This window comes from Drosophila willistoni, unplaced genomic scaffold (assembly GCF_018902025.1).
Source record: "Drosophila willistoni isolate 14030-0811.24 unplaced genomic scaffold, UCI_dwil_1.1 Seg531, whole genome shotgun sequence".
In the NCBI taxonomy this organism is placed as follows: Eukaryota; Metazoa; Arthropoda; class Insecta; order Diptera; family Drosophilidae; genus Drosophila; species Drosophila willistoni.
Window position 1 is genome coordinate 3,048,367 of NW_025814459.1, and position 72,089 is coordinate 3,120,455.

The 72,089-nt window shown below is 40.5% G+C and overlaps 4 protein-coding genes across 7 annotated transcripts; 1 reads left to right on the plus strand and 3 right to left on the minus strand.

Annotated features, from left to right (window-relative positions):
• Positions 1-3,692: 3,692 nt before the first annotated feature.
• On the minus strand, positions 3,693-9,913 carry LOC111519675. The gene is made up of 2 exons (XM_023181493.2): positions 7,490-9,913; positions 3,693-3,878 (listed from the first exon to the last, which is right to left on the minus strand). The coding sequence occupies exons 1-2, from the start codon at positions 7,967-7,969 to the stop codon at positions 3,693-3,695; spliced, it is 666 nt and encodes a 221-aa protein (XP_023037261.2). The 5' UTR covers positions 7,970-9,913.
• A 9,455-nt stretch (positions 9,914-19,368) lies between these two features.
• On the minus strand, positions 19,369-26,954 carry LOC124461548 (uncharacterized protein K02A2.6-like). Its single transcript, XM_047013056.1, has 3 exons — positions 26,871-26,954; positions 24,453-24,691; positions 19,369-20,261 (listed from the first exon to the last, which is right to left on the minus strand). The coding sequence occupies exons 2-3, from the start codon at positions 24,624-24,626 to the stop codon at positions 19,908-19,910; spliced, it is 528 nt and encodes a 175-aa protein (XP_046869012.1). The 5' UTR covers positions 24,627-24,691; positions 26,871-26,954; the 3' UTR covers positions 19,369-19,907.
• A 6,041-nt stretch (positions 26,955-32,995) lies between these two features.
• Positions 32,996-38,408, plus strand: LOC6653334 (ubiquitin thioesterase otubain-like). Its single transcript, XM_002075668.4, has 3 exons — positions 32,996-33,203; positions 37,442-37,741; positions 37,808-38,408. Exons 1-3 carry the CDS (start codon positions 33,129-33,131, stop codon positions 38,222-38,224), a joined length of 792 nt encoding a protein of 263 aa, XP_002075704.1. The 5' UTR covers positions 32,996-33,128; the 3' UTR covers positions 38,225-38,408.
• LOC6653335 (malate dehydrogenase, cytoplasmic) lies at positions 38,297-60,163 on the minus strand. 4 transcript variants are annotated; one of them, XM_047013061.1, is made up of 2 exons: positions 59,923-60,163; positions 38,297-39,427 (listed from the first exon to the last, which is right to left on the minus strand). In XM_047013061.1, the coding sequence occupies exons 1-2, from the start codon at positions 60,148-60,150 to the stop codon at positions 38,417-38,419; spliced, it is 1,239 nt and encodes a 412-aa protein (XP_046869017.1). In that variant the 5' UTR covers positions 60,151-60,163; the 3' UTR covers positions 38,297-38,416. The 4 variants fall into 4 exon arrangements, with proteins under 4 accessions (XP_046869017.1, XP_023037268.1, XP_002075705.2 ...); XM_023181500.1 differs by having other exon boundaries at positions 59,913-59,978; XM_002075669.3 differs by lacking the exon at positions 59,923-60,163 and adding an exon at positions 59,594-59,699.
• Positions 60,164-72,089: the final 11,926 nt, after the last annotated feature.

Sequence of the window (72,089 nt, forward strand, 5' to 3'; positions counted from 1 at the left end):
CGACAGTTTTTGCCGGATTTTGAACATCAGACCCTCCAGCCAAACTCTATCGAAAGCCTGGGCAACGTCAAGAAAAACAGCCGCACAGTATTCTTTTAGTTCGAACGCTGTTCGTATTTCGGATGTTATGCGATTGACTTGTTCCATTGTACCATGTTTTTCGCGGAAGCCGAACTGGTGTGAAGGGATTGTGTTCTCCGATGCCAGAAATGAGTTAAGTCGGATCTGCAGGACCTTTTCAAAAAGCTTCGAAAGACATGGCAGCAAACTAAGTGGCCTATAGGATGACGGCTGGGTTTTGTCCTTTCCCACTTTAGGAATCATGATGATAGTGGACTTTTTCCATGTTCTTGGGAAGTAGCTAATTTTTATTATAGCGTTGAACAGTTTGCAGATATATTGTATGGCGATGATAGGGAGTTCTAGGATCATTTTCGGTGTGATTAGGTCATGGCCAGGGGCTTTTTTCGGCTTTATGTGGTTTTTAATAACTGCAGTGATCTCGTCCGATTGGAGTTCCGAGTACTCACTATCCGTTAATGTGCTCGAAGGGGGAAGTACAGATGAGTTTGATGTTGGATTTGGCTGGAAAACCATTTTAAGATGTGTGGCAAATACGGATGCCCTCTTTTCGTCACTGCGGGCCCATCCACCGGTTGGACTCCTTATCGGTGAAATTGTCTCTGTAGGAGCGCTTAAAGTTGGGTGGGCTTTCCACAGAGGATGTTTAGTGCTGGTTGGACTGAGCTTTTCTATGTATTTCCTTTGAGCCCAGCTTTCCTCTTGTCTTAATGCCTTGGAGAAGTTGCGATTAGCATGCCTTAGGCGAAGTTTTGCTGCTGGTGAGAGAGTAATCTGCCATTCTCTTCTTAGACGTCGTTTTTCCGTTACTAATTGTTCTATCCGCCGGTTCGTAGGCCTGTTAACAGGTTTAGTGTAAGAAGAGGCATGTGGAGTAGATACTCTTGCTGCAGCTCCCATCATCGACTCAAGTGCAGAGACGCACATATCAATGTCCTCTGCAGCATCCAGTTTCGGCGAACAGTCAATGTGGGCACTCATGTACATTTTAAATTTAAGCCAATTTGCTTTGTTGTTTGTGAGCCTATAAGGGCGATCAAGTACTTGAGGTCTTGTTAATAGTGTGAATAGCACTGGAGAGTGATCGGAAGTTAAATCTAGCAGTGTATCCGCAGTGATCCGATTACGTGGAATCGTCTTGGTTACTGCGAAATCAATCAAGTCAGGCACTTTCTCTGGATCTGTGGGCCAATAAGTAGGCCTACCCGGTGAGACGCAATCCATCTTGTTGATAGGGTTGACTATTGTGTTGTACAACTGCTTGCCTTTAGGATTTACCAGGCGAGATCCCCAGTGCGTATGTTTGGCGTTATAGTCCCCTGCTGCAATAGAGCGATCTCTTGGATGGTTTGTTGCGTAGAAGGTATATTTTGGTATTTGAAAATTATTTTGTGATGTTAAATGTGTTTCCGAAATCAGCAAAACGTCGATTTCACTTGAGTCTAGGAATAGTTGCAGTTCATTTTTGTGCCTGGAGATGCCGTTAGCATTCCAAAGACATAGACGTAGGGAACCCCTTATTTATTCTCCATAAGCTTCTGGATAAGCAGGTTTTGATTCCACATCAGTTCGTGCATACAGTTTTGCATGAACGTCATAAAAGTGGACATGTTTTGATTGAGTGAGATTAATAGGGCCTCTAAACCACTTGGAGTTTGCTGGCCAAGCTCTGATGCGCTAGGTTGCGGATTCTGTAGATGGTGGAGAGACGGGGTCTCTTTCGCGGGCTCCGTCTGTCCAGTTCGGAGCGCACTAGCGAAGGATACACTAGGACTGGCTGTAGCAGTCATGTTGGATGATCTAACAGCCTTGGCGAAGAAAACCTCCGGTGTAGTTTTGGAGGCGTTGAAGGTGATTTTTGGTCCAGCTGGGGGTTTGCACCCGTTTAGGTGTGATTTAAGATCCTTGAAGACAGGACATCCACTGTAGTTGGCCGTGGGGTTCCTCCCCCACAGTTGCTGCATAGCCTTAGTGCGACGTTGTTTCTGTCCTTGGTGCAAATGCCATCTTCATGATGTTCGCCGCAGCCAACACACACTGACCTAAGATTGCAGTTTTTAGAGGTGTGGTTGTATTCCTGGCAGTTTTTACACTGCGGTGGTTGGCGTCTCTTATAGGGCCCCTCTACGGTGATTCTTCTGTGCAATAGAAGCTGTAGGTTGTAGATCGGGTGCACTTCATTTGGCTTCGACCGCTTTGCATCAGGTTGGAGCTCGATTTTAAAAAGCGGCTGTGCGATTTTGTTCCTGTTGATGATGTTGACAACGGACTTGACCGCAAACCCTTTTTCGACCAACGCGTCTGCTATTTCTTGAGTAGGGACCGATGGCTCAATCCCCTTTAACACAACCTGGAGACCTTTACTGCTATTTAGTTGGTAGGTATAGTAGTTGATGTTAGCATTACGGAGGTACTTTTCGATGATGCGGAAATTTTCTTCAGTTTGGGTTTGACATTTAATTTCTGTAATGTTACCCCTATTGAGTGGGGTTACAACAAAGTTATTTGCCCCTACTGTTTCTACTAGCTTCGAAATCAGGGCGCTGCAGTTGGCTTCACGGATGTATAAAGAGGGTGGTCTAGCCGATTTAACTTTATCTACAGCGCCGGCTTGGTCGTCTTGCTGATCGGCAAGAATTTTAATACGATTCCCGCTAAGGGGTGCTACTCGTTCATTTGGTTATTTTCGGCGTATTGCCACTTTTTTTCTTTTGCGGGCTTAGCTTCCGCTTAGTTATTTTAATATATCTATCCATTCCAGTTTGGACAGAAGTCGTTGGGTTTACTATTGTAGCTGACTCTGGGCGACTTGTCGTTGTCGGCTTGACGCAGGTCAATACTTCGGCAGACGTTGCAGTAGTTGCTGTCAACGAGCTGACGGTGCTGGTCGGTGCAATCGGTGACCCAGTTATCGATATTGATGGAGAAGCACACTGCTCTCTCCACGGTAAGTTGCTGTTAGTTGCTGTTAGTTGCTGAGTGGCTGGCACTTTCGGTGTTATTGCTTACGTTAGCATTCGGTGGGGTCGGCGACACCACCGAAAAGTACGCGTTGTTGCGTTGGACCGAGAGTCGACGCTCACGTTGTTGTTGTACAATTAGTTCTTGTAGCTGTTGCTGGTGGGGATCGAGAGAGCTTGGGACCGAATTGGTGGATTTTGTAAAAATTACCACTTTGTTGTTGCAACTTAGTATTTATGATTGTAAATAGGCGTCTCTGAGGCGACTGAGAGCCCTACACAAATTTTTGCAAACGCGGTCTTTTTTTTTTTTACACTCCATTTTTGCGGAGTGCATTAAAAAACACGTCTGTACACGGCGGCAGTTGAATTGCTTATGACCAGCAGCAGATGATGTAGATTTCACAACAGAGACTTCTAGCCATTTCGAAAATGAATCCACGACTAGTAAAAAGGTATTCCCATTAAAGGGGCCAGCGAAATCTATATGAAGGCGTGACCAAGGTTGTTTGGCAGATTCCCAATGGTGTGTAGTTGTATGAGGCTGTTCGTTTCGTTTTTGCTGACAGAGATTGCAACGTTTCACAAGTAGCTCCGTTTCAGCATCAATATTAGGCCACCAAATGTAGCTTCGAGCCATGGCATTCATTTTTACAATCCCTGGGTGTGAAGCATGCAACGCTTGAAGTAAAGCCGGTCGGGAATCACAGCCCGGTTGCCCCATACAAGAATTCCTTTGTTTGCTGAAAGCTCATGTCGGCGAGAAAAATACGAGTAGAGCTGATCTGAACGATCAACTTTTCCATTGGGCCATCCCCTTAACACCCAGTTCAGAACCTTTGATGAATGCGAATCCTTCTTAGTCTGTAATGCTAGAGATTGAGCGCTGACCAGTGGTGTTCCAGCCCATTCAATCATTAACACTTCTTCTGTAGTGTTGCCTTCGCTTTGTTGTGGTAATGGGCATGGGCTTAAGAAGTCGGCGTTGCCCATTTTTGGTCCAGGTCTGTGAATTAGTGTAAGGTCATAGGCATTCAAGAATATTGCTCTTCGAAGCATCTGTGTGGAAATTACATTTGGAGTTGCCTTGGCCGTTGTAAATATTCCGAGCAATGGGCGATGATCTGTGACGAGAGTAAACGAACGGCCATATAGATAATTGTGAAATTTTTTAACGCCTGATATAAGCCCAACGGCTTCTATGTCGATTTGCGAGTAGTTTCTTTCTGTCTTGGAGAGAGTTCTAGAATAAAAGGCATTAGGCTTTTCTGATCCATCCTGAAGTTTGTGGCTCAGCACCGCTCCAATTCCGTACGGAGATACATCTCAGGTTAACGATACTGGCAATTTGCCATCGAAGCGCATTAGCACATTTTGTGAAGTTATAAGATTTTTTAAATTCATGAAGGCATCTTGGTGTTTATGGGCCCACACCCATGGCGCATTTTTATCTAGCTTACGGTGAAGCGGTTCAGCAAGGGTTGCCTTATGTGGCAGGAATACGTGGTAAAAATTAATGATTCCCAAGAATGCTTGTAATTGTTTCTTATCTTTTGGAGCCGGAGCGCACTTGATAGCTTCGACCTTACTGGCACACGGTCTTATACCCAGTGCATCGATTTTAAAACCTAAAAATTCTACTGACGGAACTCCAAATTGACACTTGTCTCTGTATTCAATGGGTACTAGGATTCCTTGGGAGCACAGACGGTCTAATTCTTCTTCATATAATTCATAAATTGCAAATGGAATGCGTCTCGCTGGCAGTCGGACTGGTGTTGCATCAGTATTGATTTGTAAAACCATAAACCAGTTGCGTCCAAGTAAATTCGATCCGCCGCTTGATGTAACAACCAGTGGAAGATTCGGAATGTATTTATTATCGTACTGGACAGATGTATCCACGATGCCAATAACTGGAATTCGGGTTTTCTGGTAATACGTAAACTCTAGGGAACAATCTTGGATATTCGGTCTGTCCGTTGGCCAGATATAACGAAACGTAGCTTCGTCTATCGTAGTGATCGCAGACCCCGAATCCACTTCGAATCGACATTTTCGTTTATTTATAATTATTGTAACGATTTTCTTTGGGCAAATCAATGGTAGTATGCTGTGGACACTATATTCTTCATTCGGCTTTTGCTTGTGTGGTCCTCGGTAGGAGGCATGGCCACTCGATGTGTTGAATGCTTTACGACCCGGGTCTCTTACAGTCCGCCAGACTCGTTGAAGATGGCCTGCTCGGTGATAGGCATGGCACATAGTGTTCCGATGTGGGCACAGTTTCCGCAAGTGAGCACCCCCGCAACCATCGCATGGCTGGTGGTGCTGATTGGGTCGGCTTGGACGGATCGCGTTGGTCTGCACTTCGTGTATCGACTCAGTGCTCTCAGCTGTATTTCGCATGGCCCAAGCGCTGTAAGCAGCGGCCTCACTAGATGTGGCGCGTTTCATCGCGCGTTGAATCGTTAAATCTGCCTCTGCTAGCAGGCTCTTCTGAAGACCCTCATCCTTCATTCCGCAAACGAAGCGATCATGCAACATGCGTTCCAAAGCAGCTCGGAATTTGCAGTCGACAGCGAGAGTCCTAAGTGCAGCCATGTTGTTCGCAACCGATTCATCAATTAGTTGGTCTCGCTTGTGAAATTGGTAGTAGGCCGCAATTTCCGATTGACATGGAGACAAATGTTGGTTGAGTATTTCATATATTTCCGATAAACTTAAATTACTCACCTGATTAGGGGATGCCAATGACGTTAGAATCTCGAACAGTGAAGCGCCAGCCAACGTAAGCAATGCAGCCTTCTTCCGTGCTTCCTCCGTAACGTCATTGGCCAGAAGATACAGCTCAAAACGCTGCTAGTAAGTTGTCCATATGTTTGGGTGATTTAAGTCAAATGGTTCTAACCCACAAATGGTGACCCACTACTACCCACTACTACTAAAAATACCGTTTCTTTATTCCACTAAACTTGGCGCCAGCACGCTTTCGCTTGGACGATTGTAACTGTACACGACATATATATAAGTTTGACGAATTATCCCATCCTCGTCGCCAATTTTGTGTATGTGCAAACTTATATATATATTGCTTATTAATAGATAATGGTACAGTACAAATCTGGGATATGTAGTAGTTGTAGTCCCTCGTAGCTCTAGTAGTAGTTGCAGTAGTTGAAGTCCTCGTAGTTGTATAAGCAGAAGTTCCCTCGTAGTTGTAGCATGTTGTCCGATGTTGTTCCGAAGTAATTAGTAGATCGACTGAGAGTACAGCTGTTAACAGACCTTTTAACAGTGCGACGATAACAGCTTCTTAGAGATGGGTCACATACATAACACCCCTTAACACCCAGATGGGTTAAAGAATTCCGGGGTTTGTCTTTTCCGACTCGATCTGCGAGGAGTCACTGGAGCTGGGGACAATTCAGGACAGTCGGGTATATCATCAGATATCGAGACTGCATCTTGAGCAGGTAGTTCAATTGATTCCGTGTCTTGAGTACATTCGGCGGGCGGAACGCGATGGCGATCATGTAAACGAACATTGTATGAAATGGAGCCTGTCTGGTCCACAATTTCGCCTTCTATCCACTTCGGACCGGGGTCGTAGTTACGGACCCAAACCGGAGTACCAATAGAAAACTGCTTATCATTTGTTGGGTCGCAGACCTTTCCGTATGTTATTTCCTTGGGTTGAATTTTGTCGAAATATGACTTAAGCTCTCGGTTACATAGTAGTTCTGCAGGGGTACGATTTGTCGTGGAGTGAGGGGTAGTATGTTGGCTAAAAAGATACCGCACCAGTGCGAGATCTATGTTAAGATTTCTGTCAAACTTTTTCAGGTAATTCTTGGTACTTTGTACCATGCGCTCGGCTTGCCCATTTGTGGCAGGATGAAATGGAGCCGACCGAATGTGTCGAATGACGTTGTTGCTCATAAAGATCCTGAATTCTTCAGACGTGAATGCAGTGCCATTATCTGACACTATTTCGTCCGGTAATCCAGCAGCAGATGATGTAGATTTCACAACAAAGACTTCTCGCCATTTCGAAAATGAATCCACGACTAGTAAAAAGGTATTCCCATTAAAGGGGCCAGCGAAATCTATATGAAGGCGTGATCAAGGTTGTCTGGCAGATTCCCAATGGTGTGTAGTTGTATGAGGCTGTTCGTTTCGGTTTTGCTGACAGAGATTGCAACATGCTCTATTTCAGCATCAATATTAGGCCACCAAATGTAGCTTCGAGCCATGGCATTCATTTTTACAATCCCCGGGTGTGAAGCATGCAACGCTTGAAGTAAAGCCGGTCTAGATGGTTCGGGAATCACAGCCCGGTTGCCCCATACAAGAATTCCTTTGTTTGCTGAAAGCTCATGTCGGCGAGAAAAATACGAGTAGAGCTGATCTGAACGATCAACTTTTCCATTGGGCCAGTTCAGAACCTTTGATAAATGCGCATCCTTCTTAGTCTGTAATGCTAGAGATTGAGCGCTGACCAGTGGTGGTCCAGCCCATTCAATCATTAACACTTCTTCTGTAGTGTTGCCTTCGCTTTGTTGTGGTAATGATGGGCATGGGCTTAAGATGTCGGCGTTGCCCATTGCTATTCGAAGCATCTGTGTGGAAATTACATTTGGAGTTACCTTGGCCGTTGTAAATATTCCGAGCAATGGGCGATGATCTGTGACGAGAGTAAACGAACGACCATATAGATAATTGTGAAATTTTTTAACGCCTGATATAAGCCCAACGGCTTCTATGTCGATTTGCGAGTAGTTTCTTTCTGTCTTGGAGAGAGTTCTAGAATAAAAGGCATTAGGCTTTTCTGATCCATCCTGAAGTTTGTGGCTCAGCACCGCTCCAATTCCGTACGGAGATGCATCGCAGGTTAACGATACTGGCAATTTGCCATCGAAGTTCATTAGCACATTTTGTGAAGTTACAAGATGTTATAAATTCATGAAGGCATCTTGGTGTTTATAAGCCCACACCCATGGCTCATTTTTATCCAGCAGACGGTGAAGCGGTTCAGCAACGGTTGCCTTATGTGGCAGGAATGCGTGGTAAAAATTGATGAGTCCCAAGAATGCTTGTAATTGTTTCTTATCTTTTGGAGCCGGAGCGCACTTGATAGCTTCGACCTTACTGGCACACGGTCTTATACCCAGTGCATCGATTTTAAAACCTAAAAATTCTACTGACGGAACTGCAAATTGACACTTGTCTCTGCGTAGGCGTAGTCCGGCCTTATCAAAACTTGAAAGCACCTCATTAAGACGCACCGCTAGCTCTTGCTCTGATTTTCCCATAACAATTATGTCATCGAAGTAGGGTAAAACACCAGAAACGTTTTGCAATATACGTTCGATGCAGCTCTGAAATATGCCCGGGGCTGAAAAAATTCCAAATTGCAGTCTGGTTACTTTGAAATAACCTTTGTGTGTACATATGGTTTGCAACAACGCAGACTGCTCATCTACCACTAGTTGTTGGTACCCCTGAGCCAAGTCGATTTTCGCAAATATGGATCCTCCTTTAACTGATGCTAATAATGAATTCATTGGAGGAATTTGATGGCCGTGTTGCTTAATCACTCTATTAATTGTAGACTTGTAGTCGCCACATATGCGAATAGTACCATCCTTTTTAATTACTGGCACTGTAGGAGTCGCCCAGTCGGAGTATTCAATGGGTACTAGGATTCCTTGGGAGCACAGATGGTCCAATTCTTCTTCATATAATTCATGAATCGCAAATGGAATGCGTCTCGCTGGCAGTCGGACTGGTGTTGCATCAGAATTGATTTCTAATGACACAGGTGGCCCCCGAAAACGGCCTAATTCAGACGAAAAGAGATCCTTATACTTCGCCAGAGTTGCCTCGATGCTAATTTTAGCGTTAATGGCATGTATTCCTTCTATGCTGATGCCTAAGGGCATAAACCAGTTGCGTCCAAGTAAATTCGATCCGCCGCTTGATGTAACAACCAGTGGAAGATTCGGAATGTATTTATTATCGTACTAGACAGATGTATCCACGATGCCAATAACTGGAATTCGGGTTTTCTGGTAATACGTAATCTCTAGAGAACAATCTTGGATATTCGGTCTGTCAGTTGGCCAGATATAACGAAACGTAGCTTCGTCTATCATAGTGATCGCAGACCCCGAATCCACTTCGAATCGACATTTTCGTTTATTTATAATTATTGTAACGATTTTCTTTGGGCAAACGGTAGTATGCTGTGGACACTGTATTCTTCATTCGGCTTTTGCTTGTGTGGTCCTCGGTAGGAGGCATGGCCACTCGATGTGTTGAATGCTTTACGACCCGGGTCTCTTACAGTCCGCCAGACTCGTTGAAGATGGCCTGCTCGGTGATCGGCATGGCACACAGTGTTCCGATGTGGGCACAGTTTCCGCAAGTGAGCACCCCCGCAACCATCGCATGGCTGGTGCTGCTGATTGGATCGGACGGATCGCGTTGGTCTGCACTTCGTGTATCGACTCAGTGCTCTCAGCTGTATTTCGCATGGCCCAAGCGCTGTGAGCAGCGGCCTCACTAGATGTGGCGCGTTCCATCGTGCGTTGAATCGTTAAATCTGCCTCTGCTAGCAGGCTCTTCTGAAGACCCTCATCCTTCATTCCACATACGAAGCGATCGAGCAACATGCGTTCCAAAGCAGCTCCGAATTTGCAGTCGACAGCGAGAGTCCTAAGTGCAGCCATGTAGTTCGCAACCGATTCATCAATTAGTTGGTCTCGCTTGTGAAATTGGTAGTAGGCCGCAATTTCCGATTGACATGGAGACAAATGTTGGTTGAGTATTTCATATATTTCCGATAAACTCAAATTACTCACCTGAGTAGGGGATGCCAATGACGTTAGAAGCTCGAACAGTGGAGCGCCAGCCAGCGTAAGCAATGCAGCCTTCTTCCGTGCTTCCTCCGTAACGTCATTGGCCAGAAGATACAGCTCAAAACGCTGCTTGTAAGTTGTCCATTTGTTTGGGTGATTTAAGTCAAATGGTTCTAACTGACCCACTACTACTAAAAATACCGTTTCTTTATTCCACTTAACTTGGCGCCAGCACGGATGCGGTTTTTCGCGTCTCTTTGTTCGCTTTCGCTTGGTCGATTGTAACTGTACACGACATATATATAAGTTTGAAAATATCCCATCCTCGTCGCCAATTTTGTGTATGTGCAAACTTATATATATATTGTTTATTAATAGATAATGGTACAGTACAAATCTGGGATATGTAGTAGTTGTAGTCCCTCGTAGCTCTAGTAGTAGTTGCAGTAGTTGAAGTCCTCGTAGTTGTAGTAGTAGTCCCGCGTAGCTGTAGTAGTAGTTGCAGTAGTAGAAGTCCTCGTAGTTTTAGTAGTAGTCCCTCGTAGCTGTAGTAGTAGTTGCAGTAGTAGAAGTCCCTCGTAGTTGTAAAAGCAGAAGTTCCCTCGTAGTTGTAGCATGTTGTCCGATGTTATTCCGAAGTAATTAGTAGATCGACTGAGAGTACATCTGTTAACAGACCTTTCAACAGTGCGACGATAACAGCTTCTTAGAGATGGGTCACATACATAACACCCCTTAACACCCAGATGGGTTAAAGAATTCCGGGGGTTGTCTTTTCCGACTCGATCTGCGAGGAGTCACTGGAGCTGGGGACAATTCAGGATAGTCGGGTATATCATCAGATATCGAGACTGCATCTTCAGCAGGTAGTTCAATTGATTCCGTGTCTTGAGTACATTCGGCAGGCGGAACCCGATGGCGAAGTTGGTCGAAATGACGTTTAATAATACGGCGATCATGTAAACGACCATTGTATGAAATGGGGCCTGTCTGGTCCACAATTTCGCCTTCTATCCATTTCGGACCGGGGGCGTAGTTACGGACCCAAACCGGAGTACCAATAGAAAACTGCTTATCATTTGTTGGGTCGTAGACCTTTTCGTATGTTATTTCCTTGGGTTGAATTTTGTCGAAATATGACTTAAGGTCTCGGTTATATAGTAGTTCTGTAGGGGAACGATTTGTCGTGGAGTGAGGGGTAGTATGTTGGCTTAAAAGATACCGCGCCAGTGCGAGATCTATGTTAAGATTTCTGTCAAACTTTTTCAGGTAATTCTTGGTACTTTGTACCATGCGCTCGGCTTGCCCATTTGTGGCAGGATGAAATGGAGCTGACCGAATGTGTCGAATCACGTTGTTGCTCATAAAGATCCTGAATTCTTCAGACGTGAATGCAGTGCCATTATCTGAAACTATTTCGTCGGGTAATCCAGCAGCAGATGATGTAGATTTCACAACAGAGACTTCTAGCCATTTCGAAAATGAATCCACGACTAGTAAAAAGGTATTCCCATTAAAGGGGAAGTCTATATAAAGGCGTGACCAAGGTTGTCTGGCAGATTCCCAATGGTGTGTAGTTGTATGAGGCTGTTCGTTTCGGTTTTGCTGACAGAGATTGCAACATGCTCTATTTCAGCATCAATATTAGGCCACCAAATGTAGCTTCGAGCCATGGCATTCATTTTTACAATCCCCGGGTGTGAAGCATGCAACGCTTGAAGTAAAGCCGGTCTAGATGGTTCGGGAATTACAGCCCAGTTGCCCCATACAAGAATTCCTTTGTTTGCTGAAAGCTCATGTCGCCGACAAAAATACGAGTAGAACTGATCTGAACTATCAACTTTTCCATTGGGCCATCCCCTTAACACCCAGTTCAGAACCTTTGATAAATGCGCATCCTTCTTAGTCTGTAATGCTAGAGATTGAGCGCTGACCAGTGGTGGTCCAGCCCATTCAATCATTAACACTTCTTCTGTAGTGTTGCCTTCGCTTTGTTGTGGTAATGGGCATGGGCTTAAGAAGTCGGCGTTGCCCATTTTTGATCCAGGTCTGTGAATTAGAGTAAGGTCATAGGCATTCAAGAATATTGCTCTTCGAAGCATCTGTGTGGAAATTTTATTTGGAGTTGCCCTGGCCGTTGTAAATATTCCGAGCAATGGGCGATGATCTGTGACGAGAGTAAACGAACGGCCATATAGATAATTGTGAAATTTTTTAACGCCTGATATAAGCCCAACGGCTTCTCTGTCGATTTGCGAGTAGTTTCTTTCTGTCTTGGAGAGAGTTCTAGAATAAAAGGCATTAGGCTTTTCTGATCCATCCTGAAGTTTGTGGCTCAGCACCGCTCCAATTCCGTACGGAGATGCATCGCAGGTTAACGATACTGGCAATTTGCCATCGAAGTTCATTAGCACATTTTGTGAAGTTACAAGATGTTTTAAATTCATGAAGGCATCTTGGTGTTTATAAGCCCACACCCATGGCTCATTTTTATCCAGCAGACGGTGAAGCGGTTCAGCAACGGTTGCCTTATGTGGCAGGAATGCGTGGTAAAAATTGATGAGTCCCAAGAATGCTTGTAATTGTTTCTTATCGTTTGGAGCCGGAGCGCACTTGATAGCTTCGACCTTACTGGCACACGGTCTTATACCCAGTGCATCGATTTTAAAACCTAAAAATTCTACTGACGGAACTGCAAATTGACACTTGTCTCTGCGTAGGCGTAGTCCGGCCTTATCAAAACTTGAAAGCACCTCATTAAGACGCACCGCTAGCTCTTGCTCTGATTTTCCCATAACAATTATGTCATCGAAGTAGGGTAAAACACCAGAAACGTTTTGCAATATACGTTCGATGCAGCTCTGAAATATGCCCGGGGCTGAAAAAATTCCAAATTGTAGTCTGGTTACTTTGAAATAACCTTTGTGTGTACATATGGTTTGCAACAATGCAGACTGCTCATCTACCACTAGTTGTTGGTACCCCTGAGCCAAGTCGATTTTCGCAAATATGGATCCTCCTTTAACTGATGCTAATAATGAATTCATTGGAGGAATTTGATGGCCGTGTTGCTTAATCACTCTATTAATTGTAGATTTGTAGTCGCCACATATGCGAATAGTACCATCCTTTTTAATTACTGGCACTGTAGGAGTCGCCCAGTCGGAGTATTCAATGGGTACTAGGATTCCTTGGGAGCACAGACGGTCTAATTCTTCTTCATATAATTCATGAATTGCAAATGGAATGCGTCTCGCTGGCAGTCGGACTGGTGTTGCATCAGTATTGATTTGTAATGACACAGGTGGCCCCCGAAAACGGCCTAATTCAGACGAAAGGAGATCCTTATACTTCGCCAGAGTTGCCTCGATGCTAATTTTAGCGTTAATGGCATGTATTCCTTCTATGCTGATGCGTAAGGGCATAAACCAGTTGCGTCCAAGTAAATTCGATCCGCCGCTTGATGTAACAACCACTGGAAGATTCGGAATGTATTTATTATCGTACTAGACAGATGTATCCACGATGCCAATAACTGGAATTCGGATTTTCTGGTAATACGTAATCTCTAGAGAACAATCTTGGATATTCGGTCTGTCAGTTGGCCAGATATAACGAAACGTAGCTTCGTCTATCATAGTGATCGCAGACCCCGAATCCACTTCGAATCGACATTTTCGTTTATTTATAATTATTGTAACGATTTTCTTTGGGCAAACGGTAGTATGCTGTGGACACTGTATTCTTCATTCGGCTTTTGCTTGTGTGGTCCTCGGTAGGAGGCATGGCCACTCGATGTGTTGAATGCTTTACGACCCGGGTCTCTTACAGTCCGCCAGACTCGTTGAAGATGGCCTGCTCGGTGATCGGCATGGCACACAGTGTTCCGATGTGGGCACAGTTTCCGCAAGTGAGCACCCCCGCAACCATCGCATGGCTGGTGGTGCTGATTGGTCGGCTTGGACGGATCGCGTTGGTCTGCACTTCGTGTATCGACTCAGTGCTCTCAGCTGTATTTCGCATGGCCCAAGCGCTGTGAGCAGCGGCCTCACTAGATGTGGCGCGTTCCATCGCGCGTTGAATCGTTAAATCTGCCTCTGCTAGCAGGCTCTTCTGAAGACCCTCATCCTTCATTCCACATACGAAGCGATCGAGCAACATGCGTTCCAAAGCAGCTCCGAATTTGCAGTCGACAGCGAGAGTCCTAAGTGCAGCCATGTAGTTCGCAACCGATTCATCAATTAGTTGGTCTCGCTTGTGAAATTGGTAGTAGGCCGCAATTTCCGATTGACATGGAGACAAATGTTGGTTGAGTATTTCATATATTTCCGATAAACTCAAATTACTCACCTGATTAGGGGATGCCAATGACGTTAGAATCTCGAACAGTGAAGCGCCAGCCAACGTAAGCAATGCAGCCTTCTTCCGTGCTTCCTCCGTAACGTCATTGGCCAGAAGATACAGCTCAAAACGCTGCTAGTAAGTTGTCCATATGTTTGGGTGATTTAAGTCAAATGGTTCTAACCCACAAATGGTGACCCACTACTACCCACTACTACTAAAAATACCGTTTGTTTATTCCACTAAACTTGGCGCCAGCACGCTTTCGCTTGGACGATTGTAACTGTACACGACATATATATAAGTTTGACGAATTATCCCATCCTCGTCGCCAATTTTGTGTATGTGCAAACTTATATATATATTGCTTATTAATAGATAATGGTACAGTACAAATCTGCGATATGTAGTAGTTGTAGTCCCTCGTAGCTCTAGTAGTAGTTGCAGTAGTTGAAGTCCTCGTAGTTGTATAAGCAGAAGTTCCCTCGTAGTTGTAGCATGTTGTCCGATGTTGTTCCGAAGTAATTAGTAGATCGACTGAGAGTACAGCTGTTAACAGACCTTTTAACAGTGCGACGATAACAGCTTCTTAGAGATGGGTCACATACATAACACCCCTTAACACCCAGATGGGTTAAAGAATTCCGGGGTTTGTCTTTTCCGACTCGATCTGCGAGGAGTCACTGGAGCTGGGGACAATTCAGGACAGTCGGGTATATCATCAGATATCGAGACTGCATCTTGAGCAGGTAGTTCAATTGATTCCGTGTCTTGAGTACATTCGGCGGGCGGAACGCGATGGCGATCATGTAAACGAACATTGTATGAAATGGAGCCTGTCTGGTCCACAATTTCGCCTTCTATCCACTTCGGACCGGGGTCGTAGTTACGGACCCAAACCGGAGTACCAATAGAAAACTGCTTATCATTTGTTGGGTCGCAGACCTTTCCGTATGTTATTTCCTTGGGTTGAATTTTGTCGAAATATGACTTAAGCTCTCGGTTACATAGTAGTTCTGCAGGGGTACGATTTGTCGTGGAGTGAGGGGTAGTATGTTGGCTAAAAAGATACCGCACCAGTGCGAGATCTATGTTAAGATTTCTGTCAAACTTTTTCAGGTAATTCTTGGTACTTTGTACCATGAGCTCGGCTTGCCCATTTGTGGCAGGATGAAATGGAGCCGACCGAATGTGTCGAATGACGTTGTTGCTCATAAAGATCCTGAATTCTTCAGACGTGAATGCAGTGCCATTATCTGACACTATTTCGTCCGGTAATCCAGCAGCAGATGATGTAGATTTCACAACAAAGACTTCTCGCCATTTCGAAAATGAATCCACGACTAGTAAAAAGGTATTCCCATTAAAGGGGCCAGCGAAATCTATATGAAGGCGTGATCAAGGTTGTCTGGCAGATTCCCAATGGTGTGTAGTTGTATGAGGCTGTTCGTTTCGGTTTTGCTGACAGAGATTGCAACATGCTCTATTTCAGCATCAATATTAGGCCACCAAATGTAGCTTCGAGCCATGGCATTCATTTTTACAATCCCCGGGTGTGAAGCATGCAACGCTTGAAGTAAAGCCGGTCTAGATGGTTCGGGAATCACAGCCCGGTTGCCCCATACAAGAATTCCTTTGTTTGCTGAAAGCTCATGTCGGCGAGAAAAATACGAGTAGAGCTGATCTGAACGATCAACTTTTCCATTGGGCCAGTTCAGAACCTTTGATAAATGCGCATCCTTCTTAGTCTGTAATGCTAGAGATTGAGCGCTGACCAGTGGTGGTCCAGCCCATTCAATCATTAACACTTCTTCTGTAGTGTTGCCTTCGCTTTGTTGTGGTAATGATGGGCATGGGCTTAAGATGTCGGCGTTGCCCATTGCTATTCGAAGCATCTGTGTGGAAATTACATTTGGAGTTGCCTTGGCCGTTGTAAATATTCCGAGCAATGGGCGATGATCTGTGACGAGAGTAAACGAACGGCCATATAGATAATTGTGAAATTTTTTAACGCCTGATATAAGCCCAACGGCTTCTATGTCGATTTGCGAGTAGTTTCTTTCTGTCTTGGAGAGAGTTCTAGAATAAAAGGCATTAGGCTTTTCTGATCCATCCTGAAGTTTGTGGCTCAGCACCGCTCCAATTCCGTACGGAGATGCATCGCAGGTTAACGATACTGGCAATTTGCCATCGAAGTTCATTAGCACATTTTGTGAAGTTACAAGATGTTATAAATTCATGAAGGCATCTTGGTGTTTATAAGCCCACACCCATGGCTCATTTTTATCCAGCAGACGGTGAAGCGGTTCAGCAACGGTTGCCTTATGTGGCAGGAATGCGTGGTAAAAATTGATGAGTCCCAAGAATGCTTGTAATTGTTTCTTATCTTTTGGAGCCGGAGCGCACTTGATAGCTTCGACCTTACTGGCACACGGTCTTATACCCAGTGCATCGATTTTAAAACCTAAAAATTCTACTGACGGAACTGCAAATTGACACTTGTCTCTGCGTAGGCGTAGTCCGGCCTTATCAAAACTTGAAAGCACCTCATTAAGACGCACCGCTAGCTCTTGCTCTGATTTTCCCATAACAATTATGTCATCGAAGTAGGGTAAAACACCAGAAACGTTTTGCAATATACGTTCGATGCAGCTCTGAAATATGCCCGGGGCTGAAAAAATTCCAAATTGCAGTCTGGTTACTTTGAAATAACCTTTGTGTGTACATATGGTTTGCAACAACGCAGACTGCTCATCTACCACTAGTTGTTGGTACCCCTGAGCCAAGTCGATTTTCGCAAATATGGATCCTCCTTTAACTGATGCTAATAATGAATTCATTGGAGGAATTTGATGGCCGTGTTGCTTAATCACTCTATTAATTGTAGACTTGTAGTCGCCACATATGCGAATAGTACCATCCTTTTTAATTACTGGCACTGTAGGAGTCGCCCAGCCGGAGTATTCAATGGGTACTAGGATTCCTTGGGAGCACAGACGGTCCAATTCTTCTTCATATAATTCATGAATCGCAAATGGAATGCGTCTCGCTGGCAGTCGGACTGGTGTTGCATCAGAATTGATTTCTAATGACACAGGTGGCCCCCGAAAACGGCCTAATTCAGACGAAAAGAGATCCTTATACTTCGCCAGAGTTGCCTCGATGCTAATTTTAGCGTTAATGGCATGTATTCCTTCTATGCTGATGCCTAAGGGCATAAACCAGTTGCGTCCAAGTAAATTCGATCCGCCGCTTGATGTAACAACCAGTGGAAGATTCGGAATGTATTTATTATCGTACTAGACAGATGTATCCACGATGCCAATAACTGGAATTCGGGTTTTCTGGTAATACGTAATCTCTAGAGAACAATCTTGGATATTCGGTCTGTCAGTTGGCCAGATATAACGAAACGTAGCTTCGTCTATCATAGTGATCGCAGACCCCGAATCCACTTCGAATCGACATTTTCGTTTATTTATAATTATTGTAACGATTTTCTTTGGGCAAACGGTAGTATGCTGTGGACACTGTATTCTTCATTCGGCTTTTGCTTGTGTGGTCCTCGGTAGGAGGCATGGCCACTCGATGTGTTGAATGCTTTACGACCCGGGTCTCTTACAGTCCGCCAGACTCGTTGAAGATGGCCTGCTCGGTGATCGGCATGGCACACAGTGTTCCGATGTGGGCACAGTTTCCGCAAGTGAGCACCCCCGCAACCATCGCATGGCTGGTGCTGCTGATTGGATCGGACGGATCGCGTTGGTCTGCACTTCGTGTATCGACTCAGTGCTCTCAGCTGTATTTCGCATGGCCCAAGCGCTGTGAGCAGCGGCCTCACTAGATGTGGCGCGTTCCATCGTGCGTTGAATCGTTAAATCTGCCTCTGCTAGCAGGCTCTTCTGAAGACCCTCATCCTTCATTCCACATACGAAGCGATCGAGCAACATGCGTTCCAAAGCAGCTCGGAATTTGCAGTCGACAGCGAGAGTCCTAAGTGCAGCCATGTAGTTCGCAACCGATTCATCAATTAGTTGGTCTCGCTTGTGAAATTGGTAGTAGGCCGCAATTTCCGATTGACATGGAGACAAATGTTGGTTGAGTATTTCATATATTTCCGATAAACTCAAATTACTCACCTGAGTAGGGGATGCCAATGACGTTAGAAGCTCGAACAGTGGAGCGCCAGCCAGCGTAAGCAATGCAGCCTTCTTCCGTGCTTCCTCCGTAACGTCATTGGCCAGAAGATACAGCTCAAAACGCTGCTCGTAAGTTGTCCATTTGTTTGGGTGATTTAAGTCAAATGGTTCTAACTGACCCACTACTACTAAAAATACCGTTTCTTTATTCCACTTAACTTGGCGCCAGCACGGATGCGGTTTTTCGCGTCTCTTTGTTCGCTTTCGCTTGGTCGATTGTAACTGTACACGACATATATATAAGTTTGAAAATATCCCATCCTCGTCGCCAATTTTGTGTATGTGCAAACTTATATATATATTGTTTATTAATAGATAATGGTACAGTACAAATCTGGGATATGTAGTAGTTGTAGTCCCTCGTAGCTCTAGTAGTAGTTGCAGTAGTTGAAGTCCTCGTAGTTGTAGTAGTAGTCCCGCGTAGCTGTAGTAGTAGTTGCAGTAGTAGAAGTCCTCGTAGTTTTAGTAGTAGTCCCTCGTAGCTGTAGTAGTAGTTGCAGTAGTAGAAGTCCCTCGTAGTTGTAAAAGCAGAAGTTCCCTCGTAGTTGTAGCATGTTGTCCGATGTTATTCCGAAGTAATTAGTAGATCGACTGAGAGTACATCTGTTAACAGACCTTTCAACAGTGCGACGATAACAGCTTCTTAGAGATGGGTCACATACATAACACCCCTTAACACCCAGATGGGTTAAAGAATTCCGGGGGTTGTCTTTTCCGACTCGATCTGCGAGGAGTCACTGGAGCTGGGGACAATTCAGGATAGTCGGGTATATCATCAGATATCGAGACTGCATCTTCAGCAGGTAGTTCAATTGATTCCGTGTCTTGAGTACATTCGGCAGGCGGAACCCGATGGCGAAGTTGGTCGAAATGACGTTTAATAATACGGCGATCATGTAAACGACCATTGTATGAAATGGAGCCTGTCTGGTCCACAATTTCGCCTTCTATCCACTTCGGACCGGGGGCGTAGTTACGGACCCAAACCGGAGTACCAATAGAAAACTGCTTATCATTTGTTGGGTCGTAGACCTTTTCGTATGTTATTTCCTTGGGTTGAATTTTGTCGAAATATGACTTAAGGTCTCGGTTATATAGTAGTTCTGCAGGGGAACGATTTGTCGTGGAGTGAGGGGTAGTATGTTGGCTTAAAAGATACCGCGCCAGTGCGAGATCTATGTTAAGATTTCTGTCAAACTTTTTCAGGTAATTCTTGGTACTTTGTACCATGCGCTCGGCTTGCCCATTTGTGGCAGGATGAAATGGAGCTGACCGAATGTGTCGAATCACGTTGTTGCTCATAAAGATCCTGAATTCTTCAGACGTGAATGCAGTGCCATTATCTGAAACTATTTCGTCGGGTAATCCAGCAGCAGATGATGTAGATTTCACAACAGAGACTTCTAGCCATTTCGAAAATGAATCCACGACTAGTAAAAAGGTATTCCCATTAAAGGGGAAGTCTATATAAAGGCGTGACCAAGGTTGTCTGGCAGATTCCCAATGGTGTGTAGTTGTATGAGGCTGTTCGTTTCGGTTTTGCTGACAGAGATTGCAACATGCTCTATTTCAGCATCAATATTAGGCCACCAAATGTAGCTTCGAGCCATGGCATTCATTTTTACAATCCCCGGGTGTGAAGCATGCAACGCTTGAAGTAAAGCCGGTCTAGATGGTTCGGGAATTACAGCCCAGTTGCCCCATACAAGAATTCCTTTGTTTGCTGAAAGCTCATGTCGCCGACAAAAATACGAGTAGAACTGATCTGAACTATCAACTTTTCCATTGGGCCATCCCCTTAACACCCAGTTCAGAACCTTTGATAAATGCGCATCCTTCTTAGTCTGTAATGCTAGAGATTGAGCGCTGACCAGTGGTGGTCCAGCCCATTCAATCATTAACACTTCTTCTGTAGTGTTGCCTTCGCTTTGTTGTGGTAATGGGCATGGGCTTAAGAAGTCGGCGTTGCCCATTTTTGATCCAGGTCTGTGAATTAGAGTAAGGTCATAGGCATTCAAGAATATTGCTCTTCGAAGCATCTGTGTGGAAATTACATTTGGAGTTGCCCTGGCCGTTGTAAATATTCCGAGCAATGGGCGATGATCTGTGACGAGAGTAAACGAACGGCCATATAGATAATTGTGAAATTTTTTAACGCCTGATATAAGCCCAACGGCTTCTCTGTCGATTTGCGAGTAGTTTCTTTCTGTCTTGGAGAGAGTTCTAGAATAAAAGGCATTAGGCTTTTCTGATCCATCCTGAAGTTTGTGGCTCAGCACCGCTCCAATTCCGTACGGAGATGCATCGCAGGTTAACGATACTGGCAATTTGCCATCGAAGTTCATTAGCACATTTTGTGAAGTTACAAGATGTTTTAAATTCATGAAGGCATCTTGGTGTTTATAAGCCCACACCCATGGCTCATTTTTATCCAGCAGACGGTGAAGCGGTTCAGCAACGGTTGCCTTATGTGGCAGGAATGCGTGGTAAAAATTGATGAGTCCCAAGAATGCTTGTAATTGTTTCTTATCGTTTGGAGCCGGAGCGCACTTGATAGCTTCGACCTTACTGGCACACGGTCTTATACCCAGTGCATCGATTTTAAAACCTAAAAATTCTACTGACGGAACTGCAAATTGACACTTGTCTCTGCGTAGGCGTAGTCCGGCCTTATCAAAACTTGAAAGCACCTCATTAAGACGCACCGCTAGCTCTTGCTCTGATTTTCCCATAACAATTATGTCATCGAAGTAGGGTAAAACACCAGAAACGTTTTGCAATATACGTTCGATGCAGCTCTGAAATATGCCCGGGGCTGAAAAAATTCCAAATTGTAGTCTGGTTACTTTGAAATAACCTTTGTGTGTACATATGGTTTGCAACAATGCAGACTGCTCATCTACCACTAGTTGTTGGTACCCCTGAGCCAAGTCGATTTTCGCAAATATGGATCCTCCTTTAACTGATGCTAATAATGAATTCATTGGAGGAATTTGATGGCCGTGTTGCTTAATCACTCTATTAATTGTAGATTTGTAGTCGCCACATATGCGAATAGTACCATCCTTTTTAATTACTGGCACTGTAGGAGTCGCCCAGTCGGAGTATTCAATGGGTACTAGGATTCCTTGGGAGCACAGACGGTCTAATTCTTCTTCATATAATTCATGAATTGCAAATGGAATGCGTCTCGCTGGCAGTCGGACTGGTGTTGCATCAGTATTGATTTGTAATGACACAGGTGGCCCCCGAAAACGGCCTAATTCAGACGAAAGGAGATCCTTAAACTTCGCCAGAGTTGCCTCGATGCTAATTTTAGCGTTAATGGCATGTATTCCTTCTATGCTGATGCGTAAGGGCATAAACCAGTTGCGTCCAAGTAAATTCGATCCGCCGCTTGATGTAACAACCACTGGAAGATTCGGAATGTATTTATTATCGTACTAGACAGATGTATCCACGATGCCAATAACTGGAATTCGGATTTTCTGGTAATACGTAATCTCTAGAGAACAATCTTGGATATTCGGTCTGTCAGTTGGCCAGATATAACGAAACGTAGCTTCGTCTATCATAGTGATCGCAGACCCCGAATCCACTTCGAATCGACATTTTCGTTTATTTATAATTATTGTAACGATTTTCTTTGGGCAAACGGTAGTATGCTGTGGACACTGTATTCTTCATTCGGCTTTTGCTTGTGTGGTCCTCGGTAGGAGGCATGGCCACTCGATGTGTTGAATGCTTTACGACCCGGGTCTCTTACAGTCCGCCAGACTCGTTGAAGATGGCCTGCTCGGTGATCGGCATGGCACACAGTGTTCCGATGTGGGCACAGTTTCCGCAAGTGAGCACCCCCGCAACCATCGCATGGCTGGTGGTGCTGATTGGGTCGGCTTGGACGGATCGCGTTGGTCTGCACTTCGTGTATCGACTCAGTGCTCTCAGCTGTATTTCGCATGGCCCAAGCGCTGTGAGCAGCGGCCTCACTAGATGTGGCGCGTTCCATCGCGCGTTGAATCGTTAAATCTGCCTCTGCTAGCAGGCTCTTCTGAAGACCCTCATCCTTCATTCCACATACGAAGCGATCGAGCAACATGCGTTCCAAAGCAGCTCCGAATTTGCAGTCGACAGCGAGAGTCCTAAGTGCAGCCATGTAGTTCGCAACCGATTCATCAATTAGTTGGTCTCGCTTGTGAAATTGGTAGTAGGCCGCAATTTCCGATTGACATGGAGACAAATGTTGGTTGAGTATTTCATATATTTCCGATAAACTCAAATTACTCACCTGATTAGGGGATGCCAATGACGTTAGAAGCTCGAACAGTGAAGCGCCAGCCAACGTAAGCAATGCAGCCTTCTTCCGTGCTTCCTCCGTAACGTCATTGGCCAGAAGATCTGTATCTGTATCTCAAAACGCTGCTAGTAAGTTGTCCATATGTTTGGGTGATTTAAGTCAAATGGTTCTAACCCACAAATGGTGACCCACTACTACCCACTACTACTAAAAATACCGTTTGTTTATTCCACTAAACTTGCCGCCAGCACGCTTTCGCTTGGACGATTGTAACTGTACACGACATATATATAAGTTTGACGAATTATCCCATCCTCGTCGCCAATTTTGTGTATGTGCAAACTTATATATATATTGCTTATTAATAGATAATGGTACAGTACAAATCTGGGATATGTAGTAGTTGTAGTCCCTCGTAGCTCTAGTAGTAGTTGCAGTAGTTGAAGTCCTCGTAGTTGTATAAGCAGAAGTTCCCTCGTAGTTGTAGCATGTTGTCCGATGTTGTTCCGAAGTAATTAGTAGATCGACTGAGAGTACAGCTGTTAACAGACCTTTTAACAGTGCGACGATAACAGCTTCTTAGAGATGGGTCACATACATAACACCCCTTAACACCCAGATGGGTTAAAGAATTCCGGGGTTTGTCTTTTCCGACTCGATCTGCGAGGAGTCACTGGAGCTGGGGACAATTCAGGACAGTCGGGTATATCATCAGATATCGAGACTGCATCTTGAGCAGGTAGTTCAATTGATTCCGTGTCTTGAGTACATTCGGCGGGCGGAACGCGATGGCGATCATGTAAACGAACATTGTATGAAATGGAGCCTGTCTGGTCCACAATTTCGCCTTCTATCCACTTCGGACCGGGGTCGTAGTTACGGACCCAAACCGGAGTACCAATAGAAAACTGCTTATCATTTGTTGGGTCGCAGACCTTTCCGTATGTTATTTCCTTGGGTTGAATTTTGTCGAAATATGACTTAAGCTCTCGGTTACATAGTAGTTCTGCAGGGGTACGATTTGTCGTGGAGTGAGGGGTAGTATGTTGGCTAAAAAGATACCGCACCAGTGCGAGATCTATGTTAAGATTTCTGTCAAACTTTTTCAGGTAATTCTTGGTACTTTGTACCATGCGCTCGGCTTGCCCATTTGTGGCAGGATGAAATGGAGCCGACCGAATGTGTCGAATGACGTTGTTGCTCATAAAGATCCTGAATTCTTCAGACGTGAATGCAGTGCCATTATCTGACACTATTTCGTCCGGTAATCCAGCAGCAGATGATGTAGATTTCACAACAAAGACTTCTCGCCATTTCGAAAATGAATCCACGACTAGTAAAAAGGTATTCCCATTAAAGGGGCCAGCGAAATCTATATGAAGGCGTGATCAAGGTTGTCTGGCAGATTCCCAATGGTGTGTAGTTGTATGAGGCTGTTCGTTTCGGTTTTGCTGACAGAGATTGCAACATGCTCTATTTCAGCATCAATATTAGGCCACCAAATGTAGCTTCGAGCCATGGCATTCATTTTTACAATCCCCGGGTGTGAAGCATGCAACGCTTGAAGTAAAGCCGGTCTAGATGGTTCGGGAATCACAGCCCGGTTGCCCCATACAAGAATTCCTTTGTTTGCTGAAAGCTCATGTCGGCGAGAAAAATACGAGTAGAGCTGATCTGAACGATCAACTTTTCCATTGGGCCAGTTCAGAACCTTTGATAAATGCGCATCCTTCTTAGTCTGTAATGCTAGAGATTGAGCGCTGACCAGTGGTGGTCCAGCCCATTCAATCATTAACACTTCTTCTGTAGTGTTGCCTTCGCTTTGTTGTGGTAATGATGGGCATGGGCTTAAGATGTCGGCGTTGCCCATTGCTATTCGAAGCATCTGTGTGGAAATTACATTTGGAGTTGCCTTGGCCGTTGTAAATATTCCGAGCAATGGGCGATGATCTGTGACGAGAGTAAACGAACGGCCATATAGATAATTGTGAAATTTTTTAACGCCTGATATAAGCCCAACGGCTTCTATGTCGATTTGCGAGTAGTTTCTTTCTGTCTTGGAGAGAGTTCTAGAATAAAAGGCATTAGGCTTTTCTGATCCATCCTGAAGTTTGTGGCTCAGCACCGCTCCAATTCCGTACGGAGATGCATCGCAGGTTAACGATACTGGCAATTTGCCATCGAAGTTCATTAGCACATTTTGTGAAGTTACAAGATGTTATAAATTCATGAAGGCATCTTGGTGTTTATAAGCCCACACCCATGGCTCATTTTTATCCAGCAGACGGTGAAGCGGTTCAGCAACGGTTGCCTTATGTGGCAGGAATGCGTGGTAAAAATTGATGAGTCCCAAGAATGCTTGTAATTGTTTCTTATCTTTTGGAGCCGGAGCGCACTTGATAGCTTCGACCTTACTGGCACACGGTCTTATACCCAGTGCATCGATTTTAAAACCTAAAAATTCTACTGACGGAACTGCAAATTGACACTTGTCTCTGCGTAGGCGTAGTCCGGCCTTATCAAAACTTGAAAGCACCTCATTAAGACGCACCGCTAGCTCTTGCTCTGATTTTCCCATAACAATTATGTCATCGAAGTAGGGTAAAACACCAGAAACGTTTTGCAATATACGTTCGATGCAGCTCTGAAATATGCCCGGGGCTGAAAAAATTCCAAATTGCAGTCTGGTTACTTTGAAATAACCTTTGTGTGTACATATGGTTTGCAACAACGCAGACTGCTCATCTACCACTAGTTGTTGGTACCCCTGAGCCAAGTCGATTTTCGCAAATATGGATCCTCCTTTAACTGATGCTAATAATGAATTCATTGCAGGAATTGGATGGCCGTGTTGCTTAATCACTCTATTAATTGTAGATTTGTAGTCGCCACATATGCGAATAGTACCATCCTTTTTAATTACTGGCACTGTAGGAGTCGCCCAGTCGGAGTATTCAATGGGTACTAGGATTCCTTGGGAGCACAGACGGTCCAATTCTTCTTCATATAATTCATGAATCGCAAATGGAATGCGTCTCGCTGGCAGTCGGACTGGTGTTGCATCAGAATTGATTTCTAATGACACAGGTGGCCCCCGAAAACGGCCTAATTCAGACGAAAAGAGATCCTTATACTTCGCCAGAGTTGCCTCGATGCTAATTTTAGCGTTAATGGCATGTATTCCTTCTATGCTGATGCCTAAGGGCATAAACCAGTTGCGTCCAAGTAAATTCGATCCGCCGCTTGATGTAACAACCAGTGGAAGATTCGGAATGTATTTATTATCGTACTAGACAGATGTATCCACGATGCCAATAACTGGAATTCGGGTTTTCTGGTAATACGTAATCTCTAGAGAACAATCTTGGATATTCGGTCTGTCAGTTGGCCAGATATAACGAAACGTAGCTTCGTCTATCATAGTGATCGCAGACCCCGAATCCACTTCGAATCGACATTTTCGTTTATTTATAATTATTGTAACGATTTTCTTTGGGCAAACGGTAGTATGCTGTGGACACTGTATTCTTCATTCGGCTTTTGCTTGTGTGGTCCTCGGTAGGAGGCATGGCCACTCGATGTGTTGAATGCTTTACGACCCGGGTCTCTTACAGTCCGCCAGACTCGTTGAAGATGGCCTGCTCGGTGATCGGCATGGCACACAGTGTTCCGATGTGGGCACAGTTTCCGCAAGTGAGCACCCCCGCAACCATCGCATGGCTGGTGCTGCTGATTGGATCGGACGGATCGCGTTGGTCTGCACTTCGTGTATCGACTCAGTGCTCTGAGCTGTATTTCGCATGGCCCAAGCGCTGTGAGCAGCGGCCTCACTAGATGTGGCGCGTTCCATCGTGCGTTGAATCGTTAAATCTGCCTCTGCTAGCAGGCTCTTCTGAAGACCCTCATCCTTCATTCCACATACGAAGCGATCGAGCAACATGCGTTCCAAAGCAGCTCCGAATTTGCAGTCGACAGCGAGAGTCCTAAGTGCAGCCATGTAGTTCGCAACCGATTCATCAATTAGTTGGTCTCGCTTGTGAAATTGGTAGTAGGCCGCAATTTCCGATTGACATGGAGACAAATGTTGGTTGAGTATTTCATATATTTCCGATAAACTCAAATTACTCACCTGAGTAGGGGATGCCAATGACGTTAGAAGCTCGAACAGTGGAGCGCCAGCCAGCGTAAGCAATGCAGCCTTCTTCCGTGCTTCCTCCGTAACGTCATTGGCCAGAAGATACAGCTCAAAACGCTGCTTGTAAGTTGTCCATTTGTTTGGGTGATTTAAGTCAAATGGTTCTAACTGACCCACTACTACTAAAAATACCGTTTCTTTATTCCACTTAACTTGGCGCCAGCACGGATGCGGTTTTTCGCGTCTCTTTGTTCGCTTTCGCTTGGTCGATTGTAACTGTACACGACATATATATAAGTTTGAAAATATCCCATCCTCGTCGCCAATTTTGTGTATGTGCAAACTTATATATATATTGTTTATTAATAGATAATGGTACAGTACAAATCTGGGATATGTAGTAGTTGTAGTCCCTCGTAGCTCTAGTAGTAGTTGCAGTAGTTGAAGTCCTCGTAGTTGTAGTAGTAGTCCCGAGTAGCTGTAGTAGTAGTTGCAGTAGTAGAAGTCCTCGTAGTTTTAGTAGTAGTCCCTCGTAGCTGTAGTAGTAGTTGCAGTAGTAGAAGTCCCTCGTAGTTGTAAAAGCAGAAGTTCCCTCGTAGTTGTAGCATGTTGTCCGATGTTATTCCGAAGTAATTAGTAGATCGACTGAGAGTACATCTGTTAACAGACCTTTCAACAGTGCGACGATAACAGCTTCTTAGAGATGGGTCACATACATAACACCCCTTAACACCCAGATGGGTTAAAGAATTCCGGGGGTTGTCTTTTCCGACTCGATCTGCGAGGAGTCACTGGAGCTGGGGACAATTCAGGATAGTCGGGTATATCATCAGATATCGAGACTGCATCTTCAGCAGGTAGTTCAATTGATTCCGTGTCTTGAGTACATTCGGCAGGCGGAACCCGATGGCGAAGTTGGTCGAAATGACGTTTAATAATACGGCGATCATGTAAACGACCATTGTATGAAATGGGGCCTGTCTGGTCCACAATTTCGCCTTCTATCCACTTCGGACCGGGGGCGTAGTTACGGACCCAAACCGGAGTACCAATAGAAAACTGCTTATCATTTGTTGGGTCGTAGACCTTTTCGTATGTTATTTCCTTGGGTTGAATTTTGTCGAAATATGACTTAAGGTCTCGGTTATATAGTAGTTCTGCAGGGGAACGATTTGTCGTGGAGTGAGGGGTAGTATGTTGGCTTAAAAGATACCGCGCCAGTGCGAGATCTATGTTAAGATTTCTGTCAAACTTTTTCAGGTAATTCTTGGTACTTTGTACCATGCGCTCGGCTTGCCCATTTGTGGCAGGATGAAATGGAGCTGACCGAATGTGTCGAATCACGTTGTTGCTCATAAAGATCCTGAATTCTTCAGACGTGAATGCAGTGCCATTATCTGAAACTATTTCGTCGGGTAATCCAGCAGCAGATGATGTAGATTTCACAACAGAGACTTCTAGCCATTTCGAAAATGAATCCACGACTAGTAAAAAGGTATTCCCATTAAAGGGGAAGTCTATATAAAGGCGTGACCAAGGTTGTCTGGCAGATTCCCAATGGTGTGTAGTTGTATGAGGCTGTTCGTTTCGGTTTTGCTGACAGAGATTGCAACATGCTCTATTTCAGCATCAATATTAGGCCACCAAATGTAGCTTCGAGCCATGGCATTCATTTTTACAATCCCCGGGTGTGAAGCATGCAACGCTTGAAGTAAAGCCGGTCTAGATGGTTCGGGAATTACAGCCCAGTTGCCCCATACAAGAATTCCTTTGTTTGCTGAAAGCTCATGTCGCCGACAAAAATACGAGTAGAACTGATCTGAACTATCAACTTTTCCATTGGGCCATCCCCTTAACACCCAGTTCAGAACCTTTGATAAATGCGCATCCTTCTTAGTCTGTAATGCTAGAGATTGAGCGCTGACCAGTGGTGGTCCAGCCCATTCAATCATTAACACTTCTTCTGTAGTGTTGCCTTCGCTTTGTTGTGGTAATGGGCATGGGCTTAAGAAGTCGGCGTTGCCCATTTTTGATCCAGGTCTGTGAATTAGAGTAAGGTCATAGGCATTCAAGAATATTGCTCTTCGAAGCATCTGTGTGGAAATTTTATTTGGAGTTGCCCTGGCCGTTGTAAATATTCCGAGCAATGGGCGATGATCTGTGACGAGAGTAAACGAACGGCCATATAGATAATTGTGAAATTTTTTAACGCCTGATATAAGCCCAACGGCTTCTCTGTCGATTTGCGAGTAGTTTCTTTCTGTCTTGGAGAGAGTTCTAGAATAAAAGGCATTAGGCTTTTCTGATCCATCCTGAAGTTTGTGGCTCAGCACCGCTCCAATTCCGTACGGAGATGCATCGCAGGTTAACGATACTGGCAATTTGCCATCGAAGTTCATTAGCACATTTTGTGAAGTTACAAGATGTTTTAAATTCATGAAGGCATCTTGGTGTTTATAAGCCCACACCCATGGCTCATTTTTATCCAGCAGACGGTGAAGCGGTTCAGCAACGGTTGCCTTATGTGGCAGGAATGCGTGGTAAAAATTGATGAGTCCCAAGAATGCTTGTAATTGTTTCTTATCGTTTGGAGCCGGAGCGCACTTGATAGCTTCGACCTTACTGGCACACGGTCTTATACCCAGTGCATCGATTTTAAAACCTAAAAATTCTACTGACGGAACTGCAAATTGACACTTGTCTCTGCGTAGGCGTAGTCCGGCCTTATCAAAACTTGAAAGCACCTCATTAAGACGCACCGCTAGCTCTTGCTCTGATTTTCCCATAACAATTATGTCATCGAAGTAGGGTAAAACACCAGAAACGTTTTGCAATATACGTTCGATGCAGCTCTGAAATATGCCCGGGGCTGAAAAAATTCCAAATTGTAGTCTGGTTACTTTGAAATAACCTTTGTGTGTACATATGGTTTGCAACAATGCAGACTGCTCATCTACCACTAGTTGTTGGTACCCCTGAGCCAAGTCGATTTTCGCAAATATGGATCCTCCTTTAACTGATGCTAATAATGAATTCATTGGAGGAATTTGATGGCCGTGTTGCTTAATCACTCTATTAATTGTAGATTTGTAGTCGCCACATATGCGAATAGTACCATCCTTTTTAATTACTGGCACTGTAGGAGTCGCCCAGTCGGAGTATTCAATGGGTACTAGGATTCCTTGGGAGCACAGACGGTCTAATTCTTCTTCATATAATTCATGAATTGCAAATGGAATGCGTCTCGCTGGCAGTCGGACTGGTGTTGCATCAGTATTGATTTGTAATGACACAGGTGGCCCCCGAAAACGGCCTAATTCAGACGAAAGGAGATCCTTATACTTCGCCAGAGTTGCCTCGATGCTAATTTTAGCGTTAATGGCATGTATTCCTTCTATGCTGATGCGTAAGGGCATAAACCAGTTGCGTCCAAGTAAATTCGATCCGCCGCTTGATGTAACAACCACTGGAAGATTCGGAATGTATTTATTATCGTACTAGACAGATGTATCCACGATGCCAATAACTGGAATTCGGATTTTCTGGTAATACGTAATCTCTAGAGAACAATCTTGGATATTCGGTCTGTCAGTTGGCCAGATATAACGAAACGTAGCTTCGTCTATCATAGTGATCGCAGACCCCGAATCCACTTCGAATCGACATTTTCGTTTATTTATAATTATTGTAACGATTTTCTTTGGGCAAACGGTAGTATGCTGTGGACACTGTATTCTTCATTCAGCTTTTGCTTGTGTGGTCCTCGGTAGGAGGCATGGCCACTCGATGTGTTGAATGCTTTACGACCCGGGTCTCTTACAGTCCGCCAGACTCGTTGAAGATGGCCTGCTCGGTGATCGGCATGGCACACAGTGTTCCGATGTGGGCACAGTTTCCGCAAGTGAGCACCCCCGCAACCATCGCATGGCTGGTGGTGCTGATTGGGTCGGCTTGGACGGATCGCGTTGGTCTGCACTTCGTGTATCGACTCAGTGCTCTCAGCTGTATTTCGCATGGCCCAAGCGCTGTGAGCAGCGGCCTCACTAGATGTGGCGCGTTCCATCGCGCGTTGAATCGTTAAATCTGCCTCTGCTAGCAGGCTCTTCTGAAGACCCTCATCCTTCATTCCACATACGAAGCGATCGAGCAACATGCGTTCCAAAGCAGCTCCGAATTTGCAGTCGACAGCGAGAGTCCTAAGTGCAGCCATGTAGTTCGCAACCGATTCATCAATTAGTTGGTCTCGCTTGTGAAATTGGTAGTAGGCCGCAATTTCCGATTGACATGGAGACAAATGTTGGTTGAGTATTTCATATATTTCCGATAAACTCAAATTACTCACCTGAGTAGGAGATGCCAATGACGTTAGAAGCTCGAACAGTGGAGCGCCAGCCAGCGTAAGCAATGCAGCCTTCTTCCGTGCTTCCTCCATAACGTCATTGGCCAGAAGATACAGTTCAAAACGCTGCTTTTAAGTTGGTCAAATGGTTCTAACTGACCCACTACTACTAAAAATACCGTTTCTTTATTCCACTAAACTTGGCGCCAGCACGCATGCGGTTTTTCGCGTCTCTTTGTTCGCTTTCGCTTGGTCGATTGTAACTGTACACGACATATATATAAGTTTGAAAATATCCCATCCTCGTCGCCAATTTTGTGTATGTGCAAACTTATATATATATATTGTTTATTAATAGATAATGGTACAGTACACATCTGGAATATGTAGTAGTTATAGTCCCTCGTAGCTCTAGTAGTAGTTGCAGTAGTTGAAGTCCTCGTAGTTGTAGTAGTAGTCCCGCGTAGCTGTAGTAGTAGTTGCAGAAGTAGAAGTCCCTCGTAGTCGTAGAAGCAGAAGTTCCCTCGTAGTTGTAGCAGGGGAGTCCGATGTTGTTCCGAAGTAATTAGTAGATCGACTGAGAGTACAGCTGCTAACAGACCCTTTAACAGTGCGACGATAACAGATTCTTAGAGATGGGTCACATACATAACAATATTTAATACTGTCATATTAGAAAATTTCATGGGGATATTTTAATTTTTATGAGAATGTTTCTTCTAGAGCTATATGAGCTATACTTTATCAATAGTGGTCCGATCCCGATGATTTTTATACTTGATCTTTCCCAGATAATAAAAAGCTATCAGCCCGATAGCTCGACATGGCTATATCGACTCAGCTTCTTATGCTGATCAAGAATATATATACTTGGGGTCGGAAACATCTCCTTCTGTACGTTACAAACCAATTTTCTGACAAATTTTATAATTTTATATTACCTTCCGCAAGGGTATAAAAATATAATAATATAGCACTAACATAATTATCGATACAAAACCAATAATTACAAAAATATCAATAAGACAGCTAGAGTGTACAGTGCAATAAAGAGTGCAAGAACAGTTATAAGCAAAGCTTTGAGAGGGGAGTTTCGCGATAAGGGGAGCAAATGCAGAACCAATAAAGTAAAAAAAAAAGAGGAATTTATTAAAGATACCCAAAACCGAAATAAAGTTTTACTATCCATTTTACCATCCAAAATAGACGTTCCTATCTCAGGCGGTTCGATTGTCCATTATATCGATACTTTGCAAAATACAAACTCTAAAAGTTTTCGATTCACTAGAAAATATCTGACATTCACAGAGAAAATGTAAACAACGAATGGCAAGAAAAAGTAGAAAGAAACAAATGCAACGGGTCAAAAACCAATCTGACCAGAATGTTTGTTAAAGAGTTTTAATTTTTCAAAGATAGATTATGTATAACATTTTTGACGGCATTGCACTTTCGAACATATTTTTTTATTGTAGACAATACTGGCGATGTTGTCTTATATATATGTATTTACATATGTTAATACATACAATATATACCTAATATTTGTTTTCAATTTAGTTTAAAATCTTATGAAGGGATGCTTGTAAGACATATGTATGTTCAAATGTACCTATGTACACATATGCCCACCAAAGAGATGGTGGATGGTCGCCAGAGAGAATCGGGCTTAAAAATATTCCTGATCACATCAAGGTTTCCTGTGGAAATGGGGTAATATTGTTGGGAATAGATTAAAAATGTATCTGTGGAAATAATCTATTGGCAACTAGGCAGTTTACTAAACATAAAAGGAAATTTTGATTAATAGTACTTTGAAAACCAAATTTTGAGTTTGATAAATAAAAATATTGTTTACTTACAAATAAATATTTTTATCAATTATATTGTATTTTTAATTTGCATTTGTAAAGATGGAAACTTTTAAAGCAAACGATGCAAACCGGGACGAACTAATAATGCAGCAACAAAGAGAAATTGAAAAGGAGGTAACAATATGCATATGTATGTATGTATGTATGTATAAACGCACACATACATACATACATATGTACTTGCAAACACATACACTGCCATGCAATTTAATAAGAAAAGCGCTTCTAGTATTTGGAAGACTGTTTTGTCAGAAATTAATTTGAGGTGCCATTAACTTACGGCTGGGCTGAAATATCTTTGAATTCTTTTAAGAACCAGTATGATTCGCTTTGTAACCGCAATTATGAAATTATTTCAGCTCTAGTTAAAAAAAAATTTAAAAATTGCACGTCAATAATAAAAGCAACAATAAAATTCGGTCATTGACCTTTCTATTTACATACAGTGGCTCACAGCTTATTTCATCTCATTTTTCAAACTTTAAAGCAGCACACCTTTTTTTCCAAAGATGATATTAACAGAAACTAAATGCAGTTATGTTTGTTAATGTTTAAACTTGAGAAAAAAAACTTAATTTATTATATATTATTGCAATTTTAAGATATGGTATGTCACAGCTTATCCGACCCAACTAATTTAATGGGTCACTATTCTAGATTTAAGTCTTATTTTCCATGTTTCAATATTTAGTTTTTGGGTAATTTCCGAGCCAATTTTAGCCCATTCCTCAATAAGGGCAGTTTTTAGCTCATTTTTGTTCTTTATTTGCTGCTTTCGGATATTGTCCAAAATTGCCCACAAATTTTCGATCACGTTGAGATCTGGTGACTGCGCCGGTGGTTTGATTACGTGAGGGCAATTTCAAATTAACCAGGTTTGCACAATGCCGGAAGTGTGCTTTGGATCATTATCCTGGTAGTATCGGAAATTCTCTTTTTCCAAGACTCTGCACTTTCGACCTTATTTTTCTTAAGAACATCTAGATAAATATTCTTTGTCATGGTTGTTTCAATAAACTCAAGTCTCCCGACACCCGCTGAGGACATGCAGGCCCAAACCATGATGCTGCCACCGCCATGTTTTACAATGGATTTTAAATTTTTGTCATGGAGCTCAGTATTTGCTCTTCGCCAGACATAGGGTCGTCCATCAGAGCCAAAAATGTTAAATTTGGACTCATCAGCAAAAATCACTTGCTTCCAAAAGATATTGTCCTTGCTTATATGCTTCTTTGCAAATTGAAAGCGGAACTCTCGGTTGGTCTTGCTTATAAAGGGCTTCTTTTTAGCGATTGTTCCATGAAGATCGTTATTCCTGAGAAGTCTGCGTATGGTTTCAGCAGAACACGTTTTACCAATTGTTTTCTCCATCTCAACAGCTAGTTTTGAAGCCGGGTTTTTGGGTTTTCTTTATTTTACGGACAATAATCCGTTCATCTGTCGCACTCAATATTTTGTTTGGAACGTTACTCCCTTTATTTTTGACTCTGTTTTCCTGAACGAAACGGTATACAATGCCTTTAACAGTGGACTCGGGAATGTCCACAAACTCAGCTATTTTCCTTCGAGAATGTCCTTTGAAATGTTTAAGGACCAATTCCTGTTTTTGCATTGACGTCACGTGCTTTGTCGGAAAAAATCGAATGAAAAGTGCAAAATCTACTTACGGACATAATAACTAAAGCAAACGTCAAAAAATAACCGTTATTCTAAGAAATGAATGATCGCAGCTGTTGAATAAAGTCATTGGGTCGAATAAGCTGTGGCATAGAAAGGTTCTTTTTTTTAGTTTTTGTTAACCATATCTTAAAATTAAAATTATATATAATATATGAAGATTGTTTTCTTAAGTTAAAACATTAACAAACATAACTGCATTTAATTTTTGTTAATATCACCATTGGAAAAAAAGTTATGTTGCTTTTAATTTTGAAATATGATGGGTCAAATATGCTGTGAGCTACTGTATATGCATGTACATATATGTATACATACAGCTGCGAACTTAAAAATAGCACCACTTGCTGAGGTTATGTGTTCAAAAGATTCTTGGCTTCAATTTAAGGCTCAAGGAACATGTAAATACGTTTTTGAATGTTTCAATATTTACTACTAATGGAAGCAAAAAAAATTTTTAATAATATCCAACGTATTCAAAGTTTTTCAAGGATTTTCTTCAAATACCCAAAAAATACCTGAAACTAAAAATAGCACCACTTTTTAAATATTCAGTTAAAACGAAAAAAAAGAAAAAAACAAAATTCATTAATTTGAAGAAAATCTTTGAAAAACTTTGAATACGTTGAATATTATTAAAATTTTTTTGCTTCCAGCTATTTTTAAGTTCGCAACTGTATGTACATACATATGTATACCAACTAAAAGATGTTTATAGTTAAGTGCTGCAAGAAAAATAGTTCTATTTCTGAGTATACACACAAAAAAAATCTTGAAAAAACATTTTAATAAACAAAATCTTGTCCCTATTCAATTGCATGAAAAAACACTACATACGACCAAGTTTTTGCCTTTTCCCATAAAGAGCATTGAAAATTAAAAATATCAAAGAAGCTAACATCGGCTATGCCGAAGTTTATATACCCTTGCAGTCCTTGGTAATAATAATTTTACATGTTCAAAATTTGTTTTCTGCAACTCAATTCATCAATATACAAACAAAACAATTTTACTCTCTATTTTACAATTATTTTACAATCATATATGTAAATTTCATAGCATACTCCAATTTTTATGAAAATGTTTCTTCTAGTTCTTCCTGATGGTTTTCATACTTTATTTTTCCGGGGTAATAAAAAACCCCAAAAAAAAATTGCAGCCCGATAGCTCTTAAGACGGCTGAGTAAAACGCATTCGCACAGACGGACGGACAGACGGACATGGCTATATCAACTCAGCTTCTCATGCTGATCAAGAATATATATACTTTATGGGGTCGGAAACGTCTCCTTCTGTGCGTTACAAACATCTGACCAATTTTATAATACCCTCTCTATAAAAATAGGTATACCATAATTGAAGGGATAAGCAGTTTAAACTATTCGAGAAAAAAAAATTGTTTTAAAAGTTGAACTATGGAAGTTATTATTCATAAACATAAAAAGTAGCATGACAATGAATGAATTAAAAACGGAAATGAAGTAAAATTCTGGTTTACAACACTTAGTTATTTAAAACGTGATTAAATTCGGCAAGAATAGGATAGTGTAGTATCGATTATGGAGTATCCTTACAAAAGTCCTTCAAAAGTCAAAACGAGTGGACAAAAAATAAAGAAACACACCTCGTTATGTTCGTTACGGAATAGAGATATGTATACATGTATGTATGTTGCATACCAAAAATACCCACTGAATGAACCTTATTAACTTTATAGCCCTTCGAACTATCACCTTGTCACTTCCATGAGTATTTCTATGTAAAATGCACCTCAGAACGTAAAGACAACTTTTTCAAAAAGAAAAGTTGAAAAATAAGTAAATTATGAGACTTAAAAAAAAACGTCTTTTTACGTTTTTTATTTCTACTTATTATTTCTTTTTTAGCGACCAATTTGGTAACACCTTCTGAGAACATCTGTAAAAATTTTAAAATTATTGCTCAATTTGTACGTCCACCAGAATTTCCGTTAGTGGGAAAAGCGATGTTTTGAGATATACGCGATCAAAATTTTGCCGCTGCAGCTCACCGCATATGACACTGCTACATTTAACGGCCCTAAATTTCGAAATTATTAATATTTTCTCATGAAAATTTGCAGGTACATTCATGAGACATGTATCTATCAGAAAATGCACAACAATTTTTTTTGACTCAACAAGGTAGAAACCCACTTAAGTTATGCTATGAAACCGCATTTCTCCAGCCTAGGGAAGAGTAACACAAAAACTTCCAAGGGTATACAAATTTGTATTACCAAGGTTAGCCTGGCCCTTTGCTCTTTTTTTTTATTTTTTATTGCCAAAAGTTTTGTTCATTTAAAATAGATATGCTTTTCGTTTTATATTTTTTTATTGAAGACTTGAACACAGATTCTTTTTTAACAGATAATAAATATCAAATTGAGCAATTAAAATTAAATTGTTATTTAAATTTTTGAGCTGTATAAAAACAGGGTAGTTTCCAATAGTTTTGTCCCCTTGACTGCACAAATATATGTACATACTTATGTATGTATGTATAGTAAAGGATATAGTCTCTGACAGCTCTTGCGGGTGAACATCCCTAGTAATCGGACGCAGGTAGACAAGAATACTGCAACCTTGGCTGTTCGCCAACGGGAGCTTTCACTGTATATATACGCATACACTATATTTTGCTTTTATGCTTTTTAGATAAGTGATTCGACGCCTTTAGTCAGCGACCAGCTACCACTAACATGCCTTAAAGCCGAATATAATGGCGACGACATTTTCACAGCCAAAATTCAAGATCTGGCGAAAAGGTATAAATATATGAGAAGAACTCGCCCAGATGGTAACTGTTTCTTTCGAGCGTTCGCATACTCTTATCTAGAGTATTTGACTTGCAACAGTCATGCCTATCAGGAGTTTCTCAGACTTGCCGAAGGGTCTAAAGATAAATTGATTGAGCTTGGATTTCCCAGTTTCACACTTGAAGATTTTCATGAGACTGTAAGTAAAAATGCTGATAACTTATTAAATGCTTTAGAAAATTAATATTTTGTATTTAAATAACAGTTTATGGAAGTGGTAAAACGGGTATGTCCTAAAAGCTCTGCAGGGGCTTCGGAAATAGTGCAAACCGAACTTCACAAGGTTTTCAACGAGCAGGGATATTCAGATTATGTGGTGGTTTACTTGCGTCTGATTACGTCAGGACAGCTACAAGAGGATGCAAATTTTTATCAAAATTTTATTGAAGGTAGTTTTACCATTGAAGAGTTCCGGCATCAGGAAGTTGAGCCGATGTACAAAGAATCGGATCATATTCATATTATTGCTCTTTGCACAGCATTAAGTGCCGGAGTGCGTGTGGAATATTTGGATAGAGGAGAAGGTGGCTCAGTGAAAACACACGATTTTCCCGAGGGAACTGATCCAAAAGTTTTTTTAATTTATAGGCCAGGCCACTATGATATATTATACCCTATATAAAGTTTATTGAATATGAAACTTGATATACATACAAGAAACACAAACTGTGAGCCGAAAAATCTACTCCCATTATTTTTTAAATTTAGTAATGTATATAAATGTTTATTAAACGTAACGAGTACATTTGGTTTTAATTACATTGTATGCTTTATTAAAATGCAGAAATATTGTATAAAGCCCAAAACCTGCATTTTACAAATTTGAAGCGCTCGCATCCAACACAGACAAAGCTTCGTTCCTTTCTTCTTGCAGCTCCTCACCGGTCAACTTCAATTTTGATTTGGCAAAATCGTTTAGCGTTAATCCTTCTACGATCTTCCATTTCTTGTTGTTAATTTCTACTGGAAAGGAGAAAATTACATTTTTAGGCGAGTTGTAACTGCCATCGGAAAATACGCCCATAGACACAAATTGGCCAGGTGCAGTCCCATTCCACCAGTCATGCATATGATCACAAGCAGCTTTTGCAGCCGACATGGCAGATGACATTTTCCGAGCTGCAATTACAGATGCACCTCGTTTTTGAACAGTTTCAACAAATGCACCGCGTAGATAACTCTCATCGTTTATTGCTCTAGAAACAGATTTTTGTGTTTCTTCTATGAAAAATTTACCATGATCAGCATCTGGGTACTGAGTGGATGAATGATTACCCCATATTATAATGTTGCTCACATTCGACACCGATACTCCTAATTTCAGAGCTATTTGCGCAGTGGCACGGTTTTGATCAAGCCGAGTCATGGCGGAAAAATTTTCCCTTGGTATAGATGGGGCATAGTTGGCACAAACAAATGCATTTGTGTTAGCTGGATTTCCAACGACGAGAACTTTGACATCTTTCTTTGCTACTTTATCCAATGCCTGTCCCTGCACTTTAAATATCTTGACGTTAGCTGAAAGTAAATCTTTTCGTTCCATTCCCTCTTTGCGAGGCATAGCACCAACCAAAAAGGCAGCTGAGACATCTTTAAAACCCATATTGGGATCTGTTGTAGGTATCACTTCGCGCAATAATGGTAATGCACAATCGTTTAATTCCATCACAACTCCTTCCAAGACTCCGGCCATAGGTGGTATATCCAACAAATGCAGGATAAGCGGTTGATCTATGCCAAACACTTCGCCCCGAGCGATCATGTATAGCAATGAGTAAGCAATTTGCCCAGCAGCTCCAGTTACCACTATTCGAATTGGTTCCGCCTACAAATAAAAGACAAAAATAAAATCAGCGCTTTATCTTGTAGTAGGAAGGACATCGGTTCTGGGCATAGTTTTGTTTTTGCCTCATAAATTTTGACCAATAATTAATAACTTTCAACCAAGGCATAATCGCCAACGTGAAAGTGAACTTTGTATTTTACAAATCGTACAAATATTGATCAAACCAATTTAAAAAAAAAAAAAAAAAACAGTCAACAGCAAAGAAAGCAGCAGCAGAGAAAAAAAAGACACGTGGGTTATTATACCCTTGCAGAGGGTATTATAAAATTGGTCAGATGTTTGTAACGCACAGAAGGAGACGTTTCCGACCCCATAAAGTATATATATTCTTGATCAGCATGAGAAGCTGAGTTGATATAGCCATGTCCATCTGTCCGTCTGTGCGTATGCGTTTTACTCAGACGTCTTAAGAGCTATCGGGCTCTTTGGTTGTTTTTTATTACCCTACTACATAAAAATTGGAGTATGCTATGAAATTTACATATGTGATAATATTGGATATAAAACCCCAGATCCCAAAATTTGAATGTGATCGGATAAATATAACACAATTACAGTCAATATAATAATCGGCTCTGCTCCCAGCTCTGCCGGCAGCGCTGCTTGCTGTCTACTACGTCTTTCGTCATCAACAGAGTACATGCATACACAGACGCAACGCTACATAGACTGTATGTGTATGCGTGCGTTGCTTTGCTTTGGGCATGAGGGAAGAAGAAGAACAAATTGTAAAATAGAGAGTAAAATTGTTTTGTTTGTATATTAATGAATTGAGTTGCAGAAAACATATTTTGAACATGTAAAGATATTATTACCAAGGACTGCAAGGGTATATAAACTTCGGCATAGCCGATGTTAGCTTTGATATTTTAAAATAAAAGAGGCCAACTGGCCAGCCTTCACCCAAACAACACACACTATAAGTAAGAAAATACCAATTAGCCCAAACATAAACAAAGAAACTGCAAACATTTGCAAAATTATTACTCAATCTGCACACCACAACATACCACAATCCTCACCAAACTGTTTCAATAAAAATACAGCTTGGTGGAATATCAGCTACAAAAAAGCCAACGCTCTCTTTCGGAGGGAACTCAAAATATCTAAAACTAAAGCTACAAATGAATTCAGTTCCACAATAGAACATACAAAATCTGGGCCAATATCCGACGCTTTTGCGGACTCAACCCAATCAAACACATTCACTGCATAAAAAACCCAACCAACAACTTACCCATAACAGACACATTCTCCATAGCCCATTTATTTGCCGAACACTGGTCAGACCAATCTAAAGATACAAACTTCAATTAAACCTTCATTGCAAACAAACACTCAAGTAAACCATTAAACTATATACCCCACTCCTCAGCCCAAACAATAGAATCCGACATAACCGAAATTGAACTCCTATCCTCACTAAGCTCCCTTAAAGGAACCACATCTGGCCTGAATAGAATATCATATCCTATGACAAAGAACACCTCCAATACAGTCAAAACAAGAATTACTCATCTCTTTAACAATATATTTCAAAATGACATTCCACAGTCATTTTAAACCAGTCTAGTAATCGCCATTCTCAAGCCTATCTCCGATTAAACATCAATAACCAACTATGGACCAATCTCCTTAAGCTGCTGCCTATCAAAAGCCCTCGAGAAATCATAGCCAAATGCTTTTAGTGGTTTGTCACCAAAAACAACCTAATCAACCCTAATCAATCCGGATTCAAACGTGGCAAGTCGGTTTCAGACAGGCTGCTCACAGCAGACTTCCTAATAACCAAATCGCTGCGAAAAAAAACTGCTGTCATTGCCCTTGAATTCTCAAAGGCTTTTGACAGAGCCGGAGTGCACTCCATAATCGACCAACTAATAGATTGGAAATTGGAAATTAGACCCGAAAAAATTTAATTTCATAAAAAACTTTATGTCCAACAGGAAAAAATAAACAGTGCCTTGCAGATGATTATTTCCTTGCAGTCCCACTCAATAGAGAAAAAAACCAATCCTTCAATATAGACTCCCTTTTTGAAAAAATCCAAGAATGGTGCTCATACTCTGGAGAATCACTATTCTTTAACAAATGCCAACACCTGCACATTTGCAGGAAAGAAAACTGCAATTGTACCCTATCCTCTAACAATATTGCAATCCCCTAAGTCACCCAACTCAAAATACTAGGACTAACAATAAACAATAAATACAGATGGAACTCGCACATAAAACACATCCAACCATCCCTTAACAACAAACTGAACATAATAAAATGTTTAGCCAGACCTACGTTCAACTGCAAGACCCACACACTTGTTAGCATAACAAAGGCAGCACTCATAGCCAAAATAGATTACAGTCTTATTGTGAATGTCAGACCGTACGGACGTGTTCTCGGAAGACTAATTATTGTGCGCATTTGCTGTGTATAACGGTGCTGTGTAAAACGAATCAAATCAAAATCCCCAAAAACTTCACCGATGGTGCTTAAAGTTGTCTACCTGCTAGCCAAGTCCGGTTGCTGTTCTCCGATTGGCCAGTTAATCAGAGTTACCTAAGCTTTTCAAAAAGTGGTGCATACTTCTAGGCAGTACTAGGAATCAACTTGCTGCATACTTGCGGGCTGTGGCTGCCCACTTGGCAGCGAGTCAAGTTAAAGGCGAACCCAGAGGGGACGCGACTGACCACTGTCAAGCTGGCGATGGTTTCTGCTAACAGAATGAGTGAAAATGATGACGAGGATTCCAGCTCATCAAGCATAGAGACCCAAGGGCAATGGCTGGCCAAGACAAGGCCAATCGTTTTTCTCTGCTTTCTGATGACAACGATGAAGACATTGACATTGATGTCGAGCCAGTTCCTGAGCCGGAGGTTGAGGTCCCAACTGCGATGGAGAAAAAGATTAAACCGCCACCAATCTTCATTCCTGAGGTGGACAACATCAAGGCGTTTATAACAAATGTCACCTCTGTCATTGGGAGTAACAAATTCATCTACAAAGCTGGTCGTGACGGACGCGTCACAATTAATCTTGAGGAGAAGGAAAGCTTCCACAAGCTAAAATCTTATCTGATAAATAATCAGATCAGGCAACACCACCTCTAAGGCCCTCAACAAATACTCCTCGTCGAGATGACTTCCTGTGGTATCCGGAAGTGACGGCTATGGTAGCTGAAAAAAGGCGACTCCGACGAGTCTGGCAGAGCTCGCGCAACCCAAGGGACAAAACTGAGCTAAACAGATCGGCCAAAGCTCTAAAGGAACTGCTTTACAATCTCGGCAACCAGTCTCTGGAAAATTTTCTTGAGAATGTTGAACCTGGTGACCAGCAATATAACCTCTGGAGGCTAACCGACGGACTAAAAAGGCCCACTAGTAGAAAAGAGCCTGTTAAAAGGGCCGATGGTACCTGGTGCCGATCAGACAGCGACAGGGCAAATGCCTTCGCCACCCACTTGCCTGATGCGTTTACCCCGTTCAGCAGATGCACCCAGGCAGAGGCCCAGCAAACAAAGAAGTTCCTGGACGTTCCATGCCAAATGGCCCTTCCCATCCAAGCCGTTGAAATGGATGAGCTGCTGGAAGAGATCTCCAGACTGAAGGTGTCCAAGTCCCCGGGATACGACGGAAAATACGTGCCATCGATTAAAGCGCTACCTGAAGAAGGCATACAATTTCTTCTCACCATTGCAAACTTGCAATGCTTCCAGTTAGGACACTTCCCCAGGACATAGTGGAAGTGCGCCAAAATCTTTCTAATCCCTAAACCTGGGAAACTTGCAGCCAATCTCGCCTCTTATCGTCCGAAGATTGCGACCAATAATGGAGGAGGCCGGTTTGATCCCCGATCACCAGTTTGTCTTCAGGGAATGTCATGGCCCGGCAAAACAATGCCATCGGATTAGCAACAAAATTCTGTAAGCTTCTATGTAAGATGTGGCGGCGCGAGGTCCGAGATTGAAGCCATCAGCGGGTGTGCCCCAAGGTAGCGTGTTGGGCCCAGTTCTGTACACGATCTATACCGCTGACATGCCAGTCAGTTTGGATCACAGAATGCTAGCTGCCACTTATGCGGATGATACGGCATTTCTAGCGACGGATGAATCGCCAACAATCGCCAGTAGTCTACTGCAAGGACAGCTGGACTAAACCAATCACTGGCTTGCCAGATGGAACATAATGGTGATCCCGAAAAGTCGACGCACATTACATTCACGCTTCACGTATGGATATAATAATGGCGCTTATTCCAGGGGCAAATGGAGTGAAATACCTTGGCCTAATTTTGGATAAGAGATTAACCTGGTGACCTCATATCATGGATAAGAGGAGAATACTCGACAAAATACTCTGACCTAGAGCCAGTATGGACCTACGGGATACCACTGCGGGGCACAGCCTGCATGTCCAGCCGAAAAATAATACAAAGGTTTCAAAACAAGACCTTAAGAGTCATGTCCGATGCCAACATTCTTACGTCCAATGTAGAGATCCACAGTACGCTGGGAATTCCATGGGTAACGGACGAAATTACAAGGCTGACGAGAGCCCACCTGGACCGCCTTGACAGGCACTTAAATCCCCTGGCCATCAATTTGCTTGACAACAGTTCTACCACCAAACGACTAAGAAGGCTCCACGTTCTTGACCACCGCATGGAGAGGACTAAACAACAGCTTGCTCCCACCCCCCTATTAATCCAATTCTCAATATTTTGAAATTATGAAATGTTATATGTACCTTTTGTTTTTATATGTATAACCTTCAAAATGTCCCGTTTGCCATTGATTTCTGATGATTATCCACTTTTCGGATAGATTGCAGAAAGAGCGCTCTCCCCGCAAAATTAATAAAAAAAAAAATAGATTAAAATAACATATAATGTAGGAACACGAACAGCCCTTGGCGCTCTTCCCTCAACTCCCTTTCCCAATCTACTTTTCGAAGCCAACTTACCTACAATAGAGCAAAAAGTAGATCTAATGACAGTCAAAGCATCCAAAACAATCCTTCTCCAATCCACAAATTCACCAATCAAATAAAACACCAAAACAATAAAAAATTAGAATCCACATTAAAAAAGCATCTCAATATTCCCTACCTTCCACCACCCAACAAACAAACAACCACACCCCCATGGCTATTCCCACCTTCGATCATCAAATCTCCCTACACAACTTTAGTAAGCCCAACACATCACCACCAAATATATTAAAAAAAATGTTCCTAGACCATAAAGACAAACACAAACATTCGCCATAACCACCGATACTGTAGTCCTAAAAACAGGCATACTACCACTACCACTTGAAACAATAAACCTAACAAGACGCAAGAAAGGTAACTTCGTAATATGCTCCGACTCCCTATCAGATATGAAATCCATAGACAACAACCTATACCCCACATTAATAAGACCAATCTTAACAAAAACCATCACCAAAATAAAACTCCTCTAGATCCCCAGCCACTGTGGCATAAAAGGCAACGAACTTGCCGACCAATACGCAAAATCCACCATACATCCCCCCCTCCACTACACTCCCAACTTCAACTGTAGCGATATAAACAATTACCTTAAAAACAACTTTTTCCAAAAGCTTAAAAACAACATAAATCGCTGCAACACATGGTACCAACAGCCAAACAGCAATCTAACACACACAGGACACTGTCTCAAAAACATTAAGCAAAAAGACATAACACGGATAGACCAAATAAAAATTCTACGACTTAGATTAGGTCACACAAGATTTACTCAACAACACTACATTAACCCCAACGACAAACACACTGCCCAAACTGCAACTCAACATCTGACCTAAACATAGAACACGTACTAAAAAACTGCCCTGCAACCTTCCACATTAGGGAAGAAGTCTTTCAAAAATTATGCCCAATAGCAACTCTTGCAAACCCAACTTCAACTAACCTCTCCATGATAATCAACTACCTCAAAAAAACCAAACTACCACATCCTATAGATTTAAATTTAAAAAATACAATACTAAAAGTAAATTATGTAAATCTGTTTATCTGTAAATATATTAATCTGTAAGTATGTTAATCTGTGTTATGTATTGTAATTTGTAAATATGTAAATAGACACAAGACGAAGGCCCAAGCAGCTAGCGCTTCGGTAGAAATTAAGTTCCGACTAATTTTAATTAGTCCTAACTCTAAGATAAACAATTAATAATAATAATTATTATTATTCCACGCCTCATAGCATTTGTTATATCCGTCACTCTACCAACTCTTGTGCACTCTAGCGCCGCCTTTAGCCTCGGGACAACTCCTACCTTTGGATATCCTAGTACAACACGTTCATATTAGTGTTGTAAATTTCAATAAAAATGTATCAATGTTAATAATCGATTAAACATTGGGGTTCAAAACTCGATGTATCAATGAATCAAAAGTTCTCCTAATAGTAATTAAAATTAAACTTAAATCAATAAAATATTAAAACCCACTAGCCTCTTTTCTGAATGTTAGCCTTATCTTTCAAAAACTATTTTATTGAAGTCGACGACTTACATCTCGCCGACTTAGGTATACCATACACCAGTAACACAAATATTTCAAATTTATTATAAGAAATACATTTACGCATTTTTAAAAAATTCTGTTCACATGCGTTTTACAAGCATATCTAAGTATCTCGCTCACTCAAGCACACGAGCACACCAGCGCCCGCACAAGCCAACGGCCAACACCGGCCTAATGGAAAAACGTTTATATGCATAACTTGGCTATTTTTAGTCCGATTTTAATTAAATTTGGTATTAGTGATTTAGTAATTCAGGTGTGCCAAATTTGATTGCACAAGGTAGAAAATTACGGGAGATAATCGAGTTTTTTCAAATTACGTGGGCGGAAAGGGCCATGGCGAAATATTTACGCATACAAAATTTGCTTATTTACTAAGCAAATATACATACTAAATTTTGGTGTCTCTTGTTGGTATAGTGGTTGAGAAAATCGGATTTATTTAATTAAAATTAAAATTATTAAAGCCTTCCAAAATCATTTCCATATATTTTTCTTCTTCTGGCTCGTGTGTATGCGTGTGCTCTGCTTATTCGCGCAATGTAGGCAGTGCTGGCGGCAGCTTTCGAGCAGAGCCGATATATATTGACTGTAACTTGATTCTATTTATTCGATCGGATTGAAATTTTTAAGAATTTCATACGGATACTTCAACTCCTTTACCTACCTTTCGTATATAATTATGTGATATAGTGGTCCGATCCGGATGATTTACTTCATCTCACCCAGGTTATAATATGCTTAAATAGCAAGTTTTATCCTAATAGCTTTTAATACGGCTGAGTACCGCGCCGAAGGACAGACGGACTTGGCTATATCGACTCAGCTTCTTATTCTGATCAAGAATATATATACTTTATGTGGTCGAAAACGTCTCCATCTGTGCGTTACAAACATCAAAAAATGTCTCCATTGGGAAAACTTACGAACTTGGTAATCAGATTCACAACAACAAGTCAAACCTATACTTGACAGTTCGTTGGCATCTGAGTCACACGGTTGCATAGCGCGAGAGCATTCTTTATACCCCTGCTAAACTTATCAGAAATGGAAATAAGATGTAATATAAGTGTAATAATAAGTGAAAAAGAATTAATTAATGTAATTTATATTTAAAATCTACCAGAAAAAATAAATTGAAAGCTAGATAAATGAATAGAATTTTTTACTTTTGTTTCAAAACAAATTCGATGTTTATGTTTCGACAATGCAGCGGTTTCGTCGAGACAAAGATTTCCGTTGACGGATTTGCCAGCTCTATAACAAAATTCTCAGTATAAAGTATAGGAAGGGGAAAAGTGGGTTGTAAATATGATCAATTTTAACAATTTCGTAACCAAAAAGTTGGTAAGCGGCGCTTTTCAACATACATATGTAATTATTGACTGCATTTTTTGTAATGTCAAACATTTACATATACATATTGTACATACATACATACGCATTTCTAGACTGCATTGTACAAATGTTTCGACATACATACATACAGGGGTGGTCAAAAGTATTTACACAATGAACTTTTTTGCAACTTATATGTACATATAACTTGTCTAATATTTCTTGGCTGGTTAATGATAATCTCTCTTAATTCCTTCATCTCAATATGTTTTTCTTGATAGCCTGCTATAATGACCGCTATATCAGTTAAATTCTTTACTTAACTCTTTTTTTTTTTTTTTTTTTTTTTAGCGGACGTTGTCGATACTATGCGCAGTACGTTCAAGTGGCCCCTACGACACCAGGACAAAGCCTGTTACGCGCGAGCCCAAGCAGATAACTGCCCACCTCCCACCCGACCGACCGAGGGGTGCAGCTGTATAACGCACGGCACGAATCGCGTGGACAAAATACACAATAGAAAAGACAGACAAACACATAATACTATAGCTATCTATTAACTAAATGGGATAGGATAGATGTTTTAAGCATATTAATAGAAAACTCTGAGCCGATTAAAGGGGATAGAAGATTGTAATCAGAGCAGAGGACCCTAAAAGGTTCATGCATAGCATAGTTAGAAGAACAACGACTAAGGGATAAAGGGACCCTAAAAGGTTCATGCATAGCATAGTTAGAAGAACAACGACTAAGGGATAAAGGTATTAAAGGATGTCTACTCCGTCTACATGGTACCGACAGATTCACCTGAGCTAATAACTCAGGCGAGTCGATATCACCAATTAGGAGCTTGTGCATAAAAATGACACCAAGCATAATTCTACGGTTAGTTAGGGACGGAAGGTTAATCAAGAGAAGTCTACTAGAATATGAAGGCAAATTGACATTGCGATCCCTGCTTTTGAACGGATTCTAGTCTAATCTGGTGCGACTCATATTGAGGTGACCAAATGCAAGATCCATACTCTAAAATAGGACGGACAAGCGAAGTAAAAAGAACTTTAGTTGTATAGGGGTCATCAAATTCTTTTGACCATCTTTTAATGAAACCCAGGACACTCATGGCCTTTGCGACCGTGGTGGAAATATGGGTGTTAAAATTTAACTTATGGTCCATAAGTACGCCCAAATCATTCATATTATTTAGACGTTCTAAAGGGCTGTTGTTTAGAAAATAAGTGACCAGTTGAGGAGAGTTACGAAAAAAAGTCATTACCTTACATTTGGTAGTGTTAAGATTTAGTAGATTAAACTGGCACAAGGATTGAAAGTTTTTAAGATCAGCTTGTAGCCGAGTAAATGAATCTGTATCTTTATAAGTAAGACAAAGCTTGACATCGTCAGCATACATAAGCACACGCGAATGAACAATGACTGATGGAAGATCGTTAATAAATAGTGTGAAGAGCAGAGGGCCAAGATGACTACCTTGAGGTACACCAGAAGTCACAGAAATTGACACGGAAAAAGAAGACTTAAAAAGTACCTTCTGTTTTCTATTTGTTAAATATTCTCGAACCCAAGAAAGGAAAAGGGCTGGAAACCCAATGTCGCTCAGCTTAGAAAGTAATAGGGTATGATTAACAGAATCAAAGGCTTTGCTGAAGTCAGTGTATATGACATCAGTTTGTTTACCATTTTTGAACCCCTTGAAAATTATTGATGTAAATTCTAAAAGGTTAGTGGTTGTAGAGCTACGTTTCACAAACCTATGTTGGGATGGCGAAATAATAGAGCTGCAAAAATGTTGCAATTGAGAAGTTATAATTTTCTCAAAAGCTTTCGGAATAGTGGACAATTTTGAGATACCCCTATAGTTAGAGGCTTCGGACTTTTTGCCATTTTTATGCATGGGAATGATATACGACTCCTTCCAAATAGATGGAAAAGAGGAAGATTCTACAGACAATAGAAACAATTTTAAAATGGGTTTACATAATGCGTTTGCACAGAACCTGAGTACACATCCAGGAATACCGTCTGGCCCCGGAGAATAAACAGGTTTAACTAATTTAAGTTCGCTAAAAATAGAACTTTCATCAATCACTGGATTGAAAATGCAATTAGCCTTTTTTAAATGATAAGGATATGGACTTGCTCGATATTCCGTTGAGGAATAAGTTGTTTTGAAAAAACACGCAAACATATCGGCAATTGCCTGATCAGTGCTCGCTTTTTTATTTTGAAAAGACAAAAAAGATGGGTGCACAGAGGTCTTACGTTTAGAATTACCAAAATTATAAAATTGTTTAGGGTCAGAAGAAAACTGAAGCTTACACCGCTGAAGATAATTCTTATAGCATTGTGTATTAAGCATCATGAATTTTGAACGAGCGACTGTATACAGAGCATAATCTGATGAACGACGTGTTTTTTGAAACTTCTTATAATATCGTGTCTTCACATTTTTCAAATTGGATAGTTCGCGAGAGAACCAGCAGATGCTGATGTGGCAGGAATAGTATTAGTTGTTGTTGTAGGCAAGCGAATCGGTTGCCGATTTTTCTTTTTTACAGTATATTCCTTAACTATTATATGTTTAGGCCAAAAATCTCCTCGACATATAGTGTCGAAGATATTGGCAGAAACACTAATTTTAGAAACACGCGGTCCCGAAGCGTCAGCCGCAGCAGTAACGTTGGACAAGTCACCCACTGCAGCAGTCAACTTGTTTACGGGGCCCTCGATACTTTTAGACCTATCGGCAATTTCCATTGGAATGGGTAATTGCCCAGACACATCCGACACTACAATAGGCATCGTTTTTAAGAGATCATTCCCAGGTGATACCGGTAATTCATTACTAATAGCATTCACAACCGGGCTCTTAAACGATATCAATTGCTGTACATTAGGAGTGGACGGTGCATGAGACCGGTCGGGGACGATAAGAGACGCTGGCGGATCTACAGATACAGAAACACCCCAAGGACTGGTCCTTTTACGTTTCGGAGACTCATTCATAAGCGATAAACTTCTGAACTGAGTCTCCACCGCAGTAAACTCCGCTTGGAGTTTATTAAAACCTGCCCTTAAAGTGTCAAAACTATCTCTAGTCCGCCTCATGAAAGAGCGCATCTCATTCTCGACCTCCCGGCAAGCATCACATCCATATTTTAAGCCACCACCTTTAGCAATAGACTCCTTGATTCTGCCTGTGTAACCTACCTGCACACTTAACGTGAACCGCATTGTCACACAACCAACAAAGAATATAATCATGGGAGTCAACCGCATTAGTGGCAACTATGCAATTATTTTTGGAGCAGACAACCATTTTATCAAAAGTTTAATTTAATTACAAAAGGAAATACAAAAAATAAAAAATAAAAATTCTAAAGGTAAAAAATCTGTGTATAAGAATATACTGACCAGTTCTGACACAAGGGTTAATGTGCAGATTAAGCCTTCACAACTAAAGAATAAAAAGAAATGAAAACACAAAAACAAAAACACGTATCACAGAGTCGCGGGTAGGCAAAAGAGGAGAGCGCAAATCAATCAAGAATAGGAAAGAGCGGGAGAGCGCGTCAAATTGAACACATGCAACAACAATTTGTACGCAAGAGCGCGAGAGTTAGTTAAAACGGTAAAGACACAAAAGCGATAAACAAAACAACAACACCGCTAATGCAAGTATTGTTGTAAGTTTTGATTTTATTTAAATTTAAACAAAAACGACAGCAAGAATTCGCGAAATGAAAATAAAATTCGGATGTTGTAATTATTATTAATTAAACCGATAATTTAAGAGTTATGTAAAAGTATTTAATCGCGAGAAAAAATAAAAGTTGATAAGCGCAAAAAAAACACGTCCGTCCTCTGCAACGAGTGAAAGTGGTTTTTCTCTCTCTTCTAAAAGAATCCTTGATCTTGTTTTTGTCTCGGTTACTGTTATTTGTGTATCTCAAACACGGCCCCTTGTGAAGCCTGCAGATTCTTTCCATTGAAACTATTATTTCTTACAATTCCGTTACTAATTCATTTAGAAACATTTCAGTTTCTCGTCGTAGACGTTTTCGTAACACAAATTTCTGTCTTTTTAACAACCTTATTTCCTCTTTTGATTGGTCATTTCTATTTGAGTGATGTGATATAGATTGTGCAGTTGACTGGTTCGCGACTTGACTATTAAAATTATTGTGTAGCGAAATCTCAATTTTGTCTCTTAAATACACATTGCTCAATATTTTATTATACCATACAGCCATAGGGTGAAATGGTATATTAAAGTCGCCAAAATGTATGTAACAGGCAGAAGGAAGCTTCTCCGACCCCATAAAGTATATATATTCTTGATCAGGATCAACAACCGAGTCGATCTAGCCATGTCCGTCTGTCCGTCCGTCCGTCTGTCCGTATGAACACCTAGATCTCGGAAACTGTAAGAGCTAGAGCCAACAAATTTGGTATGTAGACTCGTGTAGTATGTAGAGTGATCAAGTTTATTTCAAATTTTTGCCACGCCCCTTTCCGCCCCCGCAATTTAAAAAAAGCGTTTATCTCAAAAACCATTCCAGCTAGAGACACCATATTTGGTATGTATATTTGTTTAGTAAACGCGCACATTTTGTATGTATAAAGATTTTGCCACGCCCTTTTCCGCCCCCGTAATTTGAAAAACTTGATTATCTCCCGTATTTTTTTTACCTTATGCAATCAAATTCGGCACACTTAAATTTGATACTAATATCTAGCAAAATACCAAACCGGAGTTGGCCGTTGGCTGGTGGGGGCGCTAGGGTGCTCGTATGATTGAGTGAGCGAGATACTAAGATATGCTTGTAAAAAGCATGTGAAAATGCATTTGTTTAATAAAGTTGAAATGTTTGCTTTACTGGTGTATGGAATACCTAAGTCGGCGAGACGACTTACTTACTTCATTTATTTAACAAATTAAATCTAGTAATAATTACTAAACCTAATGAGTCAAGGGCCTTTGACTCGTTAATTTGTTCTCATATTTTTACACGTGTTTCTTTGATGAAATTGTATATTTTAAGGATACTGTCTACAGAAGGATTATTTAAAAGGTTGGACGGGGTTAAGGTTCCAAAAAGGGAGACCCTAATGCTCTCTAAGGAACGGCAGGAGTTCAGGATGTGTTCTGCGGTTAGATTTTCCTGGCATAGTGGGCAGAGGGGTCGGGTAGTGCCCTTGCGAAGGTGTACGTGTATCGCAAGCTCGACGATGGAGGTTGGCAGGGAAAACGAGCAATTCGAGCATCTTGGGTTGATCTTTTGGTAATTGTGATTGAAAAGGCTCCACAAAGACTGTTGTTTTTCGTCGAGGTGTCGCCGTATATGGTTCCTTAAGTCGTTGGTGTTAATTGGAGTAAAAAGGGGAGTAACAGCGACCCTCATTTCGCCCGCAGCTTTGTCAGCGGATTCATTGCCAGGAATCCCCGTGTGGCTGGGGGTCCAGAAGATGGTTATCTTTTTTTGGTGCATAATGGCTAGGCTGCGTATTTCTTGGATTGTAGAATCGTGATGTTCCCAGTTCCGTATGGTTGATATTGTAGAGAGACTGTCGGTGCCTATTATGAATGAGCCTTTCTTAGTGGCAGCATACTGACAGGCTTTTAATACGGCCTGCGCTTCGGCGGTAAATGTGGAGTTGTATGTCGGGAGGTGTCCCCCAGCGATGATAGTGTTATTGCTGTCAACGACGGCGAAGGTGGTTGCTGCAGTTGTTTTGGACCCGTCTGTGTAAAGCCAAGCTTTATCCCCGAGTTTGTCTTTTTCGCATAAAAAGCGAGACAGGAATTCCGGACTGCCGGTTTTGCTTTTTGTGCAGTTATTTAGGCTGATATTGACTGTGGGTTTATTGCAGGACCAATATGCCGGTGGTTTGATGGGCCGATAAGACTTAGGTGAAGGTAAGCCAAGCTGTATGCTGTATTTGGCGCAGCGCCTGAGCGTTGACAAACAGTTGTGTTTCGATTTTTTTTGTTTGAAAATCGCAGAAAAGTCTTTATGTAGCAGGTTGTTGTCTGTACTGTATAACTTTGGGATTAGCTGCATGGTTGTTTCCTCGATGCGATCCGAAATACTGGGTAGCCCAGATTCTAAGGCCAAGGATTTTTAAGTGATCTACAGATTTGATGCGTTTGTTCCTAAAAACAATGTCATCTAGGTTACATTGGTGCTTACGGCAAATATGTAGTAGTTGACATTTATCTATAGCAAGTGAGGCTCCCGAAAAGGCTCCCCATGATTCGAAATCTTGTAATATTTTGGCAAATATAATTTGTACAGTCTTCAAATTCTTTACTTTGGTATAGACAATCGCATCATCGGCGTACATCGATACATTAATATCTTTGTATCTCATCAAGAGATTGTTTAGTTGTTCGAAAGCAATCATAAATAGAACTATGGATAGTGGGGAACCTTGTGGGATACCATTGTCTAAACTGTATTTGTTGGAAGTAACATTCTTAACTCGAACCCTGAAGGTGCGGTTGCTCATAAAGGCCTTTATAAGGTTATAAAGCCTTGGACCAATGCCCCAATGTTCGAGATGACATAGCACTGCATGTAGCCCCACGCTATCAAAGGCTCTTTCCAAATCTGTCGCCAGAATGGAGACATGATTTTTAGTAGAAAGGGCGTAACACACGAAATGTTGAATGCGCAGTAATGCGTCCATTGTGCTGGGTTTCCTTTTGAAGGCTACCTGGTTATGCGAGATTAAATTATGGCGCGTGATGAACCACATTAGTCGGCGCGTAATTATTTTTTCAATTGTTTTACCTAGGCAAGATAGGAGAGAAATCGGACGGAAGCTGCATATTTCGTGTGGGGTTTTATTTGGCTTTACTATAGGAATTACTATGGCAGATCTCCATGTGTGTGGGTATATTCCAAAGTCGAGCATGTTGTTAAAGATATCCAGGATTATTGTTTTTAAGAAGAGGGGATATGCTTTAACATAGGGTAAGATATCCTATCGGCACCTGGGCTTTTACCTCAGGCGTTTGCCACGGCAGCATGAGGTGAGTTTTATATATTTTAATGGAGTCGGTGGGACACCAGCTAAACGTTTAATGTCGGACCAAACTTTCTTAGTGGTTGATAGTGGAGAAATTTGAGAGGTAAAATTATCGAGACAGTTACGTTTGGCCGAGAGTACAGCCTTCTTGAAAATTGCATTCGCTTTTTTATATTAAATAAGAGCTGTGTTTGACATGTGAGACTTATATTGGTGAAAAAGACGTTGCTTTTCATCTCTTAGGTGATGAAGAGAGTTGTTCCACCAGGGGACTTTGGCTTTATGTGGGACGCGTTTTGTTTGTGGGATGCTGCAGTCAGCTGCATCTCTTATGCCTTTAGTCAATCGTGCTACTTGATGGTTGAGACAACCATTAGCCCAGTATTTGGCTAACTTGGTGCATTTGTTTTCGAAACGATCCCAGTTTGCCAGATCGGTTTTGTACTTTGGTAGCGGTGGGGAAAATGTATGGAGGCTGGAATGTATGGAGATTTCGATGGTTATCGGAAAGTGATCGCTGCCATGAAGGTTATCTATGATGGACCAGCTACACCTGTGGGCAATTTGTGCAGATATCATTGAGATATCAACATGGGCGAAAGAATTGTGGGTTGATAGATGCGTGGCAGACCCATCGTTAAGAATAACTAAATTTTTCCGAGAGATTGCACATTCAATTTTATTACCACTGGCATTAATTTTCGGAGATTCCCAAAGGGGGCTCCACAAATTACAGTCCCCCAAAATTATGGAAGGACTGTTCGATTTTTTTACCTCTGGCGTTAATTTTCGAAAATCCCCAAAGAAGGCTCCATGAATTAAAGTCCCCCAAAATTATTGAAGGGCTGTTAAATTGGTCTAATATATCCGAAATGTCGCTAGTTTTAAAGCCTTGACATGGTGGGATATATGTATTGATTATGTTGATGTTACTATCAAGATTAAGCTATAGGGAGGAACAGAGAATATTTGAGTTGATTTGGTTGTACGTGTGGGGGATGTGCCGTTTGATGAGCACTGCAATACCTTGTTTGGCCGATATGTTTTGTGGTAAGTTGTGGAGGTAGACAATATATGCCTTGGGATAATTAAAATTTGTAAAGTTGTGTGGTAAATGTGTTTCTTGTAAACATAAAACATCAGGTGAGTGGTCTTTTATCATTAGCATAAGTTCATTATAGTTATTGTGGATATCGTTTATGTTCCATTGTAAAATTTTAATGGACATCGTAATATTTTGGAGCAATGATGTACGTGTACAAGAAATTGATATATCAATGGACTTGATCCTGACTATGAGTCAGAATGCTCCATAGAGAGTCTTGTGATTTGGGTTCAGTTGAAGGAATAGAGTAGTGGGGGGAGTAGTTAGATTTGATGGATTCGTTTGAACTAGACAGGTAGTTTTTGTGATTAGGTTTGAGATTTTCTTGTACTGCTAATCCAAGAGCACAAGATTTTTTTGGTTCGTTTGTAAGAGATATTTTAGTGTTTTTGTAAGGTGTTGGGATTTGTGAAGAGGTTTGTGGTTCAGCTTATTTTGTAGAGGCTTGCTTATCGCAAACTAAAGTTGTTGGTTTGGAGGCTCTAGCGGGGGTAGGGGGGTTGTTTGAAATGATAGCAGCATACGAAGCAGAGAAATTTACTGTTATATTTGGTTGTTGTTGTTTTAGAATGATGCGTGCTTCTCGCATACTGCATTTTTTCGTAGTTTTTATTTTGAATAGCTCTTTTTGTTGCTGGTATTTTGGTCATGAAGGGGAGGACGCGGGGTGGTCACCGTTACAGTTAGCACAGAATGTACGAGTACACGGTTCTGGGAGATGGGGGCCAAGATTACACGTAGCGCAAATGGTTGGGTTATTGCAATTTTTAACTGTGTGACCCAATAACTGGCATGTCTTGCAGCTCATCGGGTTGGGAATGTATTCCCTCACCTTGACGGTGTGCCATTAGATTTCCAGTTTGCTTGGTAGGCTGTAAAGATCAAAAGTGGCCAAAATTACGCCAGAAGGTTTGGTATTGCCATCAATTTTTCTGAAAAACTTGAAAACAGAGTGTACGTATTGGAATTTCAGTCCTTCAATAATTTCTTCTAGAAATGACTTCTTTACTTATGACATTTAGAGCTCGATGAACTGCGAAACATGAAAACTCCGATATCGGCTTGTCAGTGTTTTTAGATGTTATGATAATAAATCGGTGATTTTGTTGGGTAGATTCAGGTAAGTGAGGGAATACTTCTGGAAATTTTTGGAATTTTTTTTTTTTTTTTGGCTTTTTTCGGTTATCCCCTAGATTGGGGGGGCAGGGGCCATGGTTAGAAAAGTTAAACCGTATTACACTGTGTTCTATATGTACACGTGAACGATTAAGAATAGAATGTTAAAGAAGAATGGAAAAAATGCACTGGCGATAGGAAAGCAGCGACGTCCGCACTCGAAGAGAGATAGTCGGTGACTGCATTGCTACGATAATTACATCGTGCGCTGTGGGATTTAATTCTATAAGAACCGCAAAAAATTTTACAACTTTGTTAATTCTAAACGACGTTCTAACCTGCTGACTTCCTTTCTTCAGACTTATTGACCAGACAAATAATAATTATTCAGAAATTGCAGATCTGTTTGCTAAATTCTTTCACTACTTCTTCACCTCCCACATCTTATTTATTTTCAATCCCTCGTTTAAATTGTATGTTTTTTCCTAGTATTACTGAAGACTGTATTATCTCTAGCTTATCATCTATGACGTCTTCCTTCGTCCCCGGCCCTGATAATATTCCTAGTTGCATCCTTAAAATACGTTAGATTTCCCTATCTAAGCATTTATATCGGTTATTCTTTATATCGAGTGAGACTTGTAGCTTTCCTTATGTTTGGAAGGAGTCTTTTATTATTCCGCTTTATAAAAATGGCAACAAATCCGATATTTCTAACTACCGTGGCATTGCCAAACTTTCCGCAATACCTAAGCTGTTTGAGAAAATGATTACGTCTTCCCTTCAACACATAAACAATAAAGACGCATAACTCCGGCACTTGGCCGTAACATAAATTATAATCTCTAATATATTACTGATCCACAAGGACGGTGATTCAGATACTTAATCGTATCTCATCCTAATCAACATTAATCAACCCATAAGTTGGATCCCACCAACGGCAACCCCCAACAGGAACCAGAGGACGGACCCAACATCTTAATTTATACAAATTCTTATTCGAAAGCTGCATGGCTTTACTCACAACGTACGTTTAGATGAATGAATTCGAATTGAGTTAGTGACACGCACACAATAAATTGAATGTGCATGAATGTTGTTGTTGCTGCGACTCATAACCAATGTCACTCAGTGGAATCATTATTTTTATAGCATACACATTTTGAGCATTTTAGAAAGACAGAGATAAATAAAGAGACGACTATTCGGCATTTTGACGAAATCGTTTTGTGACTATTAAAGCTGTCAATGCGTATTACCGTTAAATAACGGTGCGAAAATGATTGTCAAAACAAAGAATCTATGTTAATAGATAATAATGCTGTTATGCTATGTGCATGCCAAATTTTAAGTTCTTTAGCTTTGGCATGCTCTTTCTGCTTATTAAAATGCAAGCGAACATCAAATTTCTGAGTGAAAAAGTATTTCGTGGTTATTATCTCGCAAGTTTAAGCAAGAGTTAACAGAATTTGTTCATAGTTAAGCTGTGTTTAACATAAATTTGTTTTTTTATAATTATTAAATAGTTGAAAAACATCGGGAAAAGCCAAGGTAAGCTTTGTTGTTAGAGCTTCAATCGAAGCGAAGTTTAAAGCTGGGGTTGCCGTAAAAGACATTTCAAGAGAATTTAAACTGTCGCGTCAAACGGTACATTATCAACTTAACAAATTTAAAAAGCATAATACTATTAACAACTTGACAAGATTGGGTGCTAAACGCAACACAACGGTGTTGCTGCAAATGAATGGAATGGGATGGCCAATAACCCAATCAGTGAACGAAGGAAATACCCTACATCTCTAAAGTAAACAAGGCGAAAAGATTGGCTTTCGTAAAGGAGCATCAGCATAAGCCGAAAGAGGAGGAGCGTTCTTTAGACAGACGAATGTTCCTTTGAATATAATTCGCCAATGCGAAAGATTATTAATGCAACTCATTATAAATATTATGTTCTTGTTCTTTTCAGAAGCGATTTAAAATTCTATTCTAGGAGATCTGGCAAAGAATGTGCTGAGAAATTATTTGACTTGTCCCAAAACTACGTACAACAAGCAAAACAAAATAAAACCTAATCTAGAAAAATAAATAATAAAATTTAGAATGTTAAAAATTAGAAAAATTAAATACATTCTTGAAAAAAAACTATTGCATGTTAAATAAATAACTTAAATAAAATGTTTAATAATGAAATTTGTATGGCGTATTTCGAGCCGACATTGAACAAGTCGTCGCAGATTCTACGTCGAGTTTCCAGTACAGAGAAAATATTTTAATTTTTGGCTCTAAAGCAAATAAGAATATGATTATCCAATTTTGTTGTTATGCAAATGGGCATATTAAACTATAAACTTATTATTAAGTAAAAAAAAATAAATCTTGGCAATTGATTTTTGCTACTTTTTTTATATTTTCTTTTGTTAATGAAAACAAATGTGTATTTTTTTACTTACTAAAAAGTTTATAGTTTAATTTACCTATTATCATTAAAAAAAACATATTTCGCTTTTCTCGTAAACACTTTCTTGCCAAACTGTACATATGTACATATGTATGTATGTTTTTACATACTTTCATATCTTTAATTCGTTAGCTTTTGTACAAGATTATGAATCTTTTCGAATCACAATAGGCTCTGTATTGAATAAACTATGAGTCAGTGTACATATGTATGTATGTATCATTGAAACAAATGTACATCTGTACATATACAGAGGTCATTTCAATGATATTCTGTCAAAGCTAATACATACATATGTATGTGTAAATTACACAACTACATACATATATGTATATGTCCATACATACATATGAATATGTATGTAAGAAATTCTTATACATACATACATATGTACATATGCAGAAGCATGTTCGCATCTACATATATATTGTATATACATACATAAGTATATACATAAGTAATAGTAAGAAAATAAAATATTTTTAATATTTGTCTTCGAATTGAAAAATTTTTCTTACCATATTTTATACGTATGTATGTGTGTATGTATGTATGTACTCCTGTACGTATTTCTCGCTAATAAAGTTGCTCCACTTTACTTTTGAACACGGTGAATGATTGAAAACAATCATCAGAAAAGATTCAGTGTTAGGAAAATAGAGAAGACATATTTTAAATACCCGTGACTTTGTCACTATTTTAGTGGTTCCTACTTTCGCCTGCATATGTACCTATGTACATACTTACATATGTATGTACATCTGAGTATGTTTATATACATATATCTATGTATTTATGTATTACGATTACTTGCATTAAAAATTTATACATACATACATGTACATACCCTCCAGTACCAAATGTCCCCGGTCGACAATGTCGCCGCATCGTCGACTATACCGCCGTCGGCAGAATTAAATCCTGCCGGCGTCGACAAGCAAAGACCAGCCGACGGTGCCCGAACTATCCAATGTCGTCGTCGAAACACTTCGTCGTTCGAAAAGAATTGAGTAAACACAATTTCTTGAAAAAAATTGACACAAAAAAAAAGGCAAGAATAGGAAAAATGCAGCATCAAGTAATATTTATTTTCATGACGGCTTTTCCATACCCTTGTTACTTATGGATGAGGAAAAAATTTGAACATTATTACCATATATGTACATATTATTTTTATATATATGTACATAATTTGTCAATAACTTGTTACTTATAAATTGATCATTAAATAAGCATGTTCTTTTGATGTGAAACATATGTAAATTTTACATAATTTTACATGCATCGTCGGTTATGGCCAATCATACTCTGTGTTTTCGGCCCGCGACAAGAAGGAAGACAAAAAGAACAAAGTTAAAACGGGACATTGCATTGTTTTTGAAGTGAAAACTTCTTTAGAATCGTTGGGAGTGATTTCAGACTCGATGAAACGAAAAAGCGACACTAAACAGAGACACATATAGATCTTATAGTATTTAGCCTGCGAGAGAATGAGATGCAAATATATAAAAAGCATTATAAATAAAAAGCATTATGAAAAACTTCGACCAAGCTGGGAGTCGAACCCCGGCCGCCCGATCGCCAAGCGAGCACACTAACAACAGAGCCACGTCGACACTTTGTAAATTGTCGTCGACGAACTTCTGACCAATTTTACAATACCCTCTGCAAGGGTATAAAAAGTAAATAAAAATGTATCACAAAATATATAATGAATGAATGCACAGCAACTAGAATCACTGTCTGTTCAGCTCTCTAAAGTGGGAGAAATATGTGCATGCGAAACCAGATTGAGCAATGGAAAAACAGTTTTAATTGTGGCAATTTATATTTCACCGAATCAATCAATAAATAGCATCACGGAATTCATTCTATATACACCAGAAGTATCGCTTAGAAAAGATTACGATAAAGTTCCAATGATTTTAAGTGGCGATTTTAACGTAAATTTTGCATTGGACACAGCGGTTCCCTTAATTGACTTTCTCAATACAACATTCAGTTTAAAAATGTGTAACAATCGCACTGAATCAACAACACGATCAAAAACAACAATTGACGCGGTATTTCAAAGATATGTTGACAACATCGAAACCAAAGCATTTGTATCATATTTTAGCTATCATAAGCCACTCGTATCATTTGTTGAAATTGAAAACATTGAGGATGAATAATAATAAAATGAAGAAAATAAAAAATATGACCTTTATAGCAATATTATAATGAACCTATAATTATCCCGCTCCTAATGCTGCTTTCGTCTCATTCTCTCTCAGTTTGTTTTACAAAAGGTTTCACTTCTATCGTGTCTAGCCGTTAGACGCCCTCTTTTTTTTTTTTTTATTTACCATTTCGGCACGCGTCGCTTTGTAATTTTCGTTTCTCTTTGCATTTGATTTAGAATTGCGTACAAGACAGTTGTCAAAGATTACAGTGAGAAAGATTACAGTAAGCAAGATTACAGTGAAAATATTTAAATTATTAAAAATTTATAAAGGTAAGTTTGCATGCATTTCAAAATAAATCAAATGAAGTTTAATGAAAATAAATTGTAACAATAGAAGTGACAAATTTTAATTTTTTATGTTGCAGAGGGTATTATAAAATTGATCAGATGTTTGTAACGCACAGAAGGAGACGTTTTCGACCATATAAAGTATATACATATATTCTTGATCAGCATGACAAGACGAGTTGGAATCCGTCTGTCCGTCTGTCTGTCTGGATCAACAGCTTATTGTAAATAAATAAAATTAGTTAAAAATTAAGAATAAATATATAAATAAATATAAATAAAAAATATAATATAATAAATTGCTGTGAAATAAAAATTTAATAAAAGAATAAATTAATCAAAAGAACATTTTGTATTTTGTTTTTTATTTTTGTATGGACAACACTATCGACATTCAACGCAATTGTCGATGGAACGTCCTCTGACGCGCATGCAAAGAAAATCCATCGATCAACGGTCGACATTCAAAGCAAATGTCGTTGGAACGTCCTTTGACACGAACGCAAAGAAGACCTGCCGACATACCGTCGACGTTCAGAAGAAATTTCTTTGCAAATGTCCCTCAAAACATTTTCGAAAAACCATCCGCGGACATACCGTCGACTTTGTCGCTCAGTTGTCCCGATTGTCCTTATTGCTAGGTCATCTAATGTTAAATGTCGCCGCAACTTAAATAAGCGTGTCGCCGCTATGTCCCCCAAGACAGCGGACATGTCCCCGCAAATTCGACGGAGAGTCTCCGCAGACGCGTACTGCAGGGAATTTCGTTATGTTGAATTTTCAACTATCGCACAATGGGTGGGTTGCTCATACAAATGTACACACATACATACATATGTATACATACCCTTCAGTACCGGTCGCCGCAAATTCCTCTGAAAATCCGAGGCGATTTCTCAGAAATTCCGCTGAAGACGAAGACGAGGAATGTTCAACGGAACTTGCGGCGACATTTCGCCGGAATGTCCCAGCAAAATAGTGGTTGATTTTTCAATAGAATTAGCGGCGACATGTCGACGCAATGTCCCAGCGAAATTATAGCTCGGATTTACAATCGACATTGCGGCGACATTGTCAATGGAATATCCCCGCATTTTCCCAAAAATAAATAAAAACTTGATTTGATTTGGTTTTTTAACATGCATTAGTTTTTATTTAATAGCATATTTATTTTAATTTCTTTGCATCTATTCTTTAACATATTAAATTAAATTTAAATTTTTTTTTTTTTACATTTTCTTACGTTTTTGACAGTTTTGCTTAATTTACGTGTCTTTGGCTTGTAACAAACAATTTCTTAGCACGTCGGCTCATCCGGAATCGAATTTTGGATGGATTCTGAAAAGAACAAAATTGATTAGGAAATGAAAACTTCATAATATTTTGAAAAAATTTAACAGTTCCTGCCACTACGAAATTCAATCGCGAATGAACAAAGAAACGAAAAGTACAAAGCGACGCGCGCAGAATTTGGAAAAAACAATAACAACAATGCACTGACGAACGAAGTGAAGTGGCGTAGACAAAAATCATCATGCTTTACTTCTTCCAATTTTTTTTTTTTCAAATGAGAAATATATATATATGTATGTATGTACAATGACGACATTAGCTCGTTCGGGTGCCTTCGGCTAACCTCAGCATGAAATACGCTGGCAGAATTTTTTTCTGCCGACGTCAGTGGCTCGGAATTTGCGGCGATTTTGTCCCCGGCGACATTTGGTACTGAAGGGTATGTACATACATACATACATTTGTATACATAATATTTAATACATTCATACGCGCGTTGCTAAGTACTGAGTGTGTGACGTATGAATACCTTGTTTTGGGTATTTCGTTAGAAAAATGATTTCATCATATTGGTAATACATACATACATACATACATATGTCATCACCCGCTAATAGTGTTGTGATTGGATGGTTGCATTTTTGTCGCTTGAAAAAGGACCGTTATAGCGCGACGACAGCATTGTAGTGCAACAAAGGGGCTTAGCCCTTTGGATTACGAAGCCTACGCACCGCAAATCAACACGTTTTAAACATAATGAAAGGCGAGCGTTCTTTAACATCAGAAGTGGGATCTGCATTCTCTGAGGGCCATTCTACAAATGCAAAATCAAACCCTGTTGGAGCTTGTGAAAACCATGCAAGCATCAACACGCAAACAGCAGCAAACCCATGGCGTCACTTGGCCAAAAAATAGTTCTGATAATGCAGACGCTGACGCCTTTAAGTGGTGCGTTACCGCAGACATCATGATAACGGAGCAGCCCATAGAAGGAAGCCAGCTGATCATGGGGTTAAGTAAGGCTATGGTGGGCAGTGCTTCACAGTAGTTAACTCAAATTTCATATCCCGGCATTAAGTGGAATGAATTTAAGGAATTATTCCTTCACCACTATAAAGACAACGAGACGAATGCCTCGCGGTTTACGCTAGTCGTTTGGTGACAACTTTAACCGCTAACTGGTAAAACAAAAACATAGAGGAAATAGCTGTTTCGGTTGTGCTCGCGCTTGGCAAATGTGGACAACCCCTTGCAACGAATAGTCTTTACAAACTAGGAGTGAATTACAATCTGAACTTGGTGCATTCACATTTCAAAAGTACTGTAATATTGACAGTGATGACGATTCTGGTTTCTGTGGGAAACCAGGACACAAAATTGCCGAGTGCAGAAGGAAAATACATAAACAAGCCCATGCGGCCCCTCAGCGGGATAAGCCGTTACCTGTTTTAAGTGTGGCTAGCCTGGACACAAATAAAAGTTCAAAAGATGCGTCAACAAACAAAAAGGGCTTGGTTCAACAGAAGACCGTGAAACAGTGTTACGTGACAGAGCCAACAAGAAGTATGATACATCGAGGTGAGATCTACCCAATTACTTTTGATTCCGGTGCAGAATGTTCACTTATAAAAGATAAAATGAGTAGCAAGTTGTCCGGAAAGCGCTTTAATAATGTTATCATGTTAAAAGGCATTGGTGATACAAATATATATAGCACATTACAAATTTTAAGTCAGGTTACTATTTATATATAAATATTTGATAACCGACGTTCTTATTGGTCGTGAAATTATTAATCAAGGATTTAATGTTATTATCGCTTCAAACAAATTCAAAATCGTGAAAGCCAAATCTATAAATATATAAATGTTGGTTCAGTAGATGTGAATCCAGTTAATCTTACCAATCTTGATACAGAGTTGTGTGAATCCGATAAAAATAAGTTAATAAAATTACTTGAGGATTATTCTACTGCATTTATTAAGGGAACACTATCTACACGTGTTACTACAGGTAAAATGAAAATCTGATTGATTGGCCATAGCAAAACTGTACAACGTCGACCCCATAGACTTAGCCCTGAAAAAGGGGTTGAGTGAGCTACTAGAATGCAATATAATTCGACCCAGTTGTTTCCCCTTTCTAAATCCAATGCTGCTTGTCAAAAAAAAAAAAAAATGGTACAGATTGACTTTGTGTCGATTACAGAGAGCTAAATTCTAACATGGTAGCAGACAGGTATCCTTTGCCGTTAATAAATGACCAGATGGCTAGATTGCGGGGCGCGAATTACTTCACCTGTCTTGACATGGCAAGTGGCTTTACCCAATTCACACCGACTCTATAGAATATACTGCGTTTGTTACTCCTGATGGCCAGTATGAATTCTTAACTAGGCCGTTCGCATTTAAGAATGCGCTAGTTATTCAAGCTTTGGGTGACTTGGCCTATTCGTATGCCATTGCTTACGTAGACGATATAATGATCGTGTCGCCCACAATTGAGATAGGCTTTGAAAGGCTTAAAATAGAGCTAGACATTCTCACAGGAGCTGGATTTATTTTTAATATCAACAAAGGTAGTTTTTTGAAAACCTCTGCTCAGTATCTGGGATATGAAATAAAGGCAGAAGAAATTTGACCAAACACACGAAAAATTACTGCATTGATCTCCTTGCCACCGCTACAAACATTGTTTAGTGTGAGATAGTTCATTGGTCTAGCATCCTATTTTCGCAAGTTTGTATCTAGCATCCCTCAAATAATGAAGCCATTTGTAACGAACACGCGGGTGTCGGAGTGCACTCTCTGTCTTTCTAACAAGTGGCTCGTCTGAGCTCAGGGAAAATGGGGTGGTTCTTGTGCTCTCCCAAAACATGCGCTACATAAGTAAAATGAAGACAGAGATAAGATAAGGACTACACCTAAATAGGGATTTTTTGTGCAGAGGTAATTGGTGTTCTTCTTTACCCACCCAACCTTGTAAAACCTAAGAAATCTCGGTATTACCTATATTTTGGCTGTTAAATCTCTTACGTTAGGTGCCCAAATAAACTACCTCAGCAATTCATCATTTCATACATATATGTACATATTCAATTCAAAGAAAAAAGGGCTTATGCCTTTAAGATAAAAAGACAACATCGGATTTCGTATCCCACTTATATAATAGAAGCATTAACAATAATTTCAAATATATATAATTCCTAACTAATTCGGTGAGAGTAAGCGTACAAAAATGTGTGGGTCGTTTTAGGCTGGTGACACAGTTACTATTGCAGAGGCTGTTATGTTACTTGATGTTGTCAATTTAATTGGGATCGGGACAGACAATGCTAACGTAATGACTGGCACTAGACACAGCGTTTATAAAGAATTGAAGAAAAGCGTGCCTTCTCTTATATTAATAAAGTGTGTGTGTGTCCCTCAATACAATTGGCTGCAGGCCATTCAACGAAAAATGAAGTAAGTAAGTCGTCTCGCCGACTTGGGTATACCATACACCAGGTGAAACAAATATTTAAAATTTCGAAAACCAAATGTATGTCTATTAAACTGTTTTAACATGCCTCATACCATATGCTATCACGCTCACTCTACAAACACACGAGCACTCTAGCGCCGCCACTAGCCAACGGCCAATTCTGCCCTTATGGATCACGTAGCAAAATACGTTCATACGTATATTTTGTATGTTTCTAGTCCGATTTCAATCAAATTTTTTGATAGTTTGATAGAAATAGATAAGATTTATTAGTCTGCCAAATTTGATCGCGAGTGTCAAAAAATTGCAAGAGCCAATCGGTTTTTCTAAATTATGGAGGCGGAAGTGGGCGTGGCAACATATTAAAAAATGTATTCTGCGCGCATACTAAGCCAGTATACATACTAAATTTAGTGACTTTAGCTTTAGCTTTAGTTTTCGAGAAAATCAGTTTTGTTTAATTTTCGGGGGCGGAAATGGGCGTGGCAAAATTTTTAAATAGTCAATATCTGCGCGTCTATTAAGCTAGCTTACATACGAAATTTAATGTCGGTAGCTATTGTAGTTTTTAAGAAAATCTTTTTTTTCTAAATTCCGGGGGCGTGGCAAAAATTTTAAACAAACTCGATAACTGTACATACTACACGAGACTGCATACCAAATTTGGTGGCTCTAGCTCTTATAGTCTCCGAGATCTAGGTGTTCATACGGACGGACGGACGGACGGACTGACAGACGGACATGGCTAGATCGACTCGGTTGTTGCTCCTGATCAAGAATATATATATACTTTGTGGGGTCGGAGATGCTTCCTTCTGCCTGTTGCATACATTTTGGCGACTTTAATATACCATTTCACCCTATGGGTGTATGTATTTTCAAAACCATTTGGAATTTCTCATTGCCAACACGTACTCCTGGTTTGCGCACGTTCTCTGTTATCTGTTCTGTTCTCACGGGCAAACGACATACAACTAAGTATATGAATGTATAAATTATGGCAAGGTATATATGGAAAAGTGTTGGTGTGTAGTTTCATTGTAGATCGTGTTCGTCCAAACAAAATGTTTATATGTAATAACGTTTAATTTCCATGTCAATGTTTTGTAAGTACAATAATCCGTTTGGTTTGTATAACATTGTGTTTCAGTATACTGATATGTTTTTGCATTTTTTCAGGAACCCTTCAAAATTCCAAGAGTTTGTGATACAAGGTGGCTTTCCATTGGAGCTGCAGTTTTGAGGATCGGGGAGCAGTGTGACGCACTCAAGTTGCACTTTGACTTAGCCGCGACAGACGAAAGCTGTCACAAGGCAAAAAATTTTGCGTGCATTGTATGAGGAAGACAAAAATAAGGTCTACTTAATATTTTCAAAGCCCATACTGAAAGATATGCAAAATTTTAATAAACTTTTTCAAGGCGAAAATGTGTAATTCACTTATGTAAGTCAATGATAATTCCACCAGACGTGGATATTGACATTATGAAGGACGATTAGGAGAAAGTCTCGAGACCAGATTTGTTTATGGGATACGCTTTCGAAGCTGAAATAAAAAATCCAAAATATTTTATGCACATTAGTGACATAAGACAACATTGCAAAGATTTTATAATGACATTAATCATCCAACTGAGAGAGAGGTAAGCTTTAATTTGATTTAATAAAACTATAATAAATATATATTTTTAATCCCCGGTTTAATTTCAGACTTCCTAACAATTTTAAAATTTTGAAGAAAATGGAGGTTCTCGCTCTCTGACGTGACGGTCGTGTTTTTGCATAGCTCCTGAGTTTTTATTAATATTTATTGTTTTCTCTCAATTGTTAATTGTGCTTAGTTTCTTTACGCTTTCGCTGGTGTTGTTTGCTTGACACCCTTGTGTTTTATTTCCATAATTCGCCAAATTAAATAGCTTAAAAAGTTTTTTCTGCTTCGTGATTAGTGTTTGGTGCATTTAATTTTTTTTTTTTTTATTTTTCTCTCGTCATCATACCATCAGTGCTAGTGGTTTTGTTGTTCTCTCTGCTTTATGCTTGTGCTCAGCTTCTCTCCCGCGTAATCACTTTTGTAAGGCCGCCTCTCCAAGCTCGGCTTATAACTGTTCTTGCACTCTCTCTTGTGCTGTGCACTCTAGCTGTTCTCTTTGTTTTATTTGTAATTATTGATTTTTTATCGATAATTATCTTTGTGCTGTGTATTTAAATTTTTCTATTTATTCTTATATATATAAATTTATTTTTTTTTTTTTTGCCTTGTGTTTCTTTTGGCTTTTCAATGGCTTGTTGTCTACCTACTTGCAAGCATTCTGATCGTTTTGATGATCAGTATAGAGCAATATCTTGTTGGCTTTGCGATAATCTTATTCACTTAAAATGTGCTGGCCTCAATGGCCGCGATTACGACAAATTTTCTGGATTGTCTGTGTCTAAGCCTGAGCTTGGCTTAATGCGCTGGACTTGCCCATCTTGTGCCAGCCAGCAGCTTGATTTTAGACGTATGTATGGGGATCTTCGTTTAAAGTTTCTTTCTTTAAACAAACTGGCCAAACAGCTGTTTAACGAGTGTGACTCTAGCGTACATTTATTGTCGCAATTCAAGTTAGTTCCACCTTCTGAAGTTGCCCAGGAAATGTACCCTTAAGTTGCCTCGTAAGCAGTCGCCAGCACTCTCTATTACATCGTCTCCCATTTTACTTTCGCCTACACCATCTTCTTGTCCCTCTTTATGCTCTTCTTTTCAGATTGAAATACCCATTACAAGCCCTGGTGTACTTCAATTTATCCCTCACGGGAACTCTGATCAATCACAGGATCATGCTCTGAATCACTTGCGGACTGTAGTCCCTCATCGCAAACAACTAGTTATCTCTAGGCTTGCTCCAGATACTTCTGAGTCGTCTGTGGCAGCTTACATTGGTAGCATATGCCCTGCTAAAGTTTTAATTCAAAAGTTTAAGTTTTCTAGTCCTCGCAAAATCTCCTCTTTTAAAATTACTGTACTAAATGAGTATTTCTCAGCTATGGTTGACACTAATTTCTAGCCAGTGGGCCTAGTTGTACACGAGTTTGCGGCCAATAAGCGCTCTCGTCCGTTGCCTGTCCACCTTCCTAATTTATCTTCTGCTTCAAAAAACTAATAACGTCTAGTCTTTGCATTCATTATCAAAATGTAAGAGGACTTCTTACCAAGCTCACGAACCTGCTCTGTGATAGCCAAACCTTTTCGGCTGACATTTTAGGTTTCTCTGAAACTTGGCTTAACTCCTCTGTTTTAGATAACGAAATTCTTTCTAATAACTTTATTTCTTATAGGCTTGATCGTGTTGGTCGTCGTTGCTGTCAACTCGAATCTGTGTTCAAGTGTTGTGCCGATTGATCTGCCCTTAGGTGTTGAGTTTATTTGCGTCGAAGTTACATGTTCTAACTTTGGCCTATATATTTCTTGTTCATATATTCCTCCAGCTTCTGATATCATGACCTATATGCACTATGCTGATGCTTTGCAAACTATTTTTAATCGTCTTAAAGATCGTGGTTTCCTTATAGTTTTAGGTGATTTCAACTTGCCTAATATTTCTTGGCTTGTTGATGATAATCTATCCTTCTTAATTCCTTCATCTCAACATGTTTTTCTTGATAGCCTACTTGAATGTCCGCTATACCAGTTGAGTTCTTTCCTTAACTCTTCTAAAAGAATCCTTGATCATTGTTTTTGTCTCTGATCCCACTGTTAGTGCTGTATCCCGAACACAGCCCCTAGAGAAACCTGAAGAGCCTTATAACCCTACCATTGAAGTTATTATTTCTTACAATTCCGTTACTAATTCATTTAATAACATCGCAAATTCCCGTCGTAGATGTTTTCGTAAAACAAATTTCAATCTTCTTAATAGCCTAATTTTCTCTTTTGATTGGTCATTTGTATTTGAGTGCTGCGATATAGATTGTGCTGTGAAGTTTTTCTACTCTGCTCTTAATTCTCTAATTGATAAATGCGTTCCTTATGTGAATGTCTCTACCGTCTCCAGCGCGCCAGTCTGGTTCACACGTAGGCTCTCTAATATCCGTAACATTAAATCGAGATATTTTAAAAGATTTAAAAAAACTGGTTCGCGACTTTACTATGCAAATTACTGTATAGCCAAATCTCAATTTTGTCTTTTAAACATTCAATGCTACAATAATTGTATCGTTCGCTGTAAGGTTGAATTTTATAAGAACTTCAAAAGATTTTACAACTTTGTTAATTCCAAAAGACGCTCTAATGTGCTACCTTCCACCTTCAGACTTAATGACAAGACTGCTAATAATGATTCAGATATTGCAGATCTGTTTGCTAAATTCTTTCAGTCTACTTAGTCTACTAGTGTTTCGGATCCCACACCCTATCCCTTTTCAATCCCACATTTAAATTGTACGTTTTTTCCTAGTATTACTGAAGACTGTATTATCTCTAGCTTGTCATCTATGACGTCTTCCTTCGTTCCCGGTCCTGATAAAATACCTAGTTGCATGCTTAAAAAGTGTTCGATTTCCCTATCTAAGCCTTTATCTCAGTTATTCTTTTTATCGAGTGAGACTTGTAGCTTTCCCGATATTTGGAAGGAGTCTTTTATTATTCCGCTTTTTAAAAAGGGTAGCAAATCGATTGTTTCTAACTACCGTGGCATTGCCAAACTTTCGGCAATACCAAAGCTGTTTGAGAAAATTATTACGCCTTCCCTTCAACACCTATCCAGATCCACCATTTCTCCTTGTCAGCATGGCTTCATGAAAGGTCGTTCGTCGCTTACTAACCTTTTAGAATTGACTACCCTTGTACACCATGGCTTCCGTAAAAAGTGTCAAACTGATGTTATTTATACTGCTTTTAGTAAGGCTTTCGATACGGTTGATCATTCTATGCTTCTCGCGAAACTTAACATCATGGGTTTTTCCCCGAAACTATTGGCTTGGTTAAAGTCGTATCTTATTGGCAGAACCCAAAAGGTGTCTTTTCGTTCCTCAATATTTAAAACTGTTCGAGTTACTTCAGGTGTACCCCAAGGCAGTCATCTGGGCCCACTGTCATTTACCCTGTTTATAAATGATTTGCCCTTGGCCTTGGCTCATTCACGCGTGCTCATGTTTGCGGATGACGTCAAGATTTGTTATTTCTATAATGATCCTTCTTTCCAACAGTACTTGCAATCAGATCTCGATGCGTTCTGTGATTGGTTCCACGTTAATAAATTACATCTTAATGCCTCAAAGTGTTCTTTTATGACATTCAGTCGTTTGTCTCCGTTCCTAGCACATTACTCTATCAAGTCTGTTCTGTTAGATTGTGTACCATCATTCAAAGACTTAGGCGTTATGTTTGACCCTAAACTTTCACTTAATTTTCACATCTCTTCAATTGTCAATAGAGCATGCAGTCTTCTTGGCTTCATAAAACGTTGGACCAAAGAATTGGATGACCACTACGTAACAAAGGTTTTATACACTTCGTTAGTTCGCCCTACTCTCGAATATTGCTCGCCAGTGTGGAACCCTCAATATGATGTTCACCAGCGTAGTATTAAATCGGTTCAGAAGCAATTCCTTAATTTCGCGTTACGCGGTCTTAATTGGGACCCGAGTCTTCGGCTACCTTCTTATTCTGACAGACTTTTTCTTATTAATTTTCCTTCACTTTACAACTGTAGGCTTGTATTTGGCATTCTCTTTCTCCATAAACT

Excerpts from the sequence above, each read along its gene's own strand:
- LOC6653335 (XM_047013061.1), bottom strand. The coding sequence starts at position 60,150 with ATGCTGCATTTTTCCTATTCTTGCCTTTTTTTTTGTGTCAATTTTTTT. Across the intron at positions 39,428-59,922 it reads GGGACATTTGGTACTGGAGG|GCGGAACCAATTCGAATAGT; the intron begins GTATGTACATGT and ends TTTTATTTGTAG.
- LOC111519675 (XM_023181493.2), bottom strand. The coding sequence starts at position 7,969 with ATGAACTTCGATGGCAAATTGCCAGTATCGTTAACCTGCGATGCATCT. Across the intron at positions 3,879-7,489 it reads AGGATGCGCATTTATCAAAG|GTTCTGAACTGGGTGTTAAG; the intron begins GTTCTGAACTGG and ends CATTCATCAAAG.
- LOC6653334 (XM_002075668.4), top strand. The coding sequence starts at position 33,129 with ATGGAAACTTTTAAAGCAAACGATGCAAACCGGGACGAACTAATAATG. Across the intron at positions 33,204-37,441 it reads AAAGAGAAATTGAAAAGGAG|ATAAGTGATTCGACGCCTTT; the intron begins GTAACAATATGC and ends TATGCTTTTTAG. Across the intron at positions 37,742-37,807 it reads TTGAAGATTTTCATGAGACT|TTTATGGAAGTGGTAAAACG; the intron begins GTAAGTAAAAAT and ends TTTAAATAACAG.
- LOC124461548 (XM_047013056.1), bottom strand. The coding sequence starts at position 24,626 with ATGCTTCGAATAGCAATGGGCAACGCCGACATCTTAAGCCCATGCCCA. Across the intron at positions 20,262-24,452 it reads AGGATGCGCATTTATCAAAG|GTTCTGAACTGGGTGTTAAG; the intron begins GTTCTGAACTGG and ends CATTTATCAAAG.